The sequence below is a fragment of the Mus musculus genome, chromosome 13, assembly GCF_000001635.26.
Source record: "Mus musculus strain C57BL/6J chromosome 13, GRCm38.p6 C57BL/6J".
NCBI lineage: Eukaryota > Metazoa > Chordata > Mammalia > Rodentia > Muridae > Mus > Mus musculus.
The window spans coordinates 93,589,298-93,650,245 of NC_000079.6; the positions used below are offsets into that span (position 1 = coordinate 93,589,298).

Sequence of the window (60,948 nt, forward strand, 5' to 3'; positions counted from 1 at the left end):
AGCTCAGCCCAGCCCAGCCCAGCCCAGCCCAGCCCAGCACAGCACAGCACAGCACAGCACAGCACAGCACAGCACAGCAAATAGCAGGGTCCCACTTTTCCCTTAGAGGGTGGACTTCTCACAGGTTTTTAAAAATTTTGTTTTGCCATGCCTGACCTAAAGCTGTACTACAGAGCAATTGTGATAAAAAAAACTGCATGGTACTGGTATAGTGACAGACAAGTAGACCAATGGAACAGAATTGAAGACCCAGAGATGAACCCACACACCTATGGTCACTTGATCTTTGACAAGGGAGCTAAAACCATCCAGTGGAAAAAAGACAGCATTTTCAACAAATGGTGCTGGCACAACTGGCGGTTATCATGTAGAAGAATGCGAATTGATCCATTTCTATCTCCTTGTACTAAGGTCAAATCTAAGTGGATTAAGGAACTCCACATAAAACCAGAGACACTGAAACTTATAGAGGAGAAAGTAGGGAAAAGCCTCGAAAATATGGGTACAGGGGAAAAATTCCTGAATAGAACAGCAATGGCTTGTGCTGTAAGATCAAGAATCAATAAATGGGACCTCATAAAATTGCAAAGCTTCTGCAAAGCAAAAGACACCGTCAATAAGACATAAAGGCCACCAACAGATTGGGAAAGGATCTTTACCTATCCCAAATCGGATAGGGGACTAATATCCAATATATATAAAGAACTCAAGAAGGTGGACTCCAGAAAATCAAATAACCCCATTAAAAAATGGGGCTCAGAGCTGAACAAAGAATTCTCACCTGAGGAATACCGAATGGCAGAGAAGCACCTGAAAAAATGTTCAACATCCTTAATCATCAGGGAAATGCAAATCAAAACAACCCTGAGATTCCACTTCACTCCAGTCAGAATGGCTAAGATCTGGTGGGTCTGAACACAGCTACAGTGTACTTAGATATAATAATAAATACGTCTTTTTTTTTTAAAGAAGAGATCCCTCTTTTTTTATTAAACATAGATTATTTTCTTGTACAATATAATCTGAATACAGTCCCTCACTCTTCCCAGTTCCTCCATACCTTCTCTTCCATGTGCATCCTGTTTCTCATTAAAAAGAAAGACTTCTAAGACATAACAAAACATAACAAAATAAAATATAGTAAGATAATATAAAATTGGATAATTCAACCTGACAGAGAAATAAAAGGTCCCCAGGAGAGGACACAAGCATCAGAGACCTACTCATCTACCCTCAGGGATCTCGGCACTAAACGGAGAGGACCTGGGAGAGACCTCTGGAGACCCCGTGCACGCTGCTTCGCTCTCTGTGAATTCAGATGCATTTTGCTCAGTTGTTTGAGAAGGCCTTGAGCTCCCGGTGTCCTCTGTCGAGCTCCCACATGGCCCGAGCGTGGCAATCATGGCTCTGGCAGGTCATGCCCGTCCCTCTTTGCTCCTCCATGGTAGAAACCATTAGATTGCGTTCCTAAAGCTAGCCCCAAAGGTCCATTCTCTTATTTGACCACTTCCTCCTTCTGAGGCTCACTACCAAGGTCCAGCTATCAAAGTATCGAAGCCCAGCAGTTCACCCCCAACCTTGTGCTTTTGGGAGCCCTAACTAACATGCTAATCAAAACAAAGCAACTCATCTGTCCACAGGGTTTCCCATTTTTCCTTTATAAATTGTCATTTGCCTACGAGCCATGTCCGTCTCTTCTCTATCCAGAGATAGACCTTTGTCTTTCAGGGACAAATATCCCTTCCCCCTCTTACTCTATATCTCTAGGCTCTCTAGTCTCTGGTTTGTAGTCATCCAAGCAGTGGCAGGTATGGGGTCCATCTCATGGTGTGAGTCTTAAGTCTGAATCAGACATCGGTTGGTTACTCCCACGAGATTTGTGGCATCATTGTCCTAGCATATTTTACAAGCAGGATAGATTAAGAGATCAAAGGTTTTGTGGTTGCTTATGTTCTCTTTTGGTAACCTTCAAAGTACCTTTCCATGTCAAAGACACTATAACACAAAGTGAAGTTTCTATGTAGGCACCAGCTCAACTTCCATGTTCAATGAGTTGTGTGAGCATTGCCTTCAGCAATGGGGCTGTCAGTTTGTGAAGATCAACCTAGTGCTTTGGCAACAGCGTGGGTTAAGAATTTTCATGGGACCCTTCTGGCTAACAACTCAATTGGATGTAACCCAGTCCCAATACTGGAAGCTTTATTTGGTGACAAGAGATAACTGGATGGGACTCCATCTCTCTCATTATTTGGAGATTTTGTTAGGAAACTTCCACTTTGTAGGGAATTTCTACTGAATTAGGTTCCCATACCACCCCTCAAATGTCCCTCAATTCTAGCTGTCTCTTCTCTCATTTGATCCCTTAATCCCATCTCCCCTCCCCATTCCCACCTGCTCCTTCCATTCTTGCCCCCCCCACATCAGTTCCTGTCCAACTATAAAATCTATTCTATTTCCCCTTCCTAGAGAAATTTATATGTCCCTCTAGTCCCTTTCTCTATGCCTAACCTTGCTGGGTATATGGATTATAGCTTGGTTATCATTTATATAATGGCTTATATCTACTTGTATGTATCCACAAGTGAATGCATACCATATTCATCTTTCTGGAGTCTGGGTTATCTCACTCAGGCTGTTTTTTTTTTCTAGTTCCATTTGCTTGCAAATTTCATGATGTCAATTTCTTAACAGGTAATACTCCATTGTGTAAATGTTCCACATTTTCTTTATCCATTCTTCACTTGAGGAACTTCTAGGTTGTTTATAGTCTCTGGCTGTTACGAATAAAGCAGCAACAAATGTGGTTGGCAAGTGTCCTTGTGGTAGGATGGAGCAACCCTTGGGCATATGACCCAGGGTGATAGCTGGATCTTTTTTTAAAAAAGATTTATTTATTTATTATATATAAGTACACTGTAGCTCTTCAGACACTCCAGAATAGGGGAGACTTTTTTGTTTTGTTTTGTTTTGTTTTTATGACAGGGTTTCTCTGTGTAGCCCTGGCTGTCCTGGAATTCACTTTGTAGAACAGGCTGGCCTCGAACTCAGAAATCCACCTGCCTCTGCCTCCCAAGTGCTGGGATGACTTTCATCATGGTGAACTGACTAAATAGGTGTTTCTTCTCTATATTTGAGGATGACTAACTAGTGGACTGCTGTGCCAATCACTCACCTCTCAGCCTTGATGTCTGGCAGACCTGTCTCCTGCCCTTCCTTCCTACGCTGGGGAGCTGACCCTTAAAACTGCAGTGTCCAGCTCCCACATCATTTGGCTTTGGTCAACCAGAATCACAAAAAGATAGGAGCAGGAGAGAAGCCATCTTAGGGTTTCTACTGCTGTGTGAAACAGCATGGCCAAAAACAACTTTGGGAAGAAAGAGTTTGTCTTACATATCCTGAATGGCAGTCCCTTGAGGAAAGCCATGGTAGGAACCCAAATCAGATGGGAACCTGAGGCAGGAGCTGATTCAGGGGCCACAGAGGGGTGCTGCTTACTGGTTACTCCTTTTGACTTTTTAAATCAGATTTTTATAGAACCCAAGACCACCAGCTCAGGGACAGCCCTACCCCCAGTTGGCTACTCTTATCAGCCATTAATTAAGAAAATGCCCTACAGGCTTGCCCACAGCTTGATCTTATGGAGTCATTCTCTCAGTTGGAGTTTCTTCTCAGATGACTGGCTTGTGTCAGTGTAGTGAGTTGAATACTTATGGCCCCCATAGACTCATGTGCTTGAATGCTTGGGGGAGTGGCACTATTAGAAGGTGTATCTTTGTTGGAATAGGTGTGGCCTTGTGGAGGAAGTTTGTAACTGTGGGGGCAGGCTTTGAGGGTTCCTAAGCTCAAGTTATGGCCAGTGTGAGTCTCCTTCTGGCTGCCTTTGGATCAAGATGTAGGACTCTGTGCTCCTCCAGCCCCATGTCTGCCTGCACGCCACAATGCTTCCTGTCATAATGATAATGAACCAAATTTCAGAAACCATAAGCCAGTCCCAATGAAATGTTTTTGTTTATAAGAGTGGATCTTGGTTTCTCTTCACAGCAATAAAACCTGAACTAAGTAAGGCTGACATAAAAACCAGCCAGCACCTCTGTCCCAATCTCATGCTCAGTGGCACCAGCAACAGTAGTTGAATGTCCTTTGTTCTCTAGCATGACAAAGTTCACCTCCCAGCTCTCTGACTAACACACCTCTACGATGCTTCAGCTTTGGGGTGAAAGCCACTTCCTCCTGTCTCCAGTCTGTGGGCTGTCTCAGCTGCCTGTTTCCTCTTTGAGCTTTGTTTATCCTTCTGCAACCACTGCCATAATCACAGTATAGTACTGTACAAACTGTGTACACACTTTGTTCAAAGTATAGCATATGTATGTCATGTCTGAAAGTGCCATCATGAAACCCTACACTTTGTACAGTTAATAAAAAATCCTGGCGAGATGGCTCAGCAGTTAAGAGCACCGACTGCTCTTCCGAAGGTCCTGAGTTCAAATCCCAGCAACCACATGGTGGCTTACAACCATCTGTAATGAGATCTGATGCCCTCTTCTGGTGTGTCTGAAGACAGCTACAGTGTACTTACATATAACAATAAATAAACCTTTAAAAAAAGAAAAAAGAAAAAAATTCTTTCAACTGAGTTGTGTGGTGTGGGTTCTGTTTTCCAGACACAGCTATGAATGATGGAGAGCTTATGACTAGACAAGTCGGGATATGCTAGATGGAGGTGGAAGAAAAGGAAGATTCAGGTTGGATCTCTTTCTCAGATTTTTGGTCTTTGAGACAGGGTTTCTCCGTATAGCCTTGGCTGTCCTGGAACTCACTCTATAGACCAGGCTGGCCTCAAACTCAGAGATCTGCCTGCCTCTGCCTCCCAAGAGCTGGGACAAAGAGGGCGTGCCTCCACCCTCTGGCCTGTTTTCTAGTTTTATTAAACTGGAGACTCATGATAGCCTCTATTCGCCGGGTGGTGGTGGCGCACGCCTTTAATCCCAGCACTTGGGAGGCAGAGACAGGTGGATTTTTGAGTTCGAGGCCAGCCTGGTCTACAAAGTGAGTTCCAGGACAGCCAAGACTATACAGAGAAACCCTGTCTCGAAAAACCAAAAAAAAAAAAAAAAAAAAAAAAAAAAAAAAAAAAAAAAGATAGCCTCTATTCCTCTTGATGTCTTTTCATCTGTCTTTTACAAGGCTTGTCACAGTAATTCTAAAAGCCATGTAGCCCATGCCTGCCTTGGTCATTGTTTTATTTCTGTGAAGAGCCACCACCAAGCCAACTCTTAGGAAAGAAAACCTTTAACTGGGACTTGTTTACAGTTTCAGAGGTTTAGTCCATTATCATCATGGTGGGAAGCATGGTAGCATGCAGGCAGACATTGGACCAGCAGCTGAAAACTACATCCTGACCCATGGCGGGGAGGGAGAGAGAGAGAGAGAGAGAGAGAGAGAGAGAGAGAGAGAGAGAGAGAGAGAGAGAGAGACTGGGGGGCCTGGGTCTGGAACCTCAAAGCCTGGCCCCAGTGACACACTGCCTCACCCCCTAATTCTTCTAACCTTATGGATGAGTTCCACTCCCTGGTGATTATGCATTCAATTATATGAGCTTATGGGAGCCATCCGTATTCAAACCACTACAATGCCTTCTTAAAGCATTCCAAAATCCCATCTTATCTAGAATAAGAGCTAAACATCTACCTGGGCACTATGCAAACTCCAGCAATTCTCATCATGTGAGTGATGTGAGTGGCGCCCCCTTTGGGGTCGAATATCAGATATTTACACTACAATTCATAACAGTAGCAAAATTACAGTTATGAATAGCAACAAAATAATGATATGGTTGGGGGTCAGCACAACATGGGAAGCTGTATTAAAGGGTTGTAGCATTAGGAAGGTTGAGACCCCCTAGGTTACTCCATCTAGTGTGTTCTTCATTATATTTACCATGATCTAAACTTACATCTTCTTTCAACCCAAAGGTTGAGAGCAGACAGCTTTCTTATGCTCACTTTCTATTCCTTTCATTCTGGCATCTAGTAAAGAGTCGGTCATCTTTTTTGTTTGTTTGTGTTTTGAGGAAGGGTTTTCCTTTATAGCCATAGCTCTCTTGGGACTCATTTTGTAGACCAGGCTAACCTTGAACTCAGGGATTCCCCTGCTTTTGCCTCCCGAGTGTCGGGGTTAAAGGCATCCACCCCCACACCTGGATAGTGTCAGGGGTCTTCTGAGGATGTCATAGCTAATGGTTGGTGGATATATAAACAACCCTTAGCCATTTCAAAGTGTTCATTGGCAAATCGTTTTTAATACTATAATAAATATTTTGTTTATTACTTTATAATTTTTATAATTCTGCTTCTGTAACATCTCTTTTAATTTTTTGCCCTGCTCCATCCCCCCCCTTCATTTTTCATGATAGTTGATACCTGTTTCTCAAAAAGAACTTCTGCCTTCTATTCTTCACAGAAAGTTAACCACTCTCTCAAGTTTTGTGCTCTCTCCTTTGAGCCTCAGAAGAAGGAAGTGGCAGATTCATGACAATCTCCAGCCTTTCCACTTCTTTCGTATACACGTGAATCAGTAGGGAAGAAAGGCAGTCAGTCCCACAGTTGAGCCCAGTGGTGCTTTCGTTGTAATCTCAGCACTCAGGAGGCTGAAGGGAGAAAGAGTAGAAGTTCAAGGGCTAGCCTGGGCTACATGGCGAGGCCCTGCATCCCCCAACAGAAAGACAAGACAACCCTCCATATGTAAAATGGTGATGGGACATTATAAACAGCTTATAGTATTTGTGGAGAAGAGTGGTGGAATAGAATGAAAGATCTCTGAAACCATGATACAGACAAAGCCCATTCCATATTCATATCATATATAAGAGGAAAATCCGGGCTGGTGAGATGGCTCAGTGGGTAAGAGCACCCGACTGCTCTTCCGAAGGTCTGGAGTTCAAATCCCAGCAACCACATGGTGGCTCACAACCATCCATAACAAGATCTGACGCCCTCTTCTGGGGTGTCTGAAGACAGCTACAGTGTACTTACATATAATAAATAAATAAATCTTTAAAAAAAAAAAAGAGGAAAATCCTTCCATGGACAAAGATGGAGCCTAACAAGTCGTGTATAGATGCATTGTCAATAATAAGCCTCAATTAACACTTCTAGGGACCTGAGAGATGGCTTAGAGGCTAAGAGCATTTGTGCTCTCCCAGAGGACATAGGTCAGTTCTCAGAACCCATATCCGGTGGCTCACAATCACCTGAAAGCTAGTTCCAGGGCATCCAGTGCCATCTTGTGCTTCTGTCAGGTGCCTGCCTGCACATGTGCATGTGCTCAAACACAAGCTCACAAGCATATACATAAATACAAACTAAAACAGAATTCTATTAAGACTTGTCAACTTTCTAAAACACCTTCAGCAGAAGTAGGATCAAGATAGACTTCACAGAAGACAGGCAAACATCCTCAGGGTCCAAGGTTCGGCTTTTTGTAACATTTGGTAAATCTGGTAAGCCTTCACGGTATTCACTAGGAACGAATTCACATATCTGTGAGTAATATCTACGCATGGTATAGAAAAAAATCTACACGTGGTGAGTCCCTGATCCTATTAGTTATAGATACCTGCCCAAGAGGCACAGGCTCGTAATCCAGAATCCAGAACCAGGTAAAATTTACCCCTCACCCTCACCCATGCGAACTCAGGTCCCCACCCAGCTGCCTGGATGGATACTCAGGCTGGTCAGAAAAGGAAGCCTGCTCAAGGTATGAAGGCTGGCTCTCACCTCACCTCGACGTTGGTTGGAAAGGTGGTGCCTGTAGCATCCTTTTGCTGTAGTGCCCTGAACCCCTCAGTTCCCTCCTCCTTGAACTTAAAGAAACATGTATGTTAGGACTCACTCTTTCTGACTTCCATTTGGATCTTTTGTTCTTCCACAAGCCATTGAGAAAGTATAGGATGTTGCGTTCCCAGCCCAATTTAGTACTAAGCATCACTAAGTAAGTACCTACTGCGTATGGTCAACTTCCCAATAATGTTTCAGTCAAATATGGGCTATGATAGCCAAAGAAGTTGCTGGAAAATTCCTACCTTCTAGTCATACCTGGGTGCCATAGACTCACATGGTTGTGTTGCTTGTGAAAATAGGCCAGCTGACCTGCCATTTCAGGAGGATCAGAGCACACGCTTCTATATAGCACACAGAATATGGCAATGATAATAATAATAATAATAATAATAATAATGACTATGCCACTGGCTTGTGTATTAAACTGTAATTTAAAATCATTATTTAAACATTTTTATTACATCAGCTCTATTAAATCAACCATGGATACTTTTGATAGCCCAGATAGGCACATTTTTAAAGAATTTCAAGTCAACCTTAACAAATGAAACTGCACTAATCGCCTGGTGCCCAAGGAAACGCACATGAGGGATTAGCACAGTCCTTGCCATTGTTCCCATCTGTATTAGTTATTTTTCTGTTGCTGTGATAACACACCATGGCCAAGGCCACCTGGACATAAGTCTCCATCATGACAGGGAATCACATCATCACAAGCATCAGACATGGTGGCAGGTACAGGAAGCTGAGTGCTGACAGGGAATGTGGTAGGCTTTTGAAACAGCAAAGCCCACCCCCACCCCCACTGACGCACTTCCTCCACGAGGCCACACCTCCCAAACAGCTCCACTAATGGGGACCCAGTGTTTATATGTTGCGACTATGTGGGTCATCTCATTGCAACGGCCACACCATCTCTCCGTGCTGCTAATAATCATGGCCTTGTCGAGCACCCCTCCACGCCTTCTTCACTAGACTGAAGCTCATCCAGGGCACACGGCCTCCTACCTCAGTCATTAGCGACTAGTAAAGCCGCGCCTAGTAAAGGGTGCTTCTTAGAAGCTGCTGGACTGTTGAATCATTTCTAGCTGTAGGCTTTTACTTGTCTCTCAGCCTAATTGGGTCATTTTTAATTCATAACAAGTTCTCTCCTTAATCAGAGCAAATCTGCTCAGGCTCAATTTAGGAATAGAAGAAGTTCAAATTAAAGCTCTGTTGAGAGCCCTGTTTTCCACCTGCCGCATCCTGACTGTTGGTCGGGTAAACTGAACCAGTTAAGGCATTCTGGCAATATCTACTGACGTCACAAGCACACTCCCTGGACCAGCAAGCGCCCCTATAGACGCAGCTCATGACTATAACTCCAGGTACAGGAGAACCGATGGCCTCTTTGAACTCCACATGCAGCAGTCACGCATGTGGTGTATAGACGTTCAAACAGGCAAACGCCTCAACTCATAAATAAACCTAATTTCACACACACACACACACACACGGGGGGGGGGGAGGAAAAAGAGTTTTAGACAGTGTGTATAAAATACTATCTATATATCCTACACAATGAAAAGGCTGACAAGCTTGTAGGTTATGCATAAATGTCCGGTCTGTATAGATTTACAAATCCTAGTGAACTGGCTCCCCCCAAGTCAGGTATCTAGGTGGAGAGGTAATGGGGAACTAGTTTTTTTTTTTTTTTCACTTGCAACCAAAAAGACAAAACCAAGTGTTTGACCCCTTTCTTTAATGCTTTACCATTCTCCCATTGCTTTAAGTCCAAAGTCTTTGTCACATTGTGTTGTGACATAACCTCCACCCGCCTCTTCCCACCTGTCATTCAGTGTTCCCCCTCTTTCCCTGGTCATCTTAGTTCTTTGGAGCCCATTCTCCTTTGCATCCTGTGGTCTCTGTCACTGCTGTTCCCCTGCCGGGAGCGTCCGTCCCCTGCCCTCTCCTTGCTCAATTCCCAAGGGGACCCTTTTGAGACTGCTGTATTACATCAGCCAGACCTTTCCCCTTTTGTCCCCCAAAAGGTGTGGTGTGATGGGGGCCTCACTTCTTTTTGCAATGGAGCAAACAGTATGAGTGTAATGGGAAGATTACCTGCCTGGTGTGTTTTCAGGTGATGCCCGAATGCTGTGTGTACGCCCACCAGAGTCATACAGTGAACACTTGCCAGGGGTGGGTGAAGGGGGAAAAGGATGGGGAGAGTGAGAACAGAAGGGAACTAGTAAGAAACCAAAGAAAGACAGGAGGGCAGGAAATGCCTCCTGGGCCCTCAGAGCCAATTGTAATGAATGGTCCTGTGTGCTGGTCTAGATCACTTATTGGGGTCTGGGCTTAGTATTCTCAGATTGAAAACACAACTTAAAAGTTGTACTGGTAATTCTATTGCCTTAAATTTTATATTTTCTAGAAATTTGGGTATTTTGGTTTTATATTTTGTGGGGAGAAAAAGTCAAGGAAAACTCTTTCTTCAAAAGCCATGTTATTCGGAATTTTTGTGTTGTTTTAGTTTTTGTTTTTTAACAAAATCTTGTTATATTAGCCTAGCGATTGTTCTTTCTCTGTTGTTTCTATTTGGCTTGTTTGGTTTTTGTTTTGTTTTGTTTTGTCTTATTTTTGTTTGTTTGTTTGTTTGTTTCGAGACAGGGTTTCTCTGTGTAGCCCTGGCTGTCCTGGAACTCACTCTGTAGACCAGGCTGGCCTCGAACTCAGAAATCCGCCTGCCTCTGCCTCCCAAGTGCTGGGATTAAAGGTGTGTGCCACCACCCCGGAGGCTTGTTTGTTTTTGAGACAGTGTCTTACAACGTAGCCAAGGCTGACTTCAAACTAGAGATCCCCCTGCCTCAGCCTACTGAAGCTGGGTTTGCAGGCGTGTACCACCACTCTTGGCTTTATTTTTTTTTTTTAAGGCTCTAAGGAGCATAGCCTTTGCCATAAGAATCAATGATACAATGCTCCTGCAAATGAGAAGGTGCACATGTTTAAGTAGATGCTGTGATGGTTTAAATATGACCGAACCCTGTAGATTCCTGTATTTGAATGCTTGGCCTAAGGAGTGGCAGGCACTATTAGGAGGTGTGGGCTTGCTGGAGGAAGGAGATCGCTGTGGGGTCAGGCTGTGAGGTAATTATGCTCATGCTATTCCCAGTGTGGCTCACAATCTCCTGCTGCTACCTGCAGCTCACGATGTAGAATTCCCAGTTCCTGCCTGCCTGCCCCATGTCTGCCTGCATGCCACCATGTTTCCTGCCTAAACAAATAATGGACTAAACCTTTGTAACTGTAAGCCAGCCCCAACTAAGAGTTTTCCTTTGTAAGAGTTGCTGTGGTCATGGTGTCTCTCCGCAGGAATGAAAACCAAGCTAAGTCAGGCACCTTTAGCACCCACCACAGGCCAGTTTGATATTCCACACGTCACACTGATGTTGCTGTTTAAGTGTCAACCACATGGTTATGTATAGCATGGAGAATGAGACCCAGACTTTCCAGCAGTGATCATAGCCGAAGGGAGCTGCTACCATCAACCTTCCTGCCTCCTGCCTTCCCACCTCAGAGTCGCTCGCACACCATTTTCTCCAGGAATGGTCACCACATTCAAGTTAACAACTGGGAAGGGTTTTGTAGATCCTTCCATCTCAAGTAGTTCCACCCCAGAACCCCAGATGTTTTGTAGGTATGGAAGCTCATATAATTTGAGGAAAAGAATACAAAATTGAACATCTAAAAAGTCATACAAGCCGGGCATGGTGGCGCACGCCTTTAATCCCAGCACTCGGGAGGCAGAGGCAGGCAGATTTCTGAGTTCAAGGCCAGCCTCGTCTACACAGTGAGTTCCAGGACAGCCAGGGCTACACAGAGAAACCCTGTCTCGAAAAACAAAACAAAACAAAAGTCATACAAAAGCAAATACCAGTTAGAAAAGGAAATCGCAGCAAAGCTAAAAACTTGTTAAATAGCCCAGCCAGAAGAACAATACATATTTTTATTGATTACCTGAAAAATACATTTTTGTTCACCATATGATTCTGGTATACTCTCATTCATTACCTCCTCATACACAATAATTGTGTGACATTTTCAATGTAAGAAATAAGAAACAACTTTTATGTTTCATTATTCATTGTTAGTAATTTCATGAACATTTTAGGATTGTTAATATTTATTATATATTAAATATAGATTCAATATTTATTATTTATTAAATAGATATTTAATAGCTTTAATTTTGGGGGTATTTTTAAGTGTTTGGGCTTTGGGGTATGTGATGGAGTATATATGCAGCATATGCCCTGTGTGCATGTTATATGTGGTGTGGTGTTGTAGTAAATCTTTAACCTCAATAAGCCCGTGCAAACACACACACAACTCGGTTATAATATTTATAGGCTGTACGCCTAGATCGGACAGATCTACCACTACACTAATCTATTCCCCAGCTATGAGATCCCTTGCTACTTGTGGCGTCTCCTTCCAAGTGTTACTTCCAAAACTGTGCAGTGACATGTCACTAAGACTTAGTGGTGCTCCGCCAGCTTGAACACCCTGCTCTAGTAGTTGGCCACACCACTTTGGCTCGAGGAGAGTCACATGTGCGCACTCGCCCAGGAGCTATCTGGGTTTGCGAAGGGAACACACACACACACACACACACACACACAAGTTCATTTTAAAATGCCTCGACTAGCTCAAAGGCTGGGCAGTTCTAATCCTCCCCGTAGCTAGCACACATTTCCTTCCTGTAATTCTGGTTTAACGCCCTCTAATTCTGTATTTTATCTTTGTTGCCCTGGCTCCTTCTGGGCCGCTCCCTAGTCTTTGCTGTCCAAGACGCTTCTGGGCAGCCCTTCTGGGGACCGCATTCCTTCTTAAAGACGTTTTGGATGCGTTTCCTTCTGCAGCTCTAAATCTGATCCATCTCCCTCCGAATCATGGCGATTTTGTTTCTCCTCTTTTCCAGTTCCTAGCCAGTGCAAATCTAAAGATTCCCCCCCCCCCCCCCACACACACACGCCCAAGTCTCCGTCTGCCCAGTCATTGGCTGTTTGGCAATTCTTTATTACCAATCAGAGCCAGCTGCGGGGCATGCTTCCTTTTGCCACACACAGGTTTTTTGGATAATACAATTAGCAAGAGAACACCAGCCGCTACCTGAGACTGTTGACAAGTCAGGAGAACCACCAGACTTGAAAGGTCACTCAATCACTCATTAAAGTTGCTCATCTCCGCAGCGCCAGTGTCAGTAGTTTACTGTGTGTGGGGTCCAGAAGGGTTTTACATCTCTGGACAAGCTGGGTTTTACATCAAATACATAGGCTTGGGAGGGCTGCACAGTGTCCCCTTAGGGTGTTGTTTTAATGGCAAAGAGTCATTATTAGAGGAAAGGTGGGCAAGAGGACCCAGGGATGAGTTTCCTGGAAGATGAATGGTGGAGAGAACTCTGAAATGGAAACTGAACAACCACTTGGGTCTCCCAGAGGACTGTCCCAGCCCCGGTGGGAAAATCACACATTTTGAATCAGGTACAGAGCTGTGTGCTTCGGTGGTCACACCATGAGTTATGGAAGACGTGGATGGGACCTAAGTGTGCGGGCCACACTTCTCTAACCTTCGTGTGTGTGTGTGTGTGTGTGTGTGTGTGTGTGTGTAATGAAATACTTAAGTATGATTAGTTTTCAGAGCTCCAACAGCATCAGTCAAGACCAAACTTTGAATGACCCAGTGAAGAGAAGGAGTGTTGAGTGAGCTCTGTAATGATCTGACACGCACTTTTAAATTAGACAGCTTAGTGTGGGCAACCTACTTATCCTGGAGGTCCAGGGACTGCAGCTGGATGGCCAACGTGATATTTGCAGGCAATTGCTAAGAGTAAGATTCCTCAAAACCACATTCAGCACGTAAGCATCACACTTTTATGGAATTAAACGGAAACGAAACTATTTGGCGGCTTGATGATTCATTTCCCATTCAGCAAATATTTTCGGTGTCTTCAATGATTTAATTTGATATTTTCAATTTATACCATTCATTTTAATTATTAAGTTTAGCAAATATTTTCAGTTGTCAATTTAGCTAAATGTTTTATTTAGCAAATATTTATTGAGACTAGTATGTGCCAAGAATGTATTGGCAGCCGGAGATCTTGAAATGAATTCTAAACTAATCAGCTCATTGCAGGAAGGTGTGTGTAAAATCAGGAAAGATTAGCAAACACTTGGCCACTTTTAGTTAGACTCGGGGTGTATTCTTCTCGGGGTGTAGACACGGTAGGCTTTAGGCAAGTCTCAATTTCTTCTCCTGGAAAACAACAATGTTTGGTTGCTCATATTCTTGCTTCAGGACTCTAAGAGACAGCCACGCAACAAGCACCCAAGCAATGATGTTATTATTATCATAAATGTTTTTCTTCTTCCACCCAGGCACCTGCAACAATGCCAGCATAGAGAAGCAGACACTCAATAAATGCTATTGAATCAGCAAACAAATTGGCAAACAAGATAAAGCAACACCCATCTTAATGATCCATCCCATTTGTGGATAAAAGTCAGGACATGGCTGGCAGGTTCTTCTCATATAGCTCCAATTACAGCGGGTAATGTGTTATATTGCCACATATCTTTAACATGGTTCTTTCTCTTACTGTTTAGAGGAGTCATACATCTTCCTGTCAGACAGCTTTTCGTCTATTCAAACATTTTTACCATCTCTTTTATTAGCAGAGTCTTTGGTGTGTGAATTTGTAGGCTCTTTATAAATTATACAAAATAGTTCCAGGAAATCTGAAGGTTTCCTAGAAACATAATGATCTAGTAGGAAAAGCCTTTCACATCTTTGAAGATTCCCAAGAGGACGTGGGAAACTATGACTTTAGAGTCCTGTTGAGATCAAAGTCATTAGGACCTCAGAACACACATCATGGCCAGGTCATTTTCTTATACCATCGGGGGTTATGGGATGGGCTGAAAGGTCACTTCTTCAACTTTCCGCGGTGCGTGGCTCAAGTCTCAGGCCTCTTCCTTGGGATCTCTTTGTGTTTGCTCCCCTCTCGCCAGCCCCTTCTGCCTCTGACCACATCTGCCAAGGACAATATCTATGGATTGGTAAAGGGAACATGGAAGAGAAGATCCTGTTTGCATGTGTAGCCTGAACTGCCGATGCATTCTTTTTCTGTATAATTTTGCTTTTAGAGACCGGGTTTCTAAATGTAGCCCAGGCTGGTCTCACTTTCCTGATCCGACTGCCTCTATCTCTCCTCTGCTACTATTGCAGGTGAGCACCACTGCCCTTGGTCTAATGTGCTCTTCATACTGACTTACATCCTGTTCTTCACTCTTAAGCACTAAGTTGAGCCTGTGGGTTATTACAACTTGAAAGCTTAATGAAGCCTGAAAGGCTCTTATCAATGAACCACTCTGCCTGCTTGCTTGAACAGTCTTGAGTCGCTTGAGGAAATGTGTACTTGAGTTTCCTTCAAAGTAAACACCACTGTCTGTCTTATATTTGCTCCCTGGTGGGAGACGCACGGAAGCCGTTCTCTGGGTTTAACTAGCCCTGTAGCTGATGTTGCTATTGGATGGTTTTTTTTTTTTTTTGTTGTTGTTGTTGTTGTTGTTGTTTTATCCTGTTTAAAAACTCAGGCCCAGATACTGAATTGCACACACAGTCAAAGTGAAGAATTGGGAATTTGTTTTGTTCTTTTCCTGGCTGTTTTTCATTCTCTGCACGCCCACTCCTGCCCACAGATTCAAGGCTCCTGTCTCTCACCAACACATATTTCTGCCTACAATGTACTCGCTGGCTAATTTACACAGCTCTGATTCATCCCGACAGTCATATGCTTCCGACAGGTGGATACCCCTGGGCAGTCACCTGGAGACATTGTTCTGTAATAGCACTTATGTTTCACAGTAGTGTGATGTGTCACCCTTGTTTTCCAGGCAGAAGATGTGTCAGAATTCCAGCTGTTTGTCTATACCTTAAAGATATTTGTCGTCCTTCTCCCATTCCAGTGGGCTTGGGATTTTGTTTCTTTGTTTGTTTTTTGATAGCATTTTTTCCCTCATGTTTCTAACATTCTGCACATTCTTTCAGATATTGTGCTGTCCCTATGTTGTTCTTCTTTTCTCATCTACCTTGTAAACAGTAATTCGTTGCTCTGGTAACGTACTAGCCCAAGATGACTCCTGTGGAGCCCTGCAGGTTGCAGACAAAAAAATGTGGAAGATGCAGCAGCTGTTCAGACGAAGTGGATGAACTTGGCCTGACACCTAGTCAGGAGGGCTGACCTGCTACACTCTGTGTGCCACCTGGGCTGGCACACAGTAGGGAGGGCTGACCTGCTACACTCTGTGTATCACCTGGGATGGCACACATTAGGGAGGGTGGCCCTGCTACATTCTCCCTGTGTGTCACCTGGCCTGGCACACAGTAGGGAGGGTGGCCCTGCTACACTCTCTCTGTGTGTCACCTGGTCTGGCACACAGTAGGGAGGGTGGCCCTGCTACACTCTCTCTGTGTGTCACCTGGTCTGGCACACAGTAGGGAGGGTGGCCCTGCTACATTCTCCCTGTGTGTCACCTGGCCTGGCACACAGTAGGGAGGGTGGCCCTGCTACACTCTCCCTGTGTGTCACCTGGCCTGGCACACAGTAGGGAGGGTGGCCCTGCCACATTCTCTGTATCTTACTCTTCTACTTCTCCCTCCCTACTGCAGTGTTCCTTGGCTCCTCAGAAACTCAGGGCTCTTTACAGTTTCCTGTCTTCCATGAGGAAGAGCAGCAGTAAATAACCTTTGGCTTGTCGGAGGCACTCACTGCATCAGTTTTCAGCCTGCCTCCCTCAGTCTCGACCGGTCAGTCTGCCATTCTTCTGTTGTGTGTCCACTCAGCTCCAGTCAGTGGGCTGAACTAGGAGTAGATGGCTGATCCCACCTGCCAATCAGATTCATTCAGTGCCTGTTGGATCCACAGCTCTTGCCCTTCCTTCAACACTTAGTAGGTTGGTATATTGCCCTCACTTCCTGGTAATCTTTAGACTCCACCACACAGCCCCTCAGGCAAGACCTGCCCTTCATGGAAAGTGGGCATATTTGAGCAGGGCTCTATTCCTTTCCTGTAGGTGTACCGTGGGTTCCAATGGAGGCCTTTCAAGAACACACGGCAGAGAAGAGAGGAGGGAATGAAGGTGCAGCCAGGAAAGTGTTCAGTGATGAACCCCACCCCCTGGGGGGTATAGTGGGTACAGGATACTGAGGGTCTGTCCACTTCTTCTGCAAGCACGGGGGTCGAGGACCTCCATCCTGAGTCAGGGCAGCTCCCCAGGTTTCTAACATTTAGTTAAGATGCCAGATCAAAGCCCTAGCCAAAGAAAAGGAATGGAGTGAGATAGAACTGAAGGACTGAAAAAGTCTAAGGGCAAAGCACGGGCCCCAGACACCACAGAGCAGTGGTTCTCAACCTTCCTAATGCTGGGACCCTTGAACACAGTTCCTCATGTTGTGGTGCCCCTCAGTCATAAAATCATTTCACTGCTACTTCATAGCTGTAGTTTTGCTACTGTAATGAATCTTAGTGGAAATATCTGATATGCAGGATATCTGATACCTGATCACTGTGAAAGGATCATTTGACCTTCTCAAAGGGGTCGTGACCCACAGGTTGAGAACCACTGCCACAGAGGCTCTGATACCTCCGAGCCCGGGCTGTTGGAGTGGAAAGCAATCCTGGTTTAAGCATAGCTTGGCCGGAAGGGACTGATGGAGGAAACTGGCAGGGAAGGAGGGTGCGAGCTGGGTCACCTTGGATGACTCTGATTTTCTAGGATGATGACCTTCGTCCGGAGGAGGCAGTCAGGCTTCACTGACTGCAGGAGGAATTGGAGGGGCGGGGCCTGGGAAAGAGCAGGAAAGAACACGGACATGCCATGCGGACTGTGGGTGGCTGCAGGCACAAGCCTCAAAGGAGAAGGGTGGGAAGAGGGAGGACTGGGTACAGCAGTTGGAGGAACAGTAAGGAATCTTTTCTGTTGTGGGCAGTTTGCAAGAAAGTGGAAAACCCGAGCGGTCTGCTGTGAAATGGAACTGAAACAGAAGGCCGGCCCAAGCAAGAGAAATAGGCTTCAGCATTGTTGAGGGTTTGGCCTCTGAGCAAATTTCTTTGTAATTGTTTTACAGAGTGGAGTGGGTAGGTTATTTGGGATCCAGGACTTGGCCTGTGCTGTGCTGGGACCACATTCTGGCAGAATTCCAGCTCATTTGGTTGCGCTCTCACTTGAGTTGAGAGAAATGATTGGACTGATCCGGAGTGGGTCCTATCCAGTGCTCTTTAGACTTTAGACTTATCTGTTTCATGCATTTAGATTTCTTACTGGGCCCCAAGACTTTCAACTTATTTTTTATTATGACACATTTATAATTACGAAAGTTGACATTATGATTTATTATATCACATTGTATCATCTACAACTGAAGGCTTTTGAAGTTGAGACTTCCAGGCAGGTAATGAGTAGCCAACAGGCACACGTGCATGTACACGCACATGCACACACATGCTTTCCTCTGATGTAAAATGCTGGCTCTCATCTCCACACTGATAGGCTTCCACTTGCTATGTCTCTGTAGAAGCATCATTATTTCCCAAATAATCCTCCAAATGGTACTGTTGAACCCCTCATATGTGCCTGGACTTCTTGAATGTGCAGGAGCTACATATAGCAGGCTGTGGTTGAAATGTGGAATGTCTGGCTGAAGCAGGCTCACGCTTTTGAACATGTGCTTCCCCGTGATGCTTAGAGACACCCAGCCTACACAGCAGCAGTGGCTTCTGGGCATGGGCCTTCAATGTGGGTGTCTTAGTTAGGGTTTTACTGCTGTGAACAGACACCATGACCAAGGCAAGTCTTATAAATGACAACATTTAATTTGGGCGGGCTTATAGGTTCAGAGGATCAGTCCATTATCATCAAGGTGAGAGCACTGCAGTGTCCAGGCAGGCATGGTGCAGGAGATACTAAGAATTCTACATCTTTATCGGAAGGAAGCCAGAAACAGACTGGGCATCCTCAGGCAGCTAGGAGGAGGGTCTCCAAACCCATTCCCACAGTGATACACTTCCTCCAACAAGGCCACACCTTCTAATAGTGCCACCCCCTGGGCCAAGCATATGCAAACCATCACAGTTATTTCTGGTACCTATCTAACACTTTTCTTCCTGATTCACCAGGTGTGAGAGCCTCTGCCACACTCTCTGCCATGCCTTCTGTGCCTTCACTCCCATAACTGTAACCACGAGCCCAAATAAATGTCCCCTCCCTCTGTCTAGTCTTTGGTCACAGTGACCTATGAGCGGGGCAATGTCCTTGTCCTCACAGGGCTTAAGGCATAGGCCCCAGGAGATACTGCAGGAAAGAAGCAGGCCTTGTGAACACTCTCCAGGATGAGAGCAAGGCTGTTTGGCCAAGTGACGTGAAGGTGGGCACTGAAGTGGGTGGATCACTTTGAGCACTGAAAAGGGACTTCTAGAAAGAGTTTCATCTGGCAGGAATGGCAGGAAGCCAGCACCTTATTGAAATCTGCAGAGCATCACATGCCTGCCTGAGGAGCAAAACAGCTCAGAGAGCTTTAGTGAATAAAGAGCACTGCCCTGTGGGGTCTGATGATGTGGCTGAGAAGGTTTAGAATAGTTGAGAATTGAGAATAGTCTAGAATGGGTCTTTATTATTGGCTTTCTGCCAGCAGTGTTCATGGAAGTCCATCACGGCAGGCCTACCTGCTCCTAATGAGGAAGAAGAGTAGAGAGGCCTCTTTGTCTTTGTTGGCAAATATTTTACATTTGCATCTCCCACGGCAAGAAAAGGTAGCACCACTAATATTACCCACAATGCCAAGGGCCTTTGGGAACACTTTGATCTTGCTTTTGTAGCACTCCAAAACCGTCTGCTTAATGTTGGTCGTGTTATGACTCTCGCGTGATATCATCATTGGTGAACCATTGATGGGACAAGGGCAGATCTTACCAAGAACCCTGGAACCTGTCAGTAATTCATTTACACAGGAAAGTTCTGTCAGGTTTATCACTTGGAATTTCTTTTTAAAATTATTTATGTGTGTGCACATGTGTGTTTTCATGTGTGTTTGCTTACACATACATGTATGCTACATGTGTGCGGGGTGTCTGCAGAAGCCAGAGGATGGTGTTGGATCCCCAGGAGCAGGAGTTACAGACAATTGTGAACTGCTTCACGTGGGTGCTGGAAAAGGAACCCTGATCCTCTGGACGAACAACAAGTTCTCTTAACCACTGAGCCACCTCTCCAGCCCCTATCATTTGGAATTTTATAGTCTAAGTGTGGAAGAACACATTTTAAAAACTTGTCTTTAATTCTTTAGGTATTGGCAGGAAAATGTGACCTCCTTGGATTTTTTGGCTGCACTCTTAGCTGCATGAGACTAGAGGAGAGGTCTCACACACACGAGGGATGTCTCTTTGTCATCTCATATGACTTCAGGCCAGCCTAGAGAGCACAATGGCATGGCCTCCATGAGGCCAGGGACACTGACTGTAGTAGCCTGTTGACCCTGTAGGCTCAGAGGAGAAGGCCTGACAGGGCAATGGACCCTGTGAGGGGTGATTGAACCACTGTGAGCAGCACTGTACGCTGGAGCAGCGATGCAGTCTCCATAATGCCATTCAAGGCCAGGGCCAGCAGAGGAACTTCTGTGGCCCGGAACCTTGACCTTGTCCTGTGTCTGACATGAAAACGTTCCAAGCTAGAGTCCCACACTAGGTAACCCATTCTCACTGGACCTGGTGACAGGAACACCTGCTGGCTAATGGCAATCATCTAGTCCCTGAGGTCCTTCCCCTCCTGGCACCCAGGGCTTCTCAGGGTAGGATGCAGGTGAAGGATAAGAAAATCAAATGCAGAAGGGGAGAAACCAGGACTGGTCCTGTGTCATCGGATTCAGGGTCCGGATGCCTCTCCCAGGGGGCACAGTTGGCAGTGGCCATTCCTAGCCTAGAGGAGGAGAGAGTTTTGACGAAGGTACCACAGGCCACCAGAAGCCATGTAGGAACTGGTCCAGGTTGGAACCACTGTCTGAGTAACCCTGAGAAGGGACATGGGGCCCAGGCAGCCATGCTGGTGTGGGCCACCAGGCTGTACTGATCTGTGCCTATGTTCTTGGGATCAGTCCAGCCTGGAGACTCTGGGAATCATCACACTGCTGAAAATAGCTCCATGAGATGGAATAATTCTGAGATTTCTCATTCCCAAACTTTCCTCTTCTTCCTAAAATGTGAGAAGCCAGCTCTGTCTCTTCCTAGGAGGACACAGAACTCTAGAGCAGGGATTATCCTCATAACGGTTTCTAGAACTACTATTGCTTATGTAAACTTACAAAAACCTCCCAGTCCTGGAGACAGACAGCTATGCTGTGAAAAGCCACAGACCCAACCCCCTTAAGAAACAGTACTTGGTTTGTACGTGTAATGGTTTCAGGGTTCTGTACCAGGCAACACTATGCTCTTATGGTGTCCCTGCCCCCCACCCCCACCCCCAATATCATTATTTTAGTCTGATGTCTGTTTAGCCAGGGGAATAATTAATTAACAATTAAATCTGCTGGAAACACACTGCCAACAGCACTCCGTAAATACTGACAATGACTGAGGCTGCTCTTTACTGGTATCATCAAATTGGTAAGAAAGTGGTGACATCCCACAGTCAGGTGTCTGAGGCTCTGTAACCTCACAGAGAAGGAAGTGACATTCAGAGAGCCAGAGGGGAGGGTGACCTATTGGACCTCTCACAAGACAGGAGAAGTCCTGGCTCTCAAGGCTCCTTTTTTTTTTTTTTTTTTTTTTCTACTTTGTTGCCCTGGTGTTTTTGAGAAATGGCCGAGACCCACACAAGCCGGTTCAGAAGTTTGTGATGTCAACTACTCCAAAGAACAGTAAAATCTCATTAAGTCCAAATAATTGGAAGAACAACATCTAGGCTGAGCTGGAGAAAGGTTTGAGCTATTTTTAAAAAAGATTCCCAGCGTCTTCCTCTCAAGGCCGTGTAGTAAATTAAAACAAATAAGTACAGAATGAGGCCGAGGAGGTCTAACCAAATTGGCTCAGAAAACAATATTTATGCACTCTATAAACAGCACATTAATAGTTTCGTGTAACTGGTGATTGCTAAAGATATTTTACGGATTTGGGGAGGTTTGTTGTTGTTGTTGTTGTTGTTAAAAATAAGCTAACTCTTTCCTTTGAAAGCTTATTTTTGCAGAGTTGGTGGTGCACACCTTTAAGCCCAGCGCTTGGGAGGCAGGCTGAGGCAGGTGAGTTCAAGGATAGCCTGGTCTACAAAGTGAGTTCAAGGACAGCTAAGGAAACCCTGCCTCAAAGCAAGCAAACAAACAAACAAACAAACAAGAAAGTAAAGCTTATTTTTATGTAAAAATGTACATAGGAAACTCACACATTTAAAAGTAAACAGAGGTCAAATAACTCATTAAAGCTATCATGACTTTAATGGTATATAGATTAATCAAATTTAATGACAAACTATAAAGCTAAACTAAGAATCAAATAGAACTGAGAGACTCCCATTCATTATCCCTCCTCCTCCTCTTCTTCCTCCTCTTCCTCCTCCTCTTTCCCCCTCCTCCTTCCCTCTTCCCCTCTTCCTCCTTCCCCTCCTCCCCCTCCCTTCTACCCCTCCTTCCCTTCCCCCTTTCTCCTCCATTTTCTTTCTTTGTTGTTTTGAGACAAGGTCTTCCTATGTAGCCTATCAGCCTCAGCCTCCCTCAGGATTGGAATTCTAGGGATACATCAGTACACTCAGTGTGTTCAATTTTCATCACTGAGAAAACAAACAACCACCAACAAGAGTAACCCAGAATGGCCCAATTAGGTTTTTTTTTTTTTTTTTTTGAAAGCAGCACAAATTCTTTACTACACATTAAGGATAGCCACTTTCGTCCCAAGAATCTTGCATGATCATCCTAAGCAGCCTTGACTTATCATAAAAGGATAATTATCAGTAAAATACAGTTTGGCTAGTTTTCCTCTCTCTTTCTCTCTCTCTCTCTCTCTCTCTCTCTCTCTCCAGTTTAGTTGTGTTCCACTGGGTCAGCACTATTTCTGTAGCTCACAGCAGTACAATGATGACATCTGTCTCCTTCATTTTTTACTCCCTTTTTTTCAGTCTCCAAGGCCAACAGAGTGCCTCCAGGTGCTTAGAAACCAGAAACATTTGTGGCTGTTACTTCTCTCCTGTGTCGCGGGTGTCCTGCCCTACCTACTGCCTTTGTGACAAATCCTTGCATTTGAAAGTCATCGATGTTTTGCTGTTTTTAAGAGGCTGAACATTCGTTAGGAAGATGTTGAGAAACTTGAGACTCTTCATCCGGTAGCTTTTTGTTTTGTTTTTTTGTTTTTCGAGACAGGGTTTCTCTGTGTAGCCCTGGCTGTCCTGGAACTCACTTTGTAGACCAGTCTGACCTCGAACTCAGAGATCCGCCTGCCTTTGCCTCCTGAGTGATGGGATTAAAGGCGTGCACCACCATGCCCGGCTCCGGTAGCTCTTTAACACAAGATCGCGCGTGCCTACCCCTGAAGCAGCTCATGGGTGCTTCTATTTTCCTTTTTTATTGCTTTGGTAGGCAGCTTGTGGGAAGTCCAGAGTGGATGAGGGCATGCTGTTCAGTAACGGTGGCTATTTGGGAAAACAATCTGAAAAGTTGATAAGCACGTGAGTGTGCTCACAGCGGGGGAGAATTCTAGGGAATCTGGTTGGAGACATATAAGGCTTTTCTTGCTGGGTTAGCTGTCCTGGATGTTATCCAAAGATTCACATGTCTTAGGACTAGGGGGAAAAAAACTGCCCAAAACAAAAAGGGATACAGACATTTCTGCCAAGTAACATGAATCTATGCCCATGAAATAGCTCTTGAAAGCAAAGCCAGGGCTTTTCAGGTCTTCCCTGCTGGTGAGCTGCTGCCCCCATCTGGAAACGTTGGGAACTGAAGTTTTTTATTTGTTCCAGGCCAGGTCTCATTCTCTAGGGGCTGCCTTTGTCCTGTGCAAATGTGTTTTTGCTGAAGTTTGAAGAAGTGCCATAATCTGATAAGTTTATTCAGTTTCTGTCGAATCCGAATAACTCCAAGGATTTTTATTTCCCCGGGTCGAAGATGTCTCCTTAGCTTCGGGAACCATCTGTTCTGGCTCCACTCTCCTAAGAGGCTAAGTTAACCACCGCATCCTCCTTGGCAGCCCTGAACTAGCAAGGAGCGCTTCCTGACTTGGCATCTTGCCTAAAAGTATCTGCCCTTAAAAGGTAGCGTTTGGACTTTGATGGTCAGGACTTGGGCTCTGATTCCACATTGGAAAGAGAGGCCCCTTGGTCTTGCAAACTTTATGTGCCTCAGTACAGGGGAACGCCAAGTCCAAGAAGTGGGAGTGGGTGGGTAGGGAAGTGTGTGTGGGGGGGGAAGGTATGGGGGACTTTTGGGATAGCATTGGAAATGTAAATGAAGAAAATTCCTAATTAAAAAAAAAATCTTTAGCCGGGTGGTGGTGGCACACACCTTTAATCCCAGCACTTGGGAGGAAGAGGCAGGCAGATTTCTGAGTTCGAGGCCAGCCTGGTCTACAGAGTGAGTTCCAGGACAGCCAGGGCTATACAGAGAAACCCTATCTCGAAAAAAAAAAAAATCTTTATACTTAACTCAAATAAACTCTTAGGCCTTAAATGAGCCTTCTCTTTTAATGAGTTCTGGGAGCAATATGCGCTTGGAGGAGAGACTGAGTATATATTTTTTAAAGTCAGATGGAGAAGCCCACCACTAGGAGCCAGTGTTGATATACAGTTCAAGAATAGCTTAACCATCGTCGTTCCTTCTGATGACATTTTTTAAATCAAAGGATAGAAAAATGATGAAAGGCTATGATATTCTGTGCTGTAATAAAGTTCTGGAAAGGATATTAAAGGGAAATACATTTTTCAGAGTAAGACATCTGGAAGTCCAGTAGCCTTTCTATCATCTAAGATGGAAAAATACTGAGCTTGCTTTGAGAATGTAAGAGAGATAGAAGATAGCAGTTGGCAAAGAAAACCAGGTTGGGCTCTAAATGCATTAGCTCTGTATTCTGGGAGCAGGGAATTAACTGCTAAAAAATTCTACAAGTTTGTTTTTTTTTTTTTCCAACTTCAAACACATTATCTGTTTTAATATTCTAGCATTCCAATGAAGTAAACAGTGCTGCTATTTTTTATAGCTGGAGAAATTGAGGTGTAGATATTTTGTACAGGACTAGAATTACAGAGCCACAACGAGTCAAGTGGAATCAAAACAGCCTCATGTCTCATTTGTCTTTTTTATTGTTTGAAAATTGTATGCACAGTCCACTCCCTCCCAGCTCCTCCCATATCCCCGTCTCTCAACTTCATGCCGTCTTTTTAACATCCACTGAGTGCAGTAAGTGCTGCCAGGACGTTGTTGGGTATGGAGCGGGGGGGGGGGGGGGGGGGGGGCAAAGGCAGGAGCATACAAATGACTGGCCTGGCAAGGTCAGCCCCCCTCCCCCACTCCACTGGAGCAAAGGTGGCATGAATGCTGGGAAAGTAGCCAGTCACTTCCTCATTGGACTGTGGAGTATTCAGTCCCAGAGTAATTTATCTCACTCCCGTCTCCCTAAGGCTTAGGTATCATCAGGAAACAGGGTGTGGAAAGAGTGAAGCAACTAGAGGTAGTACCAGGAAAGAGTATGACTTAGCTAGGATTCCTTTTGCTTTTCAGATCTGTTTTCCTTTTTTAAAAAAAATTTTTAGGGCTGGTGAGATGGCTCAGTGGGTAAGAGCACCGACTGCTCTTCCGAAGGTCTGAAGTTCAAATCCCAGCAACCACATGGTGGCTCACAACCACCCGTAATGAGATCTACTGCCCTCTTCTGGTGCATCTGAAGACAGCTACAGTGTACATATAATAAATAAATAAATCTTTAAAAAAAAAAAATTTTTTTAGTTTACACTGTAGCTGTCTTCCGACACATCAGAAGAGGGCATCAGATCCCATTACAGATGATTGTGAGCCACCATGTGGTTGCTGGGAATTGAACTCAGGACCTCTTGAAGAGTAGTCAGTGCTCTTAACCACTGAGCCATCTCTCCAGCCCTTAGTTAGGATTTCTACTGCTGTGATAAAAGGCCACGCTCAGAAGCAATCTGGAAAGGAAAGGGATTATGTCATCCTTCAGCTCATAGTCCTTCATCTAGGGAAGTCTAGACAGGAACTCAAAGCAGGAAGCTAGAGGCAGGAACTGATGCAGAAGCCAGGCAAGAAGACTGGCTTACTCAGTTTTCTTTCTTACACATCCCAGGACCACCTTTCCAGGATTGGCACCACATACAGTGGGCTAGGCTTTCCCACATCAATAATCAGTAAAGAAAATGCCCCTTGGGCTTGCCCACAGGCCATTCTGATGGGGGCACCCTCTCAGTCCAGGCTCCCTCTTCCCAAATGACTAGCTTGTATTGTGTTCACATAAAACTAGTTAGAACAGCAGTGGTTTCTGGATGCAACAGGCAATGGCACATATTCCTTTACAATAGTTGTGATCACGTGTGAAAGACCTACATAAGATCAATCCAGTCGAAACTCCCAGCATGAACGTGGGAGGGACTCATGAAGTCCCACCCCTAGCTGAAGCGGTATTGGCAATGGATGCCTTCTGTGGGAGAATCAGTTTTCTTTAGGGATTTGGCCCCAATAAAGCTACTCCTGCTCCGGTAGATGGCCTTACATGTGCCCACATATAAAGTCTGGCCCTCTGAAAGAGAAATACATTCTCTTAACCACTGAGCCATCTCTCCAGCCATGTCTTTTAATTAAAAAAAAATTTTTTTTATTTACTTATTTTTTTGAGACAGGGTCTCACTATGTCGCTCCAGCTGGCTTGGAACTTGATAAGGGGACCAGGCTGGTCTTGAACTCACAATCTCAGCACCTTGAGTGCTGTGAATAAATGCACAAGCCACTATGGGCGCAACTGTGAAGGACTTCTCTTGATCGAATTATTTGAAGTGGGAAAACCTAAAGTGATCTTAAATCTGGATCACTTGAAGATGGAAGGCCTACCCTAAATACGATGGTACATTCCTGTATAAGTGTGTGTGTGTATATGTGTGTGTGTATATATGTGTGTGTGTGTATATATATATATATATATATATATACATATATATATATATATATATATATATATATGGGTTGAGTCAGAGTGTTTATGGGAATGGAGAGAACACTGGGATTCTTACAACAGGACACTCTGTGGTCTAGATGTTTAACAACTAGTCCCATATGACTGGTTTTCTATAAGAATACATTTAAACCGGCCGTGGTGGCACACGCCTTTAATCCCAGCACTCGGGAGGCAGAGGCAGGCAGTTCTCTGAGTTCAAGGCCAGCCTGGTCTACAGAGTGAGTTCCAGGACAGCTAGGGCTATACAGAGGAAACCCCCCCCCCAAAAGAGAATACATTTACCACAATTACCACAGTAATAATTTTTTTTTTTTGGGGGGGGGTTGGTTTTTTCAAGTCAGGGTTCCTTTGTATAGCTCTGGCTGTCCTGGAACTCACTCTGTAGACCAGGCTGGCCTTGAACCCAGAAATCCGCCTGCCTCTGCCTCCCAAGTGCTGGGATTAAAGGCGTGTGCCACCATGCCCAGCTGCAATAATCAAGACCATTAATGGACCACAAAAAATTGTCTTGAAGGTTTTCAACCAGCACATTTTTATTAATGAAATGGAATAGAAGCAGACAGAATAGCAGTCCATTGTTTCTTCTTTGTGGTTATATGTTAAGTTTTACAGGGCTGGTGCATTCGATGTTTCTCTCTAAGGGTCATGCTCAAAAGATCTTAGGATCCACTGCCAGCAGCACCTTAGATAAAGTTGGTTGCTATGTCCTTTATGATATGGTCCCTGAAGTTACTATGACATTTATGGTGGTTTGTGTCCTACACTCCTGCCTGAAATGGGACTCACACCTAGGTGACTTTCTCTTTGCCGCAGTGACTTCTGTATGACTGTTTGTTACACGGCAGGTACTTAGAAAATTTATTCAGGATTTACCGTGGACTTTTCCTTTCTTTGCTTCTAAGTAAATTTCTAAAACATAGTTTTGTAACTGTAAAATGCTATTATTTGTGATTCCATTTTGTCTAACTAGCACCAATCATAGGTGTAGGCTGGTATTAACACAAACACTGACTTTCAGCCATCTTTTCCTTCCGGGCACACATTGAGGCCCAGGCATGGAGGGATTTACCCCAAACTGTTGCCTGTGGCTACTGTGCAGACTTGAATTTTTGTTTTTCAAAGAGCTCTCTCAGCTGCTGCTCAGTAGTGGCCTCCTTCTGCTGCATCAGCTCGGCTGCTCCCTTAGTCACGCCCCAAGCATCTGGCCGGGACATGGAAGGGTTGTACGGCCTGCCGGAAGCTATTCGCAGATTCTGCCAGTATTCCTTTCTGGCCCTGTGGAAACCAAACACATATCAGGATCCATGATACACCCACAGCACACACAGGATCTCTAGAATACCCTCAGAGCCTTTATCAGTCTCTGGAAGTCTGGCTATGAATATGTGTTTTCTAATCCAGACTGAGGCATTCCACCACTTAGACCTTTAGGTCTCTTTTGAACCCTAGCGTAGAGATTAAAAGCCAAAAATTTAGAATCAGGATATCTTCTATCCAATATATACTACCTTTCTGTCCTGTGTCCTGGCCACATTTTAAAATCTCGTATTAGCTGGGTGGTGGTGGTGCACACTTTTAATCCCAGCCCTTGGGAGGCAGGGGCAGGCAGAGATCTGTGAGTTTGAGACTAGCCTGGTCTACAGAGTGCGCTCCAGGACAGCCAGGGCTACACAGAGAACTTGTATTAGAATGTATTAATTGTGGGAATCATGTGCTTCACGATGGTGCTTTCATGTATGTATGTGTGTGTGTTCGCTGTGGCACTCTCATATGTGTGTGTGTGTTTGCTGTGGTGCTCTCACCTCTACGTATGTGTGGTATGTATGTGTGTGTGTGTGTGTGTGTGTATGTGTGTTCTCTATGGCGCTCTCACATGTGCGTGACATCCATTGATCATACCCACCCCTCTGCTCTTCTGCAGCTCTCTCTGCAGCCACATCTGAACTTGTCTGGAGACAAGTTGGCCCCCATGGCTGGGCACTGCCTCCATCTGCCTTTGTTATACTGTCACTGTCTCCTCCTGCTTCAGGCCTCATCGGGTAGCCCATCTAGAAAGCATCTACATTGGCTTCTTACATCTGCTAGACTCCTGAAACACTCACCTTGCCCTAGGCTCCCCATCACCTTGGGAATGAGGTCACACACCAGTGAGCACACTGATGATGGACCAACCCCTGTTAGTCCTGGAGTCTGCTTTCTATGAAACTGTCTCCACTCTTAGACTTATAACCCTCCCTCCCTCCTCCCACCTCTTAGTGCCTCCCATCAGAGGCTGATCTTTTGTCTGGCAATGTAACCCATCCTTCAGACCTCAGCTCTGGCTGCAGCAGCTTCCCCTTCTGCCTCTTGCTGCCATAGACTGTTAGCTCTGTACTTGAACTTTACCATGCCATCTGAATTTCCTTGTCTATTTCTCTGTCTTTAGGTTAACTCTTTGGGGACTAGGGCACCCATCTTCCTTTTCTTTTTTTTTTTTTAAAGATTTATTTATTTATATGTAAGTACACTGTAGCTGTCTTCAGACACCCCAGAAGAGGGTCTCAGATCTCATTATAGATGGTTGTGAGCCACCATGTGGTTGCTGGGATTTGAACTCGGGACCTGCGGAAGAGCAATCAATGCTCTTAACCGCTGAGCCATCTCACCAGCCCCTCCATCCTCCTTTTCTACCTGGTGGGATCCTATTTAGCCTTCTAAATCGAGCTTTCAAGCGCCCCTAAGATGTTGTCTTGGTTGGCAGAGAGTCATTTCTTCACTTCTCACAAGCTGTCACGGTGTCGTATAATGACTTTATCTTCCTCTTGTTGCTTTTCCCTTTTTATTCAGTGTCTGTGTCCCAGGTAGACCCTGCTGGACTCAAACTTGCTATGTAGTCGAGGCTGGCCTTGGACTCCCTGCTTCCTCCTTCCCACGCCCGAAGTGCTGGGATTACAAGTGTGGAACATCATGCTAAGCATTGATTTTCTGAGCCATTTGTCCCTGTGAGACTCTCGGAGTCAGAAATCAGAGGTTCCTAGTTGTTGGTGTCTAGCCCAGTACCAGACGTATTCTCCCCCAGTGGAGTGTGAGCTATGAGGAGAGATCTTGCCTGTCATACCAAAAACCTCATTCCCAGCTCTGAAAATTGTGACACAAAAACACTTAGCACTAATATAAATTATTAATGCCAAGCTATACTCTATTTTTGATTTTTAAAATGCTGCCGGGAGATTATTTCTCAAGCTTTGATATGTATCATAAAACCTCTTTCCTACCGAACTGCCCCAGGCCTGAGTTATACTCAACTCTTTTATTTATTTATTTTTACTTTTTTGAAGCAGGGCTTCTCTGTGTAGCCCTGGCTGTCCTGGAACTCACTCTGTAGACCAGACTGGCCTTGAACTCAGAGATTCGCCTACCCTACTTCCCCAGTGTTGAGATTCAAGGTATGTACCACCACTCTTTAAAAGTCAGCATGAGTGGACACCTCGTGGACTGTGCCTTCTTGGAACACAGACTCACATTTGCATACTATTTAATTGCAATATATCTTAACCTTCTCCATAAGCCGTCTGGGAAGATGCTTTAAAAGCAGCTCAGGGAGAAACTGTGGAGGAGTTAGACCATTCTCTTTACACGGGAAGTGGCAAGGGACCTTTCGTGGCTTCACTTGGACATCGGGGAAGCAGTGGGAGTGGGGAGGTACTGTACTGACCTTGCTCTGATCCAGGGTTTGGTGTGCATGTCCAAACCACTTCCCCAGCTGCCATGTTTTTCTGAAGCCGGTGGCAAAAATCCCCTTTCTGGGGCCAACTCCTCTGCAATCGCCCTGATGTGGTAGGGCTCAAATCCGCAGCAGCCGCCAATGTACCTAACCCCCAGGTTGTAGGCCTCTCTGGCATATTTTTGAATATCCCATCTAGTGGCAACTCGGGGTTCCAATCCTGGAATAAACAATATTATGTCTGAGTTTTATATATATATATATATATATATATATATATATATATATATATATATATATATATATATATATCAAACAAACAGACAATCAAAAAACAACAAAGGGCTGGAGAGATAGCTTAGTGAATATGATCACTTGCTGCTCAGGCATGAGGACTTGTGTCGGGACCATGCTGGGCAGCTCACAAATAACGGTCTATAGCTTCAGCTTCAGATCTGGACTGTGCATGCATACACAGACACACATGTGCATGCACACACACACACACATATGCACACACATACAAAATTAAAAATAAATCTTTAAGAAAGGTAGAAAGTCGGGCGTGGTGGCGCACACCTTTAATCCCAGCACTCGGGAGGCAGAGGCAAGCAGATTTCTGAGTTCGAGGCCAGCCTGGTCTACAGAGTGAGTTCTAGGACAGCCAGTGTGATACAGAGAAACCCTGTCTCGAAAAAAAACAAAAACAAAAACAAAAACCAAACAAACAAACAAGCTTCTTCCTAGAAGCTATAAAAAAAAAAAAAAGAAAAGAAAAAGAAAGAAAGGTAGAAAGTGAGAGAGCAGGATATTTGATGCCCTCCTCTGGCCTCTGCATGTAAATATACGAATACACATAAACATGCAATGTGTGTGTACACACACACACACACAACATAAAAATTCTTAAGAGGGAGTGGGGCTTTGGAAATAATTTAATCTTATGTTTGTGATTTAAAAAATAAACAAATAAGGTCACACACTTCAGCCACAGAGGCAGGACCAGGAAGAGCTCTCTGCAGTGCACCCACCACAGAGGGCAGCTTTTTGTCACCTCTAAGGCACGACTCTCTGGTTGTCCCCTCTGGTTCCACACTTAAGTTCATGGTTGTTGTGGTTCCCCTTAGTGGTTCTGTTTGTCCTTCCACTGCCTAATAAAGGGAGTTTTGACTTTAGGGACAGAAACTCGGGAGCAAGAGATGACAGTGATTTCTCTCCTGCGATAAAGGCTCTCTGGCTATATAAATTCATTTGAAATTTTTCAAGCAAAGATAGAGATAATTTATAAAAACGTCTGTCTTACCAAAGGGGAATTCTGGGAGATCAATAAATCCCTGTTTGCCACAGTCAGGGGTATGGTAGGCCAGGGGCTGGCTCATCAGGTAAGCTTTCAACCGCGCAGCCTCCAAACCCTCCTTCATGAGCTTCACAGTCTGTAAGCTGACGCTGGGGTCGAAGTGGCAGTTCACGCCGACAATGGAGGCGCCTGGAAGTGAGGGGGCGCGTTAGTGTGGGGAGACACCAGATTCTGGCAGGTTCCATGCTCCCTTCACCATCAGAAGCTTGCACTCAGCAAGAATTGAAGGACAGCGTTTGGCCGTCAGAGAACCTCTGTCACCTGCGAGGAAGAACAGTCCAGAGCAGCCCGGAAATGTTTTCTGAGAAAAGTGCTCAGAAGAGTTTGATAAAATTGAAGTGTCACTTAAGGGCATTGGGTTCTCTGTCTTTTTTATTTTTTTAAATCATTATTAGAGGTTTGTTTTGTTTTTGTTTTTGTTTTTTTTCTCTCTCCCTTAAGTTTCAGCAGTTGGTTTTTCATTGTGTGACATTATGTGGCAAGCACGGTGATTTTTCAATGCTCCCAGCTACCAGATTGCACCTGTGTTTAGCGTTATACTGGTTATCCAGGCCAGAATAAATGCGCCCTCTCACCAGGCATGTTCAGTAAGTTCACAAAGACCCTTTGGGCCCAGCCAAGGCTACACAGAGAAACCCTGTCTCGAAAAACCAAAAAAACCCAAAAACCAAAAACCAAATAAACAAACAACAAAAACAAACAAACAAACAAACAAACAAAAAAACAAAAAACCCAAAAACAGAAAGTCACTTAAGGAAAGTTTTTTTTTTTTTTAAATCTGTTATCAAAAAGGAATTTTGTGACAAGGATTAGTGGTTTGGAAAAAAAAAAAAAAAGGTCTCAAAAAACTCCTTTAACTTGAAGTGACTAATCTTTTTAACACCTATCAAACAAAATGCTCATTGGCACGTCAGCCTCCCAGACCAGAAGCAGAACAGAGCTGGCACCCTAATGTGTTCTTCTGAAATCTGTTGTTGTGATGTTGAGTTAATGAGACAAAATATGTTTTAGATGTCTCATTTTTAAAAAAGATGTTTGTTGTCATTCTGTCCTTAACTATGTCTGGAGCCAGGATACCCAACTGTGACGTGACCGTCATTAGATATGGCTTTGGAAATGTTGTCATCCAGTAGATTTTAAGAGAGAGACATGGTGCTGCTAACAGTTCTGCCCTCTTAAAATGAGAGGGATTCCCAAACAGTGCTTCCCTTTCTTCTTTTTGAACTTAAGAACTTTCAGTAAAGGGTTGGGGAAGCTGGCTCAGTGAGCTGTGAAAATCAGAGGATCTGAGTTCAAATCCCCAGCGCCAACCTGCTGGCATCACCTTGCAAGCCTGTGAGCACAGCACTGGGTGTCTGTCGTGGGGTGATGGAGCCAGGCCAATCCCAGCAGCTTGCTGGCCATCCTGCCTAACCTAACAGTTAGCTTTCAGGTTCTGTGAGAGAAATCCTACCTCTGCTCACCTAACATCTTCACTTGGAGTTTTTGTGGGATTGAGTCTCACCCTGTAGCCCAGGCTGATCTCAAACTGTAATCAATCCCCCTGCTTCAGCCTTCCTAGGACACGGGTTACAGGGGTGGACCACACCCATTCTCATCTGAATCTTGACCTTTTGACTTTGATCTTGAGTGTGGAGTACCCGTAGTTTCTCTTTCTTTAATTTTAGTTATACTGATTGATAATTATATATTGGCTATTTATTAGATACTTGATAGATGTAGGGTTCCTTGTAAGAGGACATGTAAATAGAATTTGCTCTCTGGCATCACACACTTTATATTTTAGCTCAGGGCTTGCCAAGATTTGGCCCATGAACATACAGTTTTATGGTGGACTATGTTAGGTAGCGGCTATTCATCATATCTCCTTCTTGTATAACAAGATACAATGACATGCTAAAGACTCTGAGAAGCCTACAGTGGAGATCCGTGCACAAGTAAGTTTAGTGTGGCGTCATCTAAATACATCTGACCTACTGACATTTTCACAGATAGAAAAAGACATTTTAAGTGAGGAGTGTAATTAGAAAGTGATGTGTTTTAGGGGCTAGAGATGCTCCCATCAGATTCATGGAGGTAGAATTCGAGCTCAGCATTGGAAGAGGGACTGGGTTTATTAGATAGGTGTTGTTAAAGATCTGTGATGCGCTAGGCACTGCCCCACACAGAAAGCTCAGGGCTGAGCCAAGCAGACCTAATCATCACCTTCATGCATGTTAGTCTAGTGAGGGGGAGTGGAAACAGATAAATGATGTAAATGAGGCTACCTATAATTGGAGCACAGGATACAAAAGGCCAGCAAAATGATGGGAAAGGGCTACCGGCAGGCCCAGCCCACCTCCCAGATACACAGCAAACGATAAAGTCCCCGCTGATCTTGAAGACAGCTAACTTATCACCTCTCATTTTATAGTTCCCATAAAAATTAGGATTATACAATTTTCTTCCTAAATACAAATATTTGTTACTGTTAATGGCAAGTATGAAACAGATTTTTTTTAATGAAAAAAATCAAGAGGTGGCTAAGAACCATAAATTAAACAAATCACCAATGTGTCTTTAGTTCACTGAGTGTGTTCCCTCTCCCCCTGACACTGAGTTATAACTTGGATTTAAAATGCGACAGTTTAGAAAACAGCCTGTGACTTTCCCCTAATTGAAATGAAACCCAATGTTAGGAACAGAAATTGGATAAAAAGATATATTAGGTGGTCAGTATTTCATATCAAAGTTTCTTTTGATTTATTATACCAATTACATGAAGCAAAGCAAACTAGCCTATGAGAAAAGGAAAACTTTGGAAAGGAGACAACTACCTCTGAAGTTATTAATGTTTAAAGAGCCTTGACTTGAGTCATGTTTAAGTAAAACACAGCTTCTCCTAACATTTTTGTTGTCTTTCCCAAACATTCTTCTTGTTTCTAAACATTAACTCTCCAGCATGTCTGACTACCCTTTTCACAGGGCTGCTGTGAATATGTGGCTTGGGGATTCAAGAATGACATCTTACTGTCCCTTAAAAAGATAGATTTATGGAGAGATGGCTAAGTGGGTCCTAAGTTCAGATCCCCAACACCCACACAAGGACTGGGCCTGGCAGCACACACCGATAGCCCTGGTGCTATGCGGTCAAGACAGAGAAGTGGATTCTGGGAGCTCAGAGGGGAGGCCAGCCTAGGTAATCAGTGAGCTCTAGGCTCAGTGAGCGACCCTGTCCTAAGAAGTAAGGTGAAGAGCTAGAGGGAGACCGCCACGTGTGCACACAAATGCCATACACACCCTCCCATTTGCACACATGAACAGTGTGTTTCCTTCATGTTATATTAAACATTTCACCAGTGGCAGCCTGATGGAAATCTATCTTACCTGCTTTCACCAGACGCACGGCACACTCTCCAGGGGGCACGCCATGCAGATCTCCCTCGGGCCCAATGCACATGGTAGCTGCTACGGGCTTACCAGATGCTTTTAAGGCTTCCACTGCCCACACGGCTTCTTCAACATGTTCAAAATACTGAAACCAGTGAAGGGCAGAACACCTTTAATCATGTTTCCCACAAAACAATAGGAATACCATCCGATTATTATTTGAGGAACTGTCTAGTAGTAAGCATTTTTGACCCAGAATAGAAGGAAGAGAGAGTTTCTTAGTGTGACTAGAAGACAAACGATTTGAAAGCTGCTGTGTTAGGTGAACTGAGTCAGAGGCTGCAGAGGTCTTAGATGGAAAAAGATCTGGAAAGTTAAGTAGATATTGTCGCTCCTTGTTGAGGTTTGAACTGCATCCTGTTCTGGCCTCCTGAGAGTAAGGAAGGTTTCTTTCTTTCTGAATGGATTTCCCTTGCTCACCTCTGCAATGAGGAAGTCCACGTTCTTCTTCATGAACACCTCTAGCTGTTGGCGAAATATCTTTTTCACTTCTACCTCACTCTTGCAGCTAAGGTATGAAGGCGTCTGGCTCACGCCTCCTGCAACCAAAGCGTCTCCTTCATCAGCCACTTGCCGTGCAATGTCACAAGCAGCTTCGTTGACTTTCTGCCCCTAAAGTGGGTAAGTAGGGGGACACGTCTAAATTTACAGGTGAAATTGGAAAAATATATTACATACACGCCCACCTCTCAGTTTTATTTTTAGTGTCATTGTTTTTTTTTCCCCCCCAGGAAGCAAGGGTTATGTAGATCAATGGTTGACCGAGTCTAGCAGTCTGCAAAGCTACACTCCTACCATGATAACAGCAGTAGGTGCAGGAGTAATATCTAGACAGCAGCACATCGTCAACAGTCTGTGAGAGGACAATGGTTTCTACACAAAACGAACTAATCTGGAATTTTCTTTTCTTTTTTTTTTTTTTTTTTTTTTTTTTTTTTTTGGTTTTTCGAGACAGGGTTTCTCTGTGTAGCCCTGGCTGTCCTGGAACTCACTCTGTAGACCAGGCTGGCCTCGGACTCAGATATTCACCTGCCTCTGCCTCCCAAGTGCTGGGATTAAAGGCATGCGCCACCACGCCCGGCTGGAATTTTCTAATACCAACCTGCACTTAGATCAGTACTTAGCAAATAATTGTGGTGACAATGGATAATAGCTTTTATGATTAATATGACTAAAATTCAATTAGGATGATGACCAAATTTATGACTACAGTGCTTTGCTCCCATAATAAATACCTGCCCGGTAATCATTTAGACATTTAAGATTGAGGTGTCCTGGACAATGACATTTCTGTTTGTTTTATTTTTTGAAATGGAGTCTCATTCAGCCCAGGCTGTACTTGAACTCCTGATTCTCCTGCCTTCACCTCCCAAGTGCTGAGATCGCAGCATGCACAAGCCAGGCCAGCTTGTCTTTGTGCTGAGACAGAGTCTCATCCTGTGCCTTAACTCCTGGGCTCAAGGATTCTCTTACCTCAGTCTCTTGAGTGGCTAGGAGCACACAGTGGGCCAACAAGCCTGCCTGGTCTGGGGTGTAGCTTGTGGGGGAGGGCTCTTGCTTAGCATGGATGAGGTACTGGGCTCTACCCTTCACATTGCAGACAACCAAAAATCCTCCCCCCTTATCCTTAAAAAACAAAGCAAAACAAACCCACTATCACCCCCAAATAACCAACCAACCAAACAAACAAACAAAAAAAACCAAGCACACCCATCACCACAGGTCCTTTAGACTTGGAATTTAGATCTCCCAATTCATTTTAAATATGACAGATCTCAGCCTTGATGGGCGAGTGATTTGGCAATGGTAGGAGCAACTGCAGCTCAGCTTGCTGCCCCTGTACTCTGCATGCCTTTAATGACAGCACTTGGGAGGCAGAGGCAAGCAGATTTTAGTGAGTTCCAGGTCAGCCAGGCAGCATACTAAGAACTTGTCTCAGAAACGTAGGGAGATGTATGAACTTGTAAAGATGCCACTTTGCTTAGCAGTGTAAGAGCAGACAGGACTCATTGTCGATTTAATCTGCTTCACCAATGCCTTCCTGTTAATTTTAAAGAGTGCAGCACAAACCTGAGTCACATGTGTCTTATTGTGGTAAAAGAACAAAGTTCGCCGGGCATGGTGGTGCACGCCTTTAATCCTAGCACTTGGGAGGCAGAGGCAGGCAGATTTCTGAGTTCGAGGCCAGCCTGGTCTACAGAGTGAGTTCCAGGACAGCCAGGGCTGCACAGAGAAACCCTGTCTCGAAAAACCAAAAAAAAAAAAAAAAAAAAAGAACAAAGCTCCAGCTTTCCTCTGTGGGAACTTGGGTGGTGGAGTGTCTGTGATGCCCTTCACAAGTAGTGGCCTTGGTGGGTGGGTGGTACTCACAGAAATCTTCTCTGCCACATAGTTTCCTCTGTTTTCCAGCTTGTCTTCACTTGCATAGAAAGTGAAGGTCTGCATGACGTTCGATCCAGCTCTGAGGAACTCCCGATGAAGCTGACGAACTGAGAGCACACAAGCAAAGCCATGATGCCACTCATCCACCAACCTGCAAAACCATGTCACTCATCCATCCACCAACCTGAAAAGCCATGATGCCACTCATCCATCCACCAACCTGCAAAGTCATGATGTCACTCATCCACCAACCTGCAAAGCCATGATGTCACTCATCCATCCACCAACCTGCAAAGTCATGATGTCACTCATCCATTCACCAACCTGCAACACTTTCAAGAGGCTTAGGGGTTAACAAACACCAAAATGGCTGGTCCAGCTGCTTGTCATTTGCATGTCTGGGCCTAAGGAGAGGGAAATCTGGGTCTCCTGGAACCTTCCTCAAAGCTGTCATGACAGATAGCTGGATGATTAGAGCTGAGAGGGCTCAAGGTGCTGCATTCCCCACCCCTCTCAGGCTCCCTGTGTTCTTGGTTTAGTTTGCTCATCTTGGAACGTACTAGCAGGAGGGGGAACTTTCTGTTGTCTTGTCCTTGGAAAATGTCATGACCCACCAAGGATATCTGACCAAAGTGCCATGTGGGTGGGCTCTGCATGAGCTGCTCTCTAATGGGAAGAGAAGCCATTGGGCCGCAAGCTGAAGGATTCCAGGTTCTCACTGGGTGGAGGCGAGGAAGAGCAGTCCCCGCAGTGGAACAGCCTTAGCAAACACAAAGTAGCATCAGGTTTGGCATTTGGGGAAATGACAGGAATCTACCTGGGACATTGAAGGGATGTTGGAAAGGTGGTAGGCGATACAGTTGAAAAGAGGACCTTAGAGCAGAGGACAAATGGCCTACTAGCCTGGTACCCACAGTTCGTGCTCTGAATCTTAGGTGGTAGCTGGGACTAACCCAGTGGCTTTTGCTTGGTTTTTAATTTAATTTAATTTTTTTTTTTTTTTTGCTTATTCACTTTACATCCTGCTCACTGCCCCCCCCGCCCCCCCCAACTCTTCCATCACTCCCTCTCCTAACCTAGTGCTTTTTGCTTGTTCTTTTGAGAAAGAATCCTGTGGCACTTTGACTGAGACTGCCCCCCACAATTCATGTTTGAATACTTGGCTTCCAGTCGTTGGAACTATTTTAGGAAGGATTGAGAAGTGTGGCTTTGTTGGAGGAAGTGTATCACTGAGGGCCGGTTTTGAGATTTAAAAGGACTCTCCCCATGTTGGGAGTTCACTTTGCCACCTTCATGTGATATCTGAGCCCCAGCTGCTGGTCTAGCTTCTGCCACTGCTCCCACTATAAGCCCTGAATGAATGGCAAGTGCAAACACGTTCATGGCTGAAGAAGAAGTATGTGTTTCCCTTATAGTTACTGGTGTTCAGTTTAAAGAGCACTACTCGGCTCTAAAGTGTTGCCTCTGACCCAATGCAGCTCATCAAGTCCCCTGCATGCTTTTCTAAAAATGATGGATTTGAGGGTGGGTCAACCCCACAGATATTCTGGCTTGCTTGGGGGTTAGGGGGAGGATTCAGGCATCACTTTTTGTCTTCTGTTTTTGTCCTTTTGAAGGTTCCCTGGTTGGTTCTCGTTTCCAGCCTTCCTGAGAACTGTCATGCTAAGACAGATGGGGAACACTCATCTTATAAAATGAGAAACTTTTTTTTTGTTTGTTTTGTCAAGGGAATTAGCCAGGCAAAGGAACGAACCAGCAATCCTACCGAGCTCTGCAGGGCATTCTGAAATGTCAGGGGCCTATAAAACCCAGTCAAGGGCAGCTATGTCAGAGACCTGGGAAACAGCTGGGACACCGAACGTAGAGGCTAAGGCTGGAGCTGTACCCGTGCCTCTGTGGAGTGCCTGGAACTCAGATGGAAACCTGTGTTTCTGTTTTTAAGTGAATGGACAAACAAGGGAAAAAAAAAAGCTTCTGTATTTTAGAAAATAGCTTCCTAAGCTTGGAACCAGCCCTTTCATGATTTTAATCATGGAAACTTTAGCTCTCAGTAGGCAAGGAGCTTAAAACACACATCTAAGCTTTAAAGCTCATTTTAATTAGCACAGGAATTAAATGAAAACAACTCATGGGGAGTTCCTGTCTATCAAACACACACAGAGCAGTTGTGGGTAGTAGGGAGGAATCTTAGAATGGTTAGGAGTGCAGACTGGGATCCCAGGCACTAGGATGGCATCATTTATCACCAGAAAGTCCACTAAGGTGGTCTATGGGTGGATTTCCAGAAGACCATGAAAACATCCTGGGAGGAGAGGATGTGTGTGTGTGTCACATATACATTCTACAACACAGAAAGTCTGTTTTCATGGAGTTTCCTACAGGGCAATGATCCAAAGTAACTGATGGGATCTCTTTACTTTGAACTAATTCATTCTCTCTCTCTCCCCCTCCCTCTCTCGGATCTTACTATGCAGTCCTAGAATTTACTATTCTGGCCTAGAACTCACAGAAATCCACCTGCCTTTACCTCCCAAGTGCTAGGCTTAAAGGCGTGCGCCACCACTGCTCAGCTGAGAAATCCAAGTTTTTAAATTTCGAAGCACATTCTGCAGTTTTCAACCTTTCTATTGCTGCGGCCCTTTAATACAGTTCCTCATGATGTGGTACCTCCCCAACCATAAATTTTTTTGTTGCTATTTTTATGAATCATAATGTAAATATTCCTGTTTTCCAATGGTGTCAGAGGACCTCTCTGAAAGGGTTGTTTGACCTCCCAAAGATGTCAAGACTCCAGGTTGAGAACAAAAAAGGGGGCTGGTGAGATGGCTCAGTGGGTAAGAGCACCCAACTGCTCTTCTGAAGGTCCAGAGTTCAAATCCCAGCAACCACATGGTGGCTCACAATCATCTGTAATGTGATCTGACTCCCTCTTCTGGAGTGTCTGAAGACAGCTACAGTGTACTTACATATAATAAATAAATAAATCTTTAAAAAAAAATCAGTATTATAAAAAACAAACAAACAAACAAAAAAAAAACAACAAAAAACAAAAAAACAAAAAGAATTTCAGGCCAGCCTAAGCTCCATCTCAAAACTAAGCAAATAAATAAAACTTATTTTTGGGCTGAAGAAGTAACTTAGTGCTAAAACACAAGCCTAGCCTGTGTGAGGCCCTTAGTTCAATCCCCAGTATGGGGGCTGGGTGGAACATCAATGTATTTGATTAAGGGGGTCTGCTTTAGGGCCCAGAGGGAGGACTGTGTAACATGCAGCAAAGACACAATAATAGAAGCAGCCTTCTGCAGTCCTCAGGGTTCTAAAAGCCTCGCCCACAGTTGATCCCTGTGTGGTTTGCATGGCATCATGTGAGGGCTGGGGGTGGGGTGGTGGGGGCTAACAGCATCCTTTCCTTTCTCAGTCTCCCTCCAGCACTGAAAATTCAGGTCTTGCTCTGCTCACAAGAAATGTTTCAGATCAAGTCTAGCCTGCAGGAAAGCTCTTCAGGGCCTCTGTCAATTCTAGCTATCACCCAGTCAAACTTACAAAAAAAAAAAAAAATCACCTGTAGACACACTGTTTTATGTGCATAAAATATGCACGCCACCAATCATCCCTCCACTAGGAGCATGAGTATTTTGTTCTTTTCTTTTTGCACAGTGGGAAGGATTGGACCCAGGCCCTTGGATGTCAGGCAAGAATTCTAATACTACATCCCCAGCCCTCAACATCAATGTTTTAAATATTCATTTATTTTTACCTCCCCCTAAAAGCCACCATCCTGTAAGAATGGTCCAGGAAAGATGTGTTACAGATCTGTCTTTTCTGACTCCCGCAGAGTCAGCTGAGGCTGACAGAGGGGGCGCTGGCAGAGCCAGAGGCCATATGGGACTTCAGTCTGTGGCAGAAAAGATGAGACCAAATGGCTCAGTGTCATGGAGTTTCCATTCATTCTTGAAAAGCATGCACCTCCCAGAAGCATAAGCCGGGACGCATGCTTGATGCACCAGACCAGCTCAAAGCAACATCATAATGATAACGATCAGAATCGTGAGCATTCCCACGCCAGGAATGAGTGCTCACCCTTCCCCACTGATACCTCCTGACAGGCTGTCAAGGTGACACAGTTAAAATGTTCACCCATGGTGAACTGTGGTGGCTGCTTCTGAAGGGGAGAGCATTAATAGGGACAGTTTTTCAGATGGATGAGTGCGATTGGGGCCATGTTATATCTACTGTTGGGTAAAATCAACAGACTTTGGACCGGGACTCAGGAACTAGCCTCAGATAAGAATATTTACATTTGGGGTTCTGCAGAGATGGCTCAATGGTTAAGAGCACCGACTGCTCTTCCAGAGGCCCTGAGTTCAAATCCCAGCACCCACATGGTGGCTTACAACCATATGTAATGAGATCTGGTGCCCTCTTATTGGGTGTCTGAAGACAGCTACAGTGTACTTACATATAATAAATAAATCAATCTTTGGGTCTGAGCAAGCAGAGCCAGAGCAAGAAGAAAAAGTGTCTGAAGATAGCTACAGTGTACACCTTTAATCCCAGCACTCGGGAGGCAGAGTCAGGCGGATTTCTGAGTTCGAGGCCGGCTTTGTCTACAAAGTGAGTTCCAGGACAGCCAGAGCTATACAGAGAAACCATGTCTCGGAAAACTTAAAAAAAAAAAAAGAAAGAAAGAAAGAAAGAAGAGAAGAGAAGAGAAGAGAAGAGAAGAGAAGAGAAGAGAAGAGAAGAGAAGAGAAGAGAAGAGAAGAGAAGAGAAAAGAAAAGAAATGGGACCTCAAGACAGGGGTGAAGCATATAAGTAGATTCACCCAAGAACTCTGAGAAGGCAGATCCCTCCCAGAATGCTCTGGGCTGAAGAGGTTTCCGTTCCTCTGTTATGTATATGAATGCATGCGTGCGTGCGTACGAGTGTGCGTGCTCCAGAGTTTGATACTGAGTGTATTTCTCATTTACCTTCTATGTTGTTTTTGAGACAGGTTCTCTCATTGAACCTGAAGCTCACTGATTCCGCTAGACAGTCTAGACAGCAAGCCCCGCCCCAGGGATCCTCCCATCTCTGCCTCTCCAGTGTGTGTATGGAGGGGGGTGGAATGCAGGTCCTTCTGCTTGAGGAGAAAGCACTTTGCCAACAGAGCCATTTCTCCAGTCCCAGATCCTCCCTTTTGAAGAGCAGTGCTTCCCTCTCGCTTGAGAATCTGCAAAGACCTCCTCCTTGGAAGGTGCTGCTTGCTCCTTCCTGGTCACCCGTGTTTGGCGTTTTAGGAATAAGGCACACAGGATTTGTATAGAACGGGTAGAATTCCTGACTGCAATAGGCCTGGGCTACAGCAGAGTGAACTGGACTAGCTGTCAAATATACAATGGAGAGATGGAATGTGGTACACCATGGATCATAAAGTGTATGAGAGAAGGGCAGACACATGGAGGAAAAAGACTTAGCTGGCTAGAACAAAAGATGGAGAGTCTGGATGAGATGGAGGAGGAGGAGCATTACAGAGAGGGAGCAGAAAGACAGGAGGAGAGTGTCAAAGGGGCTTGCTGTCTGCACACTGTAGAAGGACATCTCTTGGTAATGGCAAATTCTAGGGCAGGTAGCTGAGGCACAGCAAAGGGAAAAGTCCCTGGGGAGATTTAGGCATTAGCAAACTGCTGAGTGGACTGTCCCTATGAACCCTGAAGACTGGTGAGGGGGAGAGTGGCCGAGAAAAAATACAGTGATCCAAGTTCTAGACTCATCCAAAGTGAAGGGCAGGAGTCAGGGTGGTGGGTGGGTCACTGACAGAAGCAGAGAGAGCCATTATGCTTCACAGCATGTGAGTCTGTACTGATGGTTGGCAGTGCCCAGGATCAATACCAGGGACGGTAAACATTGCAGGTATGCATCTGTCTTGTGGTTTGCTCTCACAGTTCGTTCAACATAGCACACATCATCATAGTTTAGAATGGAGCGTGTACCAACCTGCCTCAGGATGCTCCACGGCAGCTTCTGGGGTCCAGGGTCCAGCCTTTACATAGCCCCTCTTTTCCAGTGCAAAGACAAATCCTCCATCTCCAATCACAACTTCTCCGGCATTTAAGCGTTCTAAGATCCCCTGAATTTACAGATGAGGGAGAGAAAGGAGTTTCAAAGTCAAGTTCTATTTTTAATGATTTTGCAAGTATATTCTTGAGAAGTATAATTTCTTTAGCACCCTTGGTGTGAGTGAAAGTTTCCACCTTCTGTGAGGCCGATTGGCTCATCAGAGCTTCAGTGATCTGCAGAGGTTGAAATGTTGCAAACCCAGAGCCAATCTTGGCATGTATTTGAACCCCAATGGCACATAGTCTTCCTCTGTACATCTTTGTGACCATTAGGTTAAATCCTCTGGAATGTTCCAACAGAGCCTCAGTTTCCAACCAACCAAAGGGCTACGAATGCTGTCTGATAGTAATCATCAAACTGCTATGACCTAGGAACATGGAATTTGGCTCCTGAGCCCTAATCACTCAGTGACTCCCGAATAAACTGCCTCGTCCCTTTGAAGTGTTGTGTTTTTGCATCAACGTCAGGAAGGTGCATATGTATTTTATACATTAGTTTGTGGTAGAATGCTCAGCTACTAGAAGTTGGCACGATCGTGTGTATGTGCTGGTTTGTGGGTGTGTGCAGAGCCTGGGAGTCTTCAGTACACAGGGTAAGTTATTGTCTGGTAGACCACAGAGGTAAAATACTTTTCTAGCATGCTTGAGAGCGGAATAAAAAAAGAGCACATAGTTTCCATTTGTATATTGTAATAATTCAGCTCACATATACAGTGAATGAGCAAATTAGGACAGTTAGGGTTTGGAACTCCTTAATTGTTTATCATCTGAGGGGGTGAGACCCTTAGATTCCTTTCCTTCGGTCCCTTATAAAATGCATACTATATTGTCCCTATAGCTACTCTGACATCTGACAAAGCCCATCCTCTTCCTCTTTTAGAAGTGTTGGCCATTTAACCCAGGATCTTTCTGACTCTAGGCCAGCACTCTTCCTCTGAGATGCGTCACACGAGGGGCACACGTTCTTAAAGGGCGACAGCTGATATTCTTACTCTATCAATAGCCTAGAGGGGGTTTAACACTGTCAGAGTTTGCGGTAGCACAGAATGCTTACGGTATTTTGAAGACTAAGAAGCCATGAGACACCTGATTCAGATAGATCAGAGGTGGGCAAATCACTTATGGGCGTCTGTTCTTGGCACTCTTGGCCATGGCAGATCTGTCATGCACCCAGGAGTTTGTAAGAATATACACCCTGTATCCCGAGCCAAGATCAGGGAAGAGGCAGGCATAGCATTCACGAGATGATTTCCGGGCCGTGCTCCATAGCTACGCCATTTTAGTGCTGTGGAGCGATTTTCCCTGTGCTCAGGTGCGGGAGATGAATTTTGAATTGTGAATTGGAAAGGGGTTTTTATAGGATGGAAAGTAATTTACTAGTACAACTGTTTTTGCAGTTTTCTAAGAATCATGAACTTTAAATTAAACATACCTGATTTTCAAGTTCTCTCTCTGATTTTAGAAATGGGAAATTAAAGCCCAGAGTCTCTACATAATTTATCCAAGGTCCTAATGATTCTCTCATCCTTGAGTGGCTTTTAGATTTGATTTCAAATAGAGGTGGGGGAGGATGGGACAGCTCTGCAAAGGAGAGTGAATAACTCTGGGGGATACATTGGAATGTGCTTGTTTGTGACATCCTATTTGCTTGCCAAACTGGTGGATCTTTAGAACTGTGAAGAGAACACAGGCCATGTAAACAGCATGAGGGACCGCAGGCTTTTGCAGTAAAATCCCTCTGTATCTCCGTAGAGCCTCCTTCATTTTAACTCTCCTCCTCCATAGCCCCACCCCACACTGTTAGGATTGCAAGTGCTCAGAGAGAACCCATTGACATCTTTAGTGTGGAACTGGAAATCACATGAGGATGTACGCTCTCCATGGCTAAGCCTGGAAGTCTGTGAGTTAATAAACAACTATAAAGATGCAGAATTGCTCATGTGAACTTTGAAATTCAAATATATATCATGATTACAATGTGTCTAAATACTACATTTAAAATTAAACATATATATGTATATAAATTAATAAATATATGCATGTGATGGGGATATATAGATATATATCATATATAATATAAATATGTCACACAAACAATAGTCCTATAAATAGCTATGACTCACTTCCAGTGCAAATAGTGACACAGTGGCAATTAACGTATCTCATTGAACACAATTTCAAGTTTAGTACACGATATTTTAGCACACAGCATAGCCAGGAATCTGATCTTTGGAAATAGGGGTAGTTTCCTTATCATGGTAATCATGTTGTGAAGTGATTATGTCAGCATACACTTAGATTCTACTAGCTTTTAATTCCCTAAATCTCAGAATTTTTTTTGTTTGTTTCTAAATTAAACAGTGGGATGCACTATGAAAAGCTTTGTGTGTGTGTGTATGTAAATTATTAAAAGAACATATTTAACATCAGCTTATTCTTTTAAAGCATATATTTGCCTGGACAACTAGCAGAATGTATATCAAAATGTTGCAGATGCTGTTCTTTTTATTTTATCCAGATTTTATTTTGCAATTAATAAGTGTCCTTGTCATATCTTTTAAATGCATACTATAGCCCTAGGTTTTTTTAATTTTTTTTTTTTTTTTTGGTTTTTTTGAGACAGGGTTTCTCTGTATAGCTGTAGCCCTCGTTTTTGTTTGTTTGTTTGTTTGTTTTTCGAGACAGGGTTTCCCTGTGTAGCCCTGGCTGTCCTGGAACTCACTTTGTAGACCAGGCTGGCCTTGAACTCAGAAATCCACCAGTCTCTGCCTCCCAAGTGCTAGGATTAAAGGTGTGCGCCACTACGCCCGGCCTAGCCCTCGTTTTTTAACATTTATATGGAAACAGAGGTATTGGGGAGGTGCCCTTATGCCACTCAATTCTGTTCTTGATAATTCTCTAAAAATTCCCCCATCTTGCCCCTCCCCCCACTGTATTGTGTTTTCAGACATTGTAGCACTGTGTAGCCTAGACTGGTCTTGAACTCTGAACCTCTTGCCTCTTTCTCCTGAGTGCTGGGATTTCATCCATGCCCCATCAGCCCCTAGTAGAGAGGCTGGTGACATTTGTAAACTTGAATTTGGGAAGTGGATTAGAATCCATGGTTTTACAAATGGGATCAAAGAAGAGGTGTGTGTGTGTGTGTGTGTGGTGTGATAAGCCATCTTTGTAGTCTTCAGGGGACATCATTTAGTAAATCTATGGACTGGCAGTAATTGAAACCTTACTTGACTCACATACCCTTCTCACACACTGGCATGAAGTCTCCCTCAGGGGCATGGTGTTTACATTTTAACAGGGTTAGCTTTCTTCCTCCCCCTCCCATAGATGTCTTTTTGAATTGGTGTTTGTCCCTTTACAAACTGGGCACACTCAGGTGGTTCCCCAGCAGGGGAGAACTGAGGGTTATGGTCAGCCTGGCTCCATCTGTCTCCCAGCCACCTCCTGAGGTCTTGTGTGCCTGGGTTTGATATCAGATCCAAGTATATTATCCCCATCTATGCCTACATCCCCTAACACAGAAGGTCAGATTTGGACTGACCTCCTGGGTCCAGCAGGCATTTTGTTTTTTTAGAATTCTGTGAACAGTCCTTCCTCAGCGTCTTAAAACCATTCTACTTATTTGTTTCTGAAACCGTAAGGCAATCGGGCCGGCTCTGCAGCTGCCTGCCCCTCCTGCACCCGGCAAGCCACCAGCCAGAGCCAACTCCCACTGTGGGAAATTGCACCCCTGGATCCATGAGCAGCTTCTCTGGGATATTTCTCTGGTCTTTAGGGGTGCTGCACTCATGAAGGGTTGAGTCTGATGGGCTGAAGGGAGCACCCTGACATCCAAAGTGGCTGTCTTGTGCCTTGTGTCACTCCACAGATAGGTCCAAGGTGGAGCCAGAAGTGCAGGAGGGCCAGAGACCATATAGAATACACTATTGTTAGAAGAAACCCCCAGTCAGAACTCAAAGTTCTGAGTGCCCCTTTTGACCTAACACTGCCAACTAGAAGGATGCTGGGCCACAGCCAGGCTCCAAGCACCTCTCTGCGCTTGCTGACATTGGGGGTACCCAGCTGATGGTGTATTGAGAGCTCTCTCCGGCTCCCTGCACACTCACCTTCTTGGCCTTCTTGCCAGCAACTGGTGCCATCTTTCCGGTGTAGTGAGTGGCGCTGAACACAGCTGCGGATTGGAGGGTAGCTGTTCCCAGCAAAGTCTGTGCTGCTGGGCCGCTGCTGGTCTCTTTATACAGCAGCTAGAGTTCCCTAGCCTTGGCCAGGTCCAACACATGGCCTCAGGCAGGGAACACGCCCACCAGCCTTTGAATTAGGCCAGGGGCTAGCTGGGAAGCTGCCTGTGGGAGGAGAAGTCGAGATTGGTCTCCTAGATGGGTGGAAACGCGAAGTTAAGATAAGAAAAAAATACTGAGGTCGCTGCTAGCTCGTCTGCACACTGACCTTTGTCCAATAGCAGGCCTCTGACCTTGATCTGGGGTCAGGTATCCATGACCCACTTAAGCTGCCAGACCATACCCCCAAGAATTCCACTCAGTGACCAAATATTTGACAAAGGCGAAGATACAAGATCATTGCATGAGGATGCGATGCCCGGCAAGAACTTGGCACAGAGTGTAAACTGCATGACCTACATCTGGCACAAGTAACATAACTTGCCCTTTGCAGAAGCGCTCAGTGCCAATCCTCCAAGTAGTGGGTTTGTTCTCAGTGACCTTACAGGCAGGCTTTTGGCGGTTTCTGGTAACCGTGGCACCATCTAACAAGCACAGTGTCTAACAAGTAAAAGGCAAAATGGAAAAGATCCTGAAGATCTTAAAGCTCCACATGAAAAACCAAAGCGAAGCAAACCCCAGAGGAACCAGAAGCAGCCTCCAGTGCAGTGGAGCGCAGCGGACTGCTGATGTAAAAAGGTGTTTAACCTTTGGCGATTCATGATAATTCCCTAAATATTTAAAAAAAAAACACGATGATATAAAAACACTAGAGATCTCACCTACAAAAACTGCCCAACATATTAGTAAATACTTAAAGACAACAAATAAGCACTGGAGGCTATTTTCCTCCTGCGGAACAATGGTCTCAATTGCACACATGCAGAAGAAATTACAGTAGCAGACAACACATTGGTAAAAGTTTAAAGTGATGTATGAATGATATACAATGAGACAGCTTTTTTACAAGTCCATTTCCCTCTGATAAATATGTAAAAACTTAAAAATGGAAAAAAAGAGAGAAAAGATATATTGAAATTAATTCAAGTGACAGACAATATTTTACTGCCCCTCCCGCCACCCCCATCCATCAACCCTATACACTATCAGGAGTCTGGAAGAACGAGGTACATTCACAGTACATTAATGCCATCTTTGGCAGGGTCCACATCTTCCCCCACTAATGTCCTGGAGAAGCTAAGTAAGTAATAGTTAATGAATGCCCTTGCTGTCTATAGCAGTAATAGCCGATATTGGTGCACTACACTGGGGACTCCAGGCACTAGAGGGCTTTACCTGGGTTTACACACATATCCAGACCCTACAAAACAGTGGGGATTTTAAACTAGTAGCTTTGGGCTAGAAGGATAGCTCAGTGGTTACGAGCACTAGCGGTTCTTCCAGAGGACTCGGGTTTGATACCCAGCACTCACATGGCAGCTCACAACTGTCTGCAACTCCAGTTCCAGGGGATCTGATATCCTCCCCTCACACAGACATATATGCAGGCAAAATGGCAATGCACAAACAAACAAAACCTAGTAGATTTAAATTGGAAACAAATCATGAAGTTTTAGTAAATAATATAATCATACAGCAATTAAAAAAAAAAAAGATTGTCCTAGCTGCTGTTGCAAATTCAAGTCCTTGCTCTGGATAAAACCATCTTTAAAAAAAAAAGAAGACTTAGAATTATGTATATGAGCATGCATGTGTGCACACAAGTGCAGGTGACCGTGAAGAACCAGTCACATATCAGATGCCCTGGAGCTTTAGAGAATCCAAGCCAAGTCCTCTGGAAAAGCAGGGGGTGCTCTTCCCTGCTGAGCCATCTTTCCTAGCCCAGGAAATAACTACTCTGATCAGCCCACCAACTTTCTGGGGAAATGCTATGTCCATTTCAGAATAAGCATGTTTATTAGAATTCGTATGTGAATGTGGGGATTCTTTGTTCTCTGAATGCTCACTGACTTCTCCTTTCCCCACATGATTCATAGGCAGCTGCTGAAAGATTTTTATACCTTTTCTTCCAGCCCTCAACTAGGTCTATGGAAATGCCATCCACCTGCCGTTTCCACGCTGGATACTAAACCCACAGTTTGCTGAGTGCTATGGTGCCCAGGCATCAGATGTGTCTTCTCCAGGTTGTTATTTATTTCCCCACAGGGCTGTGCATCCCTACAGGCAGATGGGAAGAACTCTTACAATCAGCACATCTCCAGTTCCTTTGCCCTGATCCCAAAGAACTAAGTCCATGGCAGCATGCTCTGTAATAGGCAGGTCTTGGGAGAATGCCTGTGTTCTTTGATCTCTGCTTCCACAACGAGACAAGATGAGGGAGGTCAAATGGTTGAAGTCCTTGCCTAGTGCAAAATGTTCAGAGTTAAAAATAAATCCCAAGAGAGAGGAGGGTTCGATCTGGAAATTTAATTCCTGAGTTTCATAACCTCAAAAAGAGAGATTATTGTTCTGGCTTTGATCTGCCCAGAACCTCAGAAACATTTATTAAATCCCACTTGGCAAACATGAAGGCCTGTAAGGCGGGGATTTTCGACACTGTGCATGGAGCTAGAGATGAAGAACACCCCCTTCTTTGTGTACCCCAAAGAGGAAGTAGACAGTGTCCCTCATCAATGTTAATGACCTTCTTATCAATATGTAGGTGGCAAATGTCGGGGGCCTTCATCTCCGGTTTAGTTGGGATTTCCTTTTAAATGGAGTAGGGGCTGAGGTGTAGTTACATGGCACAGTGCTTGCCTTGCATGCATCAAGGAAGCTCTGGATTTGACCTCAAGTGACTCTTAGAAAAATAAATGAATGACTGAATAAATGAAGCAATTAAATGTGAAACTGACTTTTCTCAGATCTTTTAAAACTATTATTATAAACCATGAGTCTCTGAGCTCTAAACTATTGAAGATGCTTTGTATTTTAATACAGGGTTTAGTAACATTTGACACCTGTGTAGAGCTCTTTGCAAACTGGTGACAGAAGTGTAGCCAATGTCCATGTTTCTTTTGACAAAGCCAGTATTTATTAAGAAGGAAACTGTGATTCCTTTGTGCAGGGCATTCACCCCTTCCTGTGTACCATCCACGCCATGCTCAGTGTGCTACATACATCTGATTTGTACACTTTTCAGCCTCTGCTGAAGGGTGTGTGTGTGTGTGTGTGTGTGTGTGTGTATGCATGCTTGTGTTTGTGGAGAGCAGAGGTCAATTTCTCAATTTCTGCTTTAACTTCACAGTGCACTCTCTCTCTGTCTCTCTCTCTCTGTCTCTCTCTCTCTCTTTCTCTCTCTCTCTCTCTTTCTCTCTCTCCCTCCTTCCCTCCCACCCCCCACTCCCCTAGCACTCCTCTTTGCTGTGTTGCCCGGGCTAGTTCTGAACTACTGAACTCAAACTTTCTGCCTTAGTCTATTATCTGCTTTTTTATTTGGGGGGTGAAGGGGAAGGTTGGAATGAAGTCTAACAACCTCCTATTTCACAAGATTGGCACCTGAAATCTTTGAGTCCAGCAGCCTAAATGTGTAGTTCCTGATTTGGAGACTCATAGCCCAGGGAAAAGCCCATGACTTGTTCTCAGCCTCATAGGGGGCTTTGAAACCCACTGTGTGTGTGTCTGTGTGTGCAGATACATGTAGGTGTGGGTGCCTGTATGTGTGCACAGCCTTGTACTTGTGGAGATCAGACGTCAATTTGCAGTGTAACTTCACAGGAGCGATCTAGTGTGTGTGTGTGTGTGCTGACTGTGTGATTGTATATGCTGACTGTATATGTGTGCTAATGTGTGTGTAGGTGCATATGCTGTGTGGATGTCATTTCACACACATGCGTGTGCAGGCACACACACCATTCTCTTATTTCTCTTTCCTAGTCCACTGCACCTAAAGAGGAATTAAGCCGGGCAGTGGTGGTACATGCCTTTAATACCAGCACTCGGGAGGCAGAGGCAGGCAGATTTCTGAGTTCGAGGCCAGCCTGGCCTACGAAATGAGTTCCAGGACAGCCAGGGCTACACAGAGAAACCCTGTCTCGAAAAACCAAAAAAGAAAAAAAAAAAAAAAAAAAAAGAGTCGTGCCTAGGTAAAGAACTGCTCTGGGATAGACTGGTATGTAACCCGAGTCACCTTTAAGATTATTGCTAGGAACACAGCCCTCTGCCAAGTTATGAAAGTGGGAATACATTCTCGAGAACCAATATTGTCATTGCCCACTGTCTGCTGAACCTCAAAACTGCAGGAAAGTTGGCATGAAAGCACACACCTATTGTGGGAGCTTTCAAGGGTCCCCCTTGGGATTCAATAATAAAGACATGGAGACATCTGTATAATATAAGGCCCTTAGCCTGTTTTCTGGGGCAGTCGCTCAGCTACTCATCTCCTGCTCTGTTCTTCTGTCCCTTTTCTTCCCCTCTGTCCCCAACTCCAGCCACCTGCTCTTTATTAAAAGACACACTCTATTCTCCTACAAAAAAGCTACTAGCATAGTGGGAGACATTCCTCTTACTCATTCTGAATCAGGTAGCAGCAGGACTAGGCTCAGTCCATATGGTAGTGTTGCCTTTCAGCCAGATTGAGGGCTGTGTGACCTTCTGTGACCTTGGCTGTGATAATCTCAGAGAATCCTCTTTGGGAGCAACAGGCTGGCCTTGAATTCACAGAGAACCTCCTGCCTCTGCCTCTTGAGTGTTGGGATTAAAGGCATGTACTACCACCCTTGGCCACCATATATGCATGTGTGTATATATATATATATATATATAATTGGTTAATTGGTTTTTTTGAGACAGGGTTTCTCTGTGTAGCCCTGGCTATCCTGGAACTCACTCTATAGACCAGACTGGACTCAAACTCAAGAGATCTGCCTGCTTCTGCCTCCGAAGTGCTGGATTAAAGGCATGCACCACAACTGCCCGGCCATAAACATTCTTATACATATCTTTGGAGGAATATGTATACTAGTGGAACTGCTCTTGGCTGGGTTTGGGTGCTCTCTCTCTCTCTCTCTCTCTCTCTCTCTATCTCTGTTTACACCTACTTAAGGAAGCTTACAGATATAGACGAGAGAAGAAACTGGTTTACCACTAAATAAGATATTAATGTACAGAACCCAGGGTGTGGAATTTTTAATACATTTACTTTTGTGATTATTTTCTATTTATTGGTTATTAATATACCATAGCACCATTCTCTAGATATACACAAATAATAATTATTAGATGAAAATACAGCCCACACCTGACTGCCAATAATACTTGCTGAACGATTCAAATGAAATTAGGCAGGATGTGCCTAGCATAGAAATATTCTCTCACTCAACAAGGCTTACAGGCACCTCTTCCATGCCTGGCCACTTCTTTCCTCTTTCTCCTTTGAGGACATCCTGTCCTCTTCCCCTTCCCTTTGTCCCAACACTGACCATTATGTTCTGGAAAAGCTCCAGAGAGGTTAAATATCCATCTAGTGGCTTTACCCAGCCAGCGCGTTATTTCCTTCTGATATATGATATATGATGAAGACTCTAGTCTTGCTTTCTGTGTTGAGTTTCCCAAGCCTGCCTTCACACCGCAGGGTATGACAGAGAGCTAGAGACATCACTCTGCTTTTAAAATATCACCAAAGTTGGATTACAATAGGAGCCATGTGCTCACTTGAGACTCTACAATGTTGGGAGAGAAGCCAAAACTGTGCTGCTCTGGACTTCTTCCACTTGGAACCAGCATCTTGTCTGGCTTTCTTGTTCATCCCTTAAAACTCAGGCCAGTGGTCCCCTGGGATGTGCTGACCCATCTGCTCTGTCTAACTTCACCCCAGAGGAGGTCTGTGTGTAGGTTAGAAATCCAGTCATCTTCTACTGTGGTCTGGATGCCTATGCACCCCAAACCCCATCTTACAGCTTGAAATCTTGACCTCCAGGGTGGGGCCAACATGGGGTTTAGGGAGGAGGCTGGGCCCTGATTTTGGGACTCTAGTAACTGAGTTTAATGACTTCCATGATCTGGGCCTGCTCTGAGTGTCTCTCAAGGGTCTGTTATGATCAGTTTTGGTCCCCGGGGACCATTGCTGAGAGGCAGTGTGCCTCTAGGTCATGAGCTGGTGTTCATGGGGCATTGTGGGAGGCCAAACTTTCTGTTTGGCCCTGTGAGCTTTTTTACACACACACACAAAAAAGAGGCAGAATTTTACGTTATGGTCTCCGTGGCACTGGTTTTATTTTACTCCTTTGTCAGGTCTGAGGAGACAGTATAGCAAGCCAAAGCAGCCTTTCTAGGTAGATATTGAAGGGAGTAAGGCTTGGGCCCACTGGAGCCAGCATCCTGCCTGACAGGCTGTGTTGTGGAGGCTTGGGAAAGGATTCTGGAAAACAAAGAATGACCAGGCCTTCCAATACAGAGTAAGCCCTCCAAAACCTTTCTGAGCCTCTGTTTCCTCACATCAGTATTAATGGAGTTAAGCCAGCAGAAGAGCCTACTGGACTTTTAAATGCAATATATCTATTTTCATATTTAATCTGAAAGAAAATCTAGAAAAAACAATTTGAGCAGGTCCAAAAATTGAATGTAAATACTCCTTTAAATCCGATCCTATAGTCCCTAACATGTCTGAGAAGTTTAATGAATTTTTCTCCTGGCTACAAAAACAAAAAGAAAAACAAAACAAAACTATAGCCATTAGCTCTAAACTGTATCTCATCTTGTAACTTTAACTATATGTTAAATGTGATGTATCTCATAAATGATTAGAGACTAATATAATAATATCATATAGGTATTTTTAGTTCATTGGAATGACACATTTGAGACAGTTTCGTCTCACCTGAAACCCAAGCTAGCCTGATGTTTGTGAGTTTACTGACTCAGTTTCCAGAATGCTGAGATGGCAGCAATGTACCACTGTTTCTTGCTTGAACTTCTTTGGTGGGTGGGATAAGACTTCATGTATCCCAGGCTGGTCTCGAACCCCTTGTAGAGATGAATTTCTGACCCTATGGCTTCTACCTCCTAAGAGCTAGAATGTGTATGTGTCCCACAGCTGGCTTTAGCCTAAATATTTGATTTCTGAATCTCCATGTGGTCATGATGTCTGTCAGATTTTTGTGTTTTGGGATAGTTTTGGAAGTGCGACCTTCCTAAGACCCCAAGAACAGTTTCCCAGATTTCCTAACATCTGGGAAGTGTTGGGTCTTTGACTTAAGAACTAGAGGCACAAATTTAAGACCAACTGAGAAGCAAACCATGGGCTGAAGGGAAGTGGAGGACCCTGGTCAGGTGGGAGATGAGGAGGACACGGTCTGTGAGCGTGAACTCATGCCCAGTGTTTAAAAAGGGGACAACACCCAGTATCAGCAGCCATGTGCTTCCAAATGAAGTTAATGAATCCTTTTCTGACTTAAACTAGTTGTAATGAGTTCTGTTGCTAGCAACAGAGCACATGGATGGATGGATGTATTTCTCAAGCCGTCCTCTTTGCAATCAGGATCTAAATAAATATTTCTGAGCAAAAGAAAAAAGCGAAAAACAAAACAAATCAACAAACAAACAAAAAAGAATAAACAATTATTTATTCATTCAAAAAACCTTATGCTCAGATCTGAAAATGATCCTGTACTTCATAAGGCACAGTGGGGTCTCTTAAGACAGTGGGGTCTCTAAGAGCCCAAATTGCTTTAGATCTGGACATTGGATCTGGGAAGATGTCATAAATATCTGTGCCTATATAAATAAGGTTCCATACTGGTTTACACCGTGGAACCCTCCCTGTGGCCATGAGGGATGCAGTTTTTTTTTTTTTTTTTAAGATTTTATTTATTATTATATGTAAGTACACTGTAGCTATCTTTAGACATACCAGAAGAGGGCGTCAAATCTCATTACAAATGGTTGTAAGCCACCATGTGGTTGCTGGGATTTGAATGCAAGACCTTTGGAAGAACAGTCAGTGCTCTTAACTGCTGAGCCACCTCACCAGCCCAGGGATGATCCTAAGACTGAGAGATGAGCAGCTTGTCAAAGCTAGGGCCTTCACTTGTCCAAGGCACCTGACTGGAGGTGGCAGAGCCAAAGGGCAGAGGTAGTTTGGAATCCTTAGCTCCCCTGTATCATACATTCCTAGCCACTTAGAAAACCTCATTTATATTCTTCATGCTCATCCTTCTGGATGTAAAGCTGGATGCCAGTGGTCACAGTGAAACCAGCAAAGATGCCAGACTCCTCTCTCTCTTTCTCTGTCTGTCTCTCTTCTCTCTCTCTCTCTCTCTCTCTCTCTCGCTTCTCTCTGTCTCTGTCTGTCTGTCTGTCTGTCTCTCTCTCTTTGGTTTTTCGAGACAGGGTTTCTCTGTATAGTCCTGGCTGTCCTGGAACTCACTTTGTAGACCAGGCTGGCCTTGAACTCAGAAATCCACCTACCTCTGCCTCCAAAGAGCTGGGATTAAAGGCCTGCCCCACCACGCCTGGCTCTCTTGCTCTTTTTCAAGACACAAAACTGAGTCCACCATGCAGATCACATCTTTCTCCCCATTTCCACTGGTGAGGTTTGACAGGGGCCAGAACTTTCAGAGCGACTGCTTGGGATGCTAAGCAACTCCTCTACCAGCCCTTACCACACCCTTACCCCTATGGCCCACCAATGGCTGTCACATAACTGCTTTAAAAAAAAAAATCCAGGCAGTGGTGGCACACACCTTTAATCCCAGCACTTGGGAGGCAGAGGCAGGTGGATTTCTGGGTTCGAAAGGCCAGCCTGGTCTATAGAGTGAGTTCTGGGACAGCCAGGGCTAAACAGAGAAACCTGCTACACTCTCCGATCTAGTCAGCTGGACAAGCCAAAAGGCTTAAAAGTCACTCATGAGGCAAAAGAGTTTCAAGGAAGCTCTCCTCCTGGAGTCTAGTGTTCTCTACCCATACATTAATTTTTCATTCCCGCGTTCCATTACCGCGTTAGTCTAGTGTATGGATCCATGTGCTCTCTTTCAGTATTTTCCTATTATTGTGCTTTTAAAATTTGAATTCTGACATGGCTAAAGCCTTCAGCCAGTGTTCCAACAGTCCTAAAACGTCCTTGACCAAGATCAAGGGCTTGGAATTCAGTAAGATTGTAAAAGCTAAGTCACTCCCTTACACAGGAATTTACCATCACTAAGGAAGAAGGAAGTTTCAGACCAAAGGAGAAACCTGAATAGATACTTAGAACTATAGCAGAGTTACACCCATACACACATATTTATGATGGTCTAAGGGGAAGGTGGACTATACAAGAGACTAAAATAGGAACTATGGCAAGGGCACAAAGCCCTTGACCCTGGCTTCTAAGATTAGTGAATCTTAGGTGGAGCCCTTGTTGATCCCAGCTGTTATCAATGTATTCTATCCCAGGTGGTTCCCGTTAGACCTTTTGTGTTTGCATTCCTCTGTTTTATGTAAGATTCCGGTTACCTCAATTGTACCTTGCGAATATGTCACCCAACTTCCTTATTGTCCTCTGCATTAAAAGTCTGATGCTCGATTCGAAAATTACACTCAGATTCCACATGACCTCTCCCATGTGTGTCTGTTTGTCATTCATCCACGCTTTGCCCACCTGCATCGAGAGACCCGTTCCACGCAGACACAGGGACCCAGAGGGTCTGCGGCAGAAACCCTGTCTTGAAAAAGCCAAATAAATAAATAGATAGATAGATAAATAAAATAATAATAATAAAAAGACCTTCCATTGTAAAGCTCAGTGTTTGTCCAGGTAGCAGTGCACAATACCTTAGGGGTTGATCCTCAGAACTAAGAAGGAAGAGAAAGAGGAGGAGGAGGAAGAAAGAAAGAAGAAGACTGAAGAAGGAAGGAAGGAAGGAAGGAAGGAAGGAAGGAAGGAAGGAAGGAAGGAAGGAAGGAAAGGAGGAAGGGAGGGAGGAAGAAAGGAAAGTTTTTTCCCAGTGCTGGGTTGGGGATGTGGCAGTGTGCATGTGAGGTGTGGAGACAGATATATCCTTGGGACTCATTGGTCAGCCATTTTGATTGATGAGGCTCTTTTTTCCAGTAGAGGAAGACATCAGACATTGATCTCTGCCTTATACACAGACATTTCCACACACCCACAGGAACACATGCTTATACTACATGCAAGTTCATGCACACACATGCACAGAACCAGCCAAGCAAAGTCACCAACATACAAAATAGTCCCTACATTTTAAGCCATACTTTAGGTGGTAATGTTGCATTTTATAGGTGCTTGTGTTTTTTTGTTTGTTTGTTTGTTTTTTTAATTGCTCATCTTGAGTCCCAACTCTTTCCTCTACCTCAATGCTTTCTTGTCTACTCTGACCTGGTCCTTCTTCCCCCTGGTCCATCCCACTTGCTCAGCCTGACACTCCTGATACCCTCCACTCCATCAACTAGCAGTTAAGGACACTGCCTGACTCCATCTTGAAGGCAGGAGTCATTGTGCTGTATTGTTAAAAGTGAGTTTCCAACCACTAGAAGAGCTGAATTGTTTATAAGGCTGTTTCCTGGAGCCTGATCTACTTCAAACCATGACCTTTGAGAACACCCATACCCTTCCCTTACCCCCACCCCCACCCTCCCTAGTCACCCTTCTTAATTGCATGGCAATCGTGGGCTTTGTGTTTGTTTGCTTTGTTTCATTTTTTGAGATTTTTCTGTAATTTCTTATGGTCCCATTGGAGATCTTCTGTAAGCCTGCTTTCAAGTGCTTGTGATTTTATTCCTTAAAAGGGGCCCAAGAAATGGACTCAGGACTGTGCTCTTTAACTTGACTTAGGAAGAAATTGTTGGCCAGCTCTTGGGTGTACCCCATTAAGAATCAACCTTGATACCAATTCAGCTCATACTTTGTGGTAGTGGTCTTATTCTCATGCAGTGGGATTTACACAGTGTCCCCAACGTCACCGTCACTGAACCACACAATATGATGTTGCTCTGCCACTTGTCATAAGCTCCTCTACCCATCTCTCTGCACTACCCAAGTGACAGAGGCCAGGTCTAAAATGTGCAGACCAGGATTCTGTAGTTAGCTTTCCCTAACCTCTAGGGCACTAGAAAAAGTCCAAGGTCAGGCTGATGTGTGTGCTCTTCCACAACTCCTCTTTTTTCATTGGGTTTTTTTTTTTTTCCATTTTCATTATTGATTAAACAAAGTTATGTGCCGTCTTCAAGGCAGCTGACTGTACAGCCAAAACAGGTTGCCTAACTTGGTTGTGATTTTGCAGAAGGTGTCAGGCCAAGGCTGTGACCATGGGAAGCAGGAATTGTTTTTCCAGCTGACCTTCACCCCTCCCTGGCCTCCACCCCTGGCTTTTTTAGTTCTTCGATCTTTTCTCTGCCAGCTATTTGTTGGTTTGCATTTGCACTTCTCCTCACATTCGGGTTTATCAGAGGGCCATCTGCTCTTTGTGATAACTCTCTAGGACAGCAAACACCTACTGCAGAACTGGAAAGAGCCGGTTCAAACCAGATTTTCTCAGTTTCTCTGATCATCAGTCTTGTGTGTGAGGTGGGGGGTGGCGGTGTTGTTAACAATTACCTCCCTGTTGATTTCTTCCTACCAAATCAGAAATGTGGAAATCTTGCCTGAAAAAAAGCTACTTGTTTGCTAAAATACTTACAATCTCTTCCCTATGTGTTGTGCTTTCCCAAGCATCTAGGTGACAGGGTCCTATGCTGCCCTGAACATGGAGAAGGGACAGTGACACTACCATGCGGATCTAAGGGCTTTGTCTGGGTCCCAGCTGGGTATAGCTCCCTCTAATATCACCTTACTGAGCCCAATAAGACAGGGAGTCCTGACTATTGTTGCACCTTCCTTGTAATGTGTGCCTGAGTGGGAGAAAGGTTGGCCTAAAATACCTCAAGAATCATGGGAGAGTGCTTGCTGGTGCCCACTGCATTCCCCATTTCCCTTTATCATTCTATAGACTAGAGGATGTATGTAAATGCACACATTTAAACATTTCTTTTTTTTTAAATATTTTTTATTACATATTTTCCTCAATTACATTTCCAATGCTACCCCAAAAGTCCCCCATACCCTCCCCCCACTTCCCTACCCACCCATTCCCATTTTTTTGGCCCTGGCATTCCCCTGTACTGGGGCATATACAGTTTGCGTGTCCAATGGGCCTCTCTTTCCAGTGATGGCCGACTAGGCCATCTTTTGATACATATGCAGCTAGAGTCAAGAGCTCCGGGGTACTGGTTAGTTCATAATGTTGTTCCACCTATAGGGTTGCAGATCCCTTTAGCTCCTTGGGTACTTTCTCTAGCTCCTCCATTGGGAGCCCTGTGATCCATCCAATAGCTGACTGTGAGCATCCACTTCTGTGTTTGCTAGGCCCCGGCATAGTCTCACAAGAGACAGCTACATCTGGGTCCTTTCGATAAAATCTTGCTAGTGTATGCAATGGTGTCAGCGTTTGGAAGCTGATTATGGGGTGGATCCCTGGATATGGCAGTCTCTAGATGGTCCATCCTTTAGTCTCAGCTCCAAACTTTGTCTCTGTAACTCCTTCCATGGGTGTTTTGTTCCCAATTCGAAGGAGAGGCATAGTGTCCACACTTCAGTCTTCATTTTTCTTGAGTTTCATGTGTTTAGGAAATTGTATCTTATATCTTGGGTATTCTAGGTTTTGGGCTAATATCCACTTATCAGTGAGTACATATTG

At 44.5% G+C, this 60,948-nt stretch overlaps 1 protein-coding gene and 1 long non-coding RNA gene across 3 annotated transcripts; both read right to left on the reverse strand.

The window, feature by feature from the left end:
- Nucleotides 1–6,425: 6,425 nt before the first annotated feature.
- Gm31977 lies at nt 6,426–9,087 on the reverse strand. 2 transcript variants are annotated; one of them, XR_873809.1, is made up of 4 exons: nt 8,496–9,087; nt 7,776–7,861; nt 7,404–7,518; nt 6,426–6,646 (listed from the first exon to the last, which is right to left on the reverse strand). It is a non-coding gene; the product is annotated as a predicted gene, 31977 (long non-coding RNA). The 2 variants fall into 2 exon arrangements; XR_382756.3 differs by lacking the exon at nt 8,496–9,087 and having other exon boundaries at nt 7,776–8,196.
- Nucleotides 9,088–27,593: 18,506 nt separating this feature from the next.
- On the reverse strand, nt 27,594–48,461 carry Bhmt (betaine-homocysteine methyltransferase). The gene is made up of 8 exons (NM_016668.3): nt 48,167–48,461; nt 43,939–44,071; nt 37,950–38,068; nt 36,000–36,191; nt 35,517–35,664; nt 32,097–32,279; nt 30,785–31,013; nt 27,594–28,365 (listed from the first exon to the last, which is right to left on the reverse strand). Exons 1-8 carry the CDS (start codon nt 48,197–48,199, stop codon nt 28,179–28,181), a joined length of 1,224 nt encoding a protein of 407 aa, NP_057877.1. The 5' UTR covers nt 48,200–48,461; the 3' UTR covers nt 27,594–28,178.
- Between the last annotated feature and the right edge of the window lie 12,487 nt (nt 48,462–60,948).

Bases quoted from the DNA above. Each gene is read 5' to 3' on its own strand.
- Bhmt (NM_016668.3), bottom strand. From the start codon at position 48,199: ATGGCACCAGTTGCTGGCAAGAAGGCCAAGAAG. The intron at 44,072-48,166 runs GTGAGTGTGCAG...CTGTAAATTCAG, and splicing joins CTGGCAAGAAGGCCAAGAAG to GGGATCTTAGAACGCTTAAA. The intron at 36,192-37,949 runs GTGAGTACCACC...TACCCACTTTAG, and splicing joins ATGTGGCAGAGAAGATTTCT to GGGCAGAAAGTCAACGAAGC.